This window comes from Sciurus vulgaris, assembly GCF_902686455.1.
Source record: "Sciurus vulgaris genome assembly, chromosome: 13".
In the NCBI taxonomy this organism is placed as follows: Eukaryota; Metazoa; Chordata; class Mammalia; order Rodentia; family Sciuridae; genus Sciurus; species Sciurus vulgaris.
Window position 1 is genome coordinate 47,527,791 of NC_136474.1, and position 72,089 is coordinate 47,599,879.

Below are 72,089 nucleotides of genomic sequence, written 5' to 3' on the forward strand. Positions count from 1 at the left end.
TGACTCAAAAATAAATTTAATGTCAAATTTAAGTTATGCAAAGTACACTTATAAAAAGCAGTTTGCTTCCTCCTTATCAGCACATACAGTGTGTAATGTACCCTTCAGTGCTTAAAACAAAACAGAAATGCCTTTTGGATTATATTATTATTTCAAAAATATGCACGTCATAGCCCACTTCATTCCAAGAGCCATGAGAAATAAAAATGAATAAATTGTAGCTCTCTTCCTCTAGGAGCTCACAAGACTTTTGAAAATGATAAAAATGGTACTAATGGCTGTCAGTCTTCACCAAAAAACATTTTTGAGAGTTTGGAACACAGTAAGAACATCTCAAAGAAAGGGAATGATTGGAAACCACTGGAAGAGGGTAGGAGGGTCTCTGCATTTTATGAGAGGTTCCCTGCTGAGATTGCCCAAGTGTCCATCCTATTGGGGAGAACATCATTTAAATAGTGCACTTGAGCCCAGGCCAAGGAGGAAGAATAGACTTGGAGGTTTGTATTTAAATTCAGGATCTTGGGGCTTGAAAAGTCCAGAAGTGACTGGTGTGTCTTTTTTGTTGTTGTTGTTGTTGTTGTTTTTTACAGAGTAGATATAGAATCAGAGAGAGCCCCCAGCACGGTAAGAAAGGTGAAGCGATTGCAGCAGGTGCAAAGTCACTGTGACTTTAGGAGTAGATCCTTCCCTGAAAGTGATTCATATCACAGACAGACGGCAAAGGGAATGAGGTCAAGGTAACATTACCATTTATAGCTCCCTTGAAATTATAAAAGTGAACCCATATTGAATCCATAGCCATACAGTACCTGTCATAATGACAATAATACTGTATAACCCAATAATACTGTAACTGTGCCTGACAGAATGTAAGCGCTTATGAAATTCGTGTTGAAGGTTAGGAATGCAGCTCAGCAACAGAGTGGTTACGTAGCATGAGTAAGACCCTGATTCCAATCACTGCAAAAAACTAAATTAAAAAAAGGAATTTGTGTTGAATAAAGAACCACAATATCAATATAAATGGGTGAAAACTACCTCCAACCTATAATGAATATAGCATAGCCATAGTTTTCATGTAAATTCCTCCACAAAATGAGTCCCCAAATATATACAAAGAACCATCCCTCTTATACTTTTTCTTCTCAGTTCCATTCCTTTCCCAGTGCAGGAGCTCCCCTGACCTCCCGGTTTGTTTGTTTGTTTGTTTGTTTGTTTTTTGGCCAAATTTTCCCTATAAATATTTCAATCCATTTAAACTACGTGAGAGAAAGGGGATGGCTAGAACCTAGAACCTGAACCAAAACTAGCCAAATCTGCAATCCAGCATCATAATGTGGTTGACCGGTGAGCTGGAGCAGGTTTCCTATTGCCTAGGCAACAGGAAGGATAGGGTCTAAAAGTAAAGCAGACTTAGCTGCCCTCGTGGTCCTTTTTTTTCCTAGATCTTACCATCCCAGTGGCAAATGAAACTCAAGAGTGCCCAAAGGGAAAGAGGGGAGATGAATAATACCTAGAACTCACACACCTAGAGTTTCCCATGGAAGGTCATTTCCTAATGGAGGCAGTCCCCAGTACACCATATTTTACCTGAAAACGAGCATATGAGGAAAAACAGGTGCTCAATGGTTCCAAGTGAAAACATTTCCTGTCACTGGATGTTGGGCCTTTTAAAAAATGTTTATTGCATATCTTTTTAAAATTCTGTTTTATTATCTTTAAAAAAAAAACTCCTATGTTGTTGTTATTACCCAATTGTAAGGAAATAATTTATGAGACACTGACCAGGTCCATGGCTTGGTAAAGATTCAAGAGTTAAGACTTGAGAAAAATAGGCTTTGGGATTAGATCTAGGCTCAGATTCCAATATCAGCTTGCTCTGTTCATGTGACCTGGGGTAAGCAAAGCTGTTTCCTTGTTAATGTATATGTACAAAATTGTTGTAAGGAGTAGAAATAAAATAAGAAAAAGTGGCTGGCTCATAAAAAAATTTGGTCATTACTTAATATAGAATAACTGTAATGAGCACAAAATTCGGCATCAAAATTCCTGGTTAGTCTCACTTTTGCTAATAACTTCTATCAAGAACCCTCTTTTTGGGTTTGCTTTTTTGTGTGTTAAATGGACATAATAGCTATATTATCTAGCTCAAAATATTAGAGGATCTAATGAGGTACAGTTGTTATGGGGCACAACTTAAGAACAGACGGATCACCACTGACAAGTCCAAATTTGAGAGTCTTTATTAAGCCAGCCAGCTGACTGTCTCACACAATGCCCCAAAAAATGGCTATTAGGGGAACAGCCCCGACCACAGGGTTGTAGGGGTTCTTATACCAAAAATCACACTAATCATAAGTGTCTGTTGCTATGATTCGAAATTACACATTAACATCATGAGATCATTGACAGAGGGGGAAGTGGGTCAAAATGATTCTTACCTAGATACAAACTAAAGAATGGTTACTAACACCCACACACTGTTCACATGGTACATTGTTTAGGAGCAATAGGAATCAAAAGACAGGAATTTTTCATTACATAAGAACTGTCATTTTGTATTGCTAAACATGTCACACTAAGTTAACTAATGATGGGTACAGAGGCAGGGTATTCCCATGGGAGAAGCTTATTTCCTACATAACATGGAGTCTCAGAGCAAAATGGAGTCTGTTTAGTCATTTCCCTTAGTCTGGCCTATAACATTCTCAGGGAGCCAGTTCTGTCAGCCCATCACACAGTATATTAAGTTCACTGTGAATTATAAAAATGTTTCACAATTTAAATAGTAATGTATTTTACTGTGATTTTTCATGGACATCTTTAAAAAAAAAAAAAAAACCTGTTACCTTCTTTCTTTCCTTATTGCATATAACCTTATCTTGAGGGTTGAAGATCACACTTGCCTGTGATTATCTTTTTCATTTTTAGTTACCTAGCCAAAGACTGATGCTTTTGAAAAAATAGCTTTTCAATTGTTCGTCATGGAAGATACACATAAAATTAAGCATTTCGACCAATTTAAAGTGTCCAATTTAGTAGCATTAGTACATCTGTACTGTTATGTAACCATCATTATCCATGTCTAGAATTTTTTTAATTACCCCTGAAAATCTTAAACACTCCCTATTACCTGATGATTGTTACTTTTTTTCCTATTTCTTCTGTTTCATTGGTTCACTCATTTTAGCAGCAAAAAAGCTCATTTCTTCTCGTTATTACACTAGTGAACTATATTTCCAAAGTAAATCATTCTAATTTGGTCTCAATTTGTAAGTTTAATTTACATTTAAATTACATTAATCACATGAATTTACAATTAAACCTCAATGATACTTTTGATTCTAAAAAAGGCTGCAATCATCCAGGCAGTCATCATTATTCACATTCACACTTAGGAGCAAAACTCTGCAAAATTTTCTTTAGCTCCCTGCATTCTTACTGGCTATCAATGTAGAGAACAAGGTATAGTGTGCACCTAGCTTTCTTCTTTAGGGTATGGGAGTAAGAGCAAAAATTTCTTGGCGTTTGGGTCAGTCGTTTTTCCATAGTATAATTCCAACTGTGGATTACTGCTGTTTCGCTTCTCTTTGGCCAAGCCTTTCCCCAGGAAAAGTGGCAAGAGAGGAAATTGCAAAGAGGCACAATTTTGCAAGGGATCCTTCTACCCAGGATGCGTTACAGCACAAACCGACTTTCTAATCGGCGACGGGGGCTGTATTCTCTTTAACCAGAGAACTACATGCAAGTTTAATTGATAACAGGCAAAAAATATTAATAAACACTACTTGTATTGCTCTATGATCGACGGTTCTGGTCGCTATTTCATTCTCTTCAACCGCCCTGTGAAAAGAGTTCGTTTTTATTTCAGGAAAGAGTTCTCCACGAGCTACAGGGCCCGCTGAGTCAAAAATCCACAACGTGTCATCACCAGAGTTCCCCCAGATAACCCACCTGCCTTGGGCTCTCAGGCAGCGTTACCTTCCTGTGCGCCATCTGAGCCGCAAACAGCCGCCCTTCATCCACTTTCACCAAACCAGAGAAACCACAAAGGGCTCTGGACCGGACTTACAGAGCGAGCCTGCCCAAGTCCCCTCACCCTATGGGGTTACCCGAGAAGTCGGACTAAGCACTGTGCGGCTGACTCGAGACTTTTTCGCCCACTAGAACTCAGATAGCCCGGAAGCGCACTGAAGCCGGCCGGCAGGAACCTCTGCTCAGGGGCCACTCTAGCCACGCTCGGAGCGGGCAATCTCGTTGCTCCCGGCTTGACGTCATCACTCCGCGCCGCAAGCGGCGGCGGGCACGCACAACCGAGATGTTTCTGATGCCACCGCTGTTCAGTTTGCCCGAAGCGCAGATGCGGCTTTCGGTGAGCTGACTGTGGAAGTGTGTGGTCCTGACCTCATACTATTTTTTTCCTTTTCTCTTCCTAAAGTTTCTCGAATTTTGCCCTGGGGTAAAGCGAAACAGTGGGTGTAAGCCACGGCGTCCACTCCCGGCCCCGCCGGGGTTGGGAGGTAGGAAAAGGCGCACTTTCTCTACCTGCGTCCAATGCGGTCCGCCTTAATGCCGCCCGCGGAGAGCTCACCTGCTCAGTGCCTGCCATCAAGTTCAATTTCCCTGTTCCTTAGCCTGGCAGGTGTCTCCAGAAAGGGAACTGCTGAAGGCGGAGGGCGGGAGTGGTTTATACCCAGTGACCCGCTCCGCTTCCTAAGCGACAGGTGTTCCAGCAGCCTGTTCACCGCCCTTTGACCCTTAGTATCTCACCCTAAGAGACGGAAAAGAGGCTCCTAAGCGGGAAAGGCAAACAGATCACCTTTGAGAAACGTTACCAGCTGCTCTTTTATTCTTGCCCGATGAGAAAAGGTAGTTTGAGCATTTCGGAAACATTTTGCAGAGCACTTTCATGTTACTTCATTTAACTGTTAGAATAACACTAAAATGGGCTGTTTTCTTATCCCTGGTACATGATATAGAAGCGGAGATTCCCCCCAAAAGTCAGGTGACTTCTTAACTGACTTCAGATCCACTGTTCTTTTTATAGATTTTTTATTATTATTTTTATGTTGCCCACCACAGAAATATATGTATTAAGAACACTGTTCCAGGTCATTTGGCCGTATTTGTCTCTACTATTTAACCAGGCCTGTAATCCCAGGGACTCTGGAGGCTGAGGCAGGAGGATGGCAAATTCAAAGCCAACCTCAATAACTCAGCGACCATATCTTTAAATAAAATATAAAAAAGGGCTGGGAATGTGAATCAGTGGTTAAGCACCATTGGGTTCAATCCCCGGTACCATCCTCCTGAAAGATGAGCTGACTTCTGTATGCTTTGAAAGGTAGAATCAAAATTTGCCATGTAATGAAGAGAAGGAAGACTGTTAAGGCAGAAAAAAAAAAAAAATGTAAGCAAAACCATGGAAATATAAACATTTAGAAACTAGAGAGGGGTATTTGTGACCAGTGTTAAGATAATGAGTGAGATTGGTGTGGAAACTGGTATACAGGCTATTACAGTTCTCAGGGATCATATAACCCAAGTGGTTTCTGTGCCTGCCAGCTCATCAGGATCACCATGAGCCATTCTCTATTTTTAAATGAAATTCCCAGGCCCTTGCTTAGTTCTGTTGACTCATTGTTTTTTGTTTTTTGGGTTTTTTTCCGTGGTGCTGGGGATTGAACCCAGGACCTTGTGCATGTGAACTACCTAATGAACTATATCCCCAGCCCTTACTCATATTTTTTGACAGTAGAATATAGATAAGTTTTCTAAATTCTATAATTATTGCATATGTTATAGACTACACTGTAACAAAGGGAAGAGAATATGCCTCTTGGATCTATAGGCAGTAGAGTAACACAAAATTTAAGTTTCATGAAGGACTTTAATGTCATCTAATCTGGCCCTGCCTATCTGCTATAATTTCCCTGATAGGTGGTTTTCCAGGCTTTTCTAGACCATGCCCATTGATGGCATACTGTTAGACAATTCTTATTATTTCAACCCTTATGATGAGTTGAAATATGCTGCCTTAAGTCACCCACTGTTTCTGGCAGTATAATCACATTGCATTCCTGATGCCTTACCAGTGCAGAGTAGAGCTGGAAATATTACTTCCTTTTTCTGGATATATTCTATCATTGCAGTGTTTTGGGCTTACTGTGCCCCTAGATTTTTTTTCCCCTTATATCATGTGTAAGTGTACATTTTTAAAACACAGCATTAGTACCATTACCTTTAAAATAGAAAAAAAAAAAGAATGAGTAGGGATATAAAAGTATTTTTAGCTAGTCTAAATGATCTTTTAAGAAAAGTCTTTAATATATTGCCCTTTAGTAAGTGTCTTTAGAGACAAAATAACTTTATTTTAATCATTTTTTCCCTGAAACAATACTGTTATTTTAAATGCTAAATTATAGTTGAAATCAAATCAAACTTTTTCATCTTTTTTTGAAGATGATCTTTTTAAATCAAAGATAATTTGGCAACATTAGAAAACATTCAGAAATGAGATAAAGGGGAAATCCCAGTCCTAATTCCTCTACTTTTAAAAACTACCCATTCATTTTGGTATGTGGTTATAGTTTTTCTGGCTTTTAAAGACATTTATTGTTATGATACACATACAATTTTGAATCCTACCTTTTTCACTTAACATTATATCAAGCATTTTTCCAAGTTATCGTAGTCATCATAACCCTTGTTTTTAATTGCATATATTCTCTCAAATAGCTTAGTGGTGAAGAGAACAGACTGTGGAGCCAGACTGCCTGGGTTCGTATCCCAGCTCTACCATTTATTGGCTCTGTGATCCTGCACAAGTTATTTGACTTTTTTGTGTCTTGATTTTCCCATTCAATAAAATGAAGATAATGTGATTTATCTCATAGGGTTATAAAAATTAAATGTATATTTAAAGCTCTTAGTGTGCCTGACATATAGTAAATGCTCTAGATGTTATTAAAAAAAAACTACTGTATCACCTTTATTAAATTGAGTGCACATATCAAAAAGTTACTTCAGTATGTCTATTTTGGACTTTAGGTTGCTTCTGTTTCTTGTCCCTATAAAACTTTGATGTGAGTTACAAAGTGTACCTTTTAAGATATACTTCAGAATTATTTTTCATAGGCTATTTTGCCTGAAAGTTTTTTAAACTTTTAAATGGATTTGTGCTCCACTTGAAGGTTTTTTGGCTACATCTACACCTATTGTATTGCTGGGAGATGTTTTGGATTGTCTTCCTTTGGATCAATGTGACATGATATTCACTTGTGGAAAAAAATGTTGCTACATGAAAACCAGTTAGCGCCTTAGTTTCTTTTCCTCTTAACATTATCTCTGAATAGATCCCAGGTTCTGAGAATAGTTTTGGTTTTTTGCTTACATTTCTGATGTGCTTGTTGGTTCTGTGCTCTCTTGGGAGAGCCAATAAAGAACCATGTGGAGAGAAATTTGAGTGCAAAACTTTATTGGGTAGTAAAAATTAACTTGAAGATGTATACTTTCAAATGTTTATAACAGATACTCAGTGTTATGTTCTCTTATATACCAGAAAATATTTTTATTTCTTTGAAAATGTTACTAGCTTGACAAAAGTGAAAGCACAGTAGATTCTCAGTGCACCTTAGTGTTCTTTAATATTTTACTTCCTGTTATTGAAGGGGGTGTGACCGCTTTGAAGAATATTAATAATTTTGTCTTAATTCCAGAGTGTATTCTATTCTTCTGGGAAGAATTATTTATTGTGAATGTGCAATGGTAAGTAATTCAGTGAAAAAATTATTATTTTTAAAAATGTAAATGTGGCCACAAAATAAGGTGGGTGAATTACATACCAATGATAACACTGGTTTCTTTTGTTGTTGTTGCTACTTTGCTATTTGTTTTAATTGGTACATTAAAGTTGTACATAATAGTAGGATTTGTTTTGCATATTCATAATTATTCAGTTTTGATCCCCTGTTCCTCTTCAATGATAACATTTAAAGGTAGACAGTATTTTCATTTTTAGGAAACAATCTTATTTATTAAAAACTGATCATTAAGCTCTGTTCTTAGTGCAAACTATGAAAATAAGAAAAATGTAGTAAAGTTATCCATGCTGAATTTGTTTTATTGCTGAAATACTTTTTATGACTGGTTTCTCCCCCCATTTTGAGAACCATTTCTTTAGGGAAACACTTAAAACAAACTTAGATATCGTTGTAAGACACATTCTGTTTGACATTCATTTCTCTGTATGTTAGGTCTTCTAAGAAGATGATCGAAATCTCAGAATATAGGCCTCTGTGAACAAATTCAGGTGTTTGGGGGCAGACTTTTTCCTCCATCTGAGAAATCAGGTAAGTTTTTATATAGTAAATAACTTCTTTACAGGAAATTTTCTAGTTGTTACTGGCTTGAATTCTGTGATAATATTAATAAAAATGGTTCTAGAAAGTTAAAAATAGTATAGGAAATTGTTACTGTATTTTCTTTTACTTGTAAGCAGTTACACCAGTCCTGTGAGTTATCCTGAAACAAAGTCATTGATTCTTCAAGTTCAAGGCTTATTAATAATGTGCAGTTGAATCACACTGAAATATGTAGATATGTACAATTGTGTCTGTATTTCTGTATTTCTTTTCTGTATTCCTGTGTCTTTTTTTTTTCCTTTATCATTTTTTTCTTTTTGTTTTTTTTTTTGTTTTTGTTTTTTTGGTTTTTTTGGTTTTTTTGTTTTGTTTTGTTTTGTTTTTTGTTTGTTATTTTGGTACTAGTGAACCTCAGGGTGCTTTACCAATGAACTGCATCTCCAGTCCTTTTCTTTTCTTGGAGATAGGGTCTAGCTGAGTTACTGAAGCTGGCTTCAAACTTGTGATCCTCCTGTCTTAGCCTCCGGAATTGCTGGAATTATAGGCATGTGCCACTGCTCCTCGCTTTTCTTTATTCTTGTGAAATAGTTCTGGTTGATTTCAGATTCTAGGTTAGTGCTAGATGTAAGATTTCATTTCATGGGAAATAATTTTTATTTTATCTCCTGTCTTCCATTGTTCTGTAGACAAATCAGATACCTAACTTTTTTGACAGTAATCTAGATCTTTTTCTCTGTCTTTAAGATTTTCTTTTTCTTTGGTTGTCTTCAGTTTTACTATGATGTGTCTATGTCTGAGTTTCTTCTTCATTTATCCTACATGGGAGTTGTGGGCATCTTAAATCTGTAGATAGTGTCTTTTATCCTTTTTATAAAAATTTTGCCACTGTGGCTTCAGATATTATGTATGCCTCTCTTTCTGTGTCTCTTTTTGGATTTCCAATTAAATATCCATTATACTATGCACCAAATTCCCTGTGAACCCTAGAGGAATCTTTAGGATGTGAATTTCAGACTGCCTGGTACGGAACACATGTCTGTAGTCCCAGACTGAGGTGGGAGGATCACTTGGGCTCAAAAGTTCAGGACTAGCCTGGGTGCCATAGTAAGACACTCTCCAAAAACAAAACAACAACAACAAAAGAAACTCATTATACAAAGTATATATGTGAAAAATTAAGTGTTGTTTTATTTCTGACTTTATCTTTTGTTTAAATTACAAATTTAGCATTTTATATGTTTTGTTTATTTGACAGGAGGTACATTCTTATACAAGTTTAGTTGTGAGTGGATTTGCTTTGAAAATCTTTTCAATTTTTTTAATGGGTCTTACGTTGCAGTCAGTTTAATCTGGAAAATGGCACTGTTTTCAATACCAGTGAGCAAGAAAGCACCCTGGGTCAGAAGATATGGCTGATATAAAACCTCACAGGGCATCTCTGTAAGTTTGTTTTTCAAATAATTCACATGAATGAACCTTTAAGTCATCAAAAATTTGAAAAACTTTATTTCTAATTTGTAGAAATAATAATGTATTTGTGTAAAAAAAATTCAAACAGTATTTAAAATAGTATAGCTAATGTGTAATTTAAGGTAAATTATGAAATATTTGTTTTTCTATTGGAGTGAATTTATACAGTAGCTGTACTTAGTAGTAGTAATCTAAGGTAGATTATGGAGGATTTATATATTTTTATACAGAATACATATTATTTCTGTAACCATAATATTCTCCTCCTAACTTTATAGGACGTTTTGTATACATTTGCAAAAATCCAAATCAGATTATATAATACATACTGCTCTTAAATTCATATAATACATACTGTTCTTAAATACATTTTCTTCTTTTAATGGGTTTCTGCATCAGTGCACTTAAATGGTTCATGATAAATCTTTATAAGGATATATCATAGTCCCACATAGACATTTAGGTAATCTCATATTATAAAAAACTGTTAACAGCATTACAGTGGATAATATTGTATGTGTCTTTGCTAAATTATGCAGGTGTCTCCTGTGGTAAGTAAAATTGCTAGGTCACAATATATACACATTTCAAATTTTTATAGCTATTGCCCAGTTATTTCTCAAAAAGAATATACCAATTTTATACTGCCATCCGTGGCAAGTTGAGAATGCCTCTCATTTTCCCATCCACACCAACACTGGGAATTTTCAGTTTTTCAAAATCTTTGCTTACTCGAAAGAAATACTGAAAAAAATGTCTTTTTTATATTAGTTTATATTTATTTTATCATTAGAGTTGATGAACTTACTGCATAGTGATTGGAATTTATTTTTCTTCTAAGACTTGCTTCTTCATACAACTTACCCATTTCACTATTGCATCATTTTCATCATTGCATGTATTTTCTAAAACATTTAACCATAAACCATTTTTTTCCAGAGAATCTGTTGACCTTTGTTGAGAAAAAAAAAACTGGCTTAAACCTTTTTACTATGTCTTCATGCCTATGTTATGTCATTATCACAGTGCTCTTTAGTTTTTGGATTACTGTCTTAGCATTCCCAGTGTCTTAAAGATTTCATGTCTGGATGTTACTGTAACCAGAATTCTCTATTAATGGTTGTCTGTCAGTATGTACATGACCTATTATTCTAGCATTTATCTTCTGCCTGATAACTACTTTATGACAGGCTGTCCATTTTTTAAAATTTCACACACTGAGGATAGAGAAGAAGGAATGGATGTAGAAGAAGGTGAAATGAGACATGAAGCTCCAACAACATGGTGAGTTTTTAAGCTCAAGATTTCTTGATTTGCAAAAGATAATCCCTTCATGATTTTCCAAGTACTGGAGTGAGGATATAAACAAGGAAGGAAATTATGGTTATAGATTTGTTTTATATGTAATGTTCATATAAATGGCTTAAATTCTAAATCAGTAATGGACAGCATCGATGGATTTTGGAATTGTGTGCAGGTAGTACATCATTTACATAGCCTACTTTATGCACATTCCCAGCATTTGAAAAGCCAACCGAGGGCAACCTTTGGAGCTTCTCTCCTTCCATTAAACTTGAAGACCTGGTACCTGTGGGTATTGCACTGACATTTAATGAAATGTAAGAGACAATAACCTCTTCTCTTCCTTCTGTCTCTTATTACTATGTCTTTTCTCATCCTCTACATCCTTGAGCCTTCCTTCCAAATAATTTCTTCACTGTGCTAGTTATAAGCAGTGAGGAAGAGAAATAGGAAGCTGTGAAGGAAAGCTTACTTTCACTAGCACTCTTCCAGGTATCTGAAGGGACGGAAGTAACACAAACCTCCATCAGCAGCATCTAGAAGTAGGGTAGTTCCAGGATTGACTGCAGTACTTCCCATCTTCCTTGAGTAACACAAACCTCCATCAGCAGCATCTAGAAGTAGGGTAGTTCCAGGATTGACTGCAGTACTTCCCATCTTCCTTGAGCAAGTTACTTCACCTTCCTACAACCCAATTTTGGTATCTTTAAAATATAGTAATGCCACCTACTCACTATAGTTGTTGAGAGGATTAAATAAGCTGATGATCGGAAAGGGCCTGCTAAGGCACTTAGGTATTTTTACTATAGTTGTTGACATTACAAAGAGTGGAAAATATAAGCACTTAGAACAGTTTCTATCAGTGTTTCGTAACTAGCTGTTAACTACAGTTTTTTTTGTCGTTGTTGATGTTGTTTGTTTTGGGGAGCACGGGGATTGAACCCAGGGTTGCTCTGCTACTGAGCTATATCCCCAACCCTTTTTTGAGAAAGGGTCTTGCTAAGTTGCCAAGGCTGACTTCAAACTTGCAGTCCTTCTGCCTCAATCTCTAACATTGTTGGGATTCACATGTACATCACCACACATTGCAGATTAGTACCATAGCCCCTCCTATCTGCAGCAGATAAATCCAAGACCCCATATGGATGCCTGAAGTCAATTAGTACCAAACCCTATACACAATGTTTTATTTTGTTTTTTTTTAATGCACACATACTTATTTAAAGATAAATTTGTAGACTATTCACCAAGAGATTAAGAACAATAATAGGAATATAGAACAATTATAATAGTAAACATAGTAGTCATGTGTATGTGGTCTGCTTGAAAGAATTAAGACAAATATTAAGATTTTTGGATTGTGGTTGAGTGAAACCACAGAAAGGAAGAAAAAAATTTGGGGGGAGTGGTGGTTGAGGGTAACTGAAACCACAGAAAGCAAAACCACAGATAAGGGGGAACAGTATTTGCTGCTGTGTCAAACTACTCCAAGGTTTAGCAGCTTAAAACAAACTTTTCATTTTGCCATAATGGTGTGGGCCAGCAGAGGGTTTACTGGACAACTTCTGCTCCGGGTCTCTCAGCACTTTGTTCATCTGCTGGCTTGGCTGGTGACCTCCTGAGGCCACTCACACACAAATGCCTGCCAGCAATGTTGCCTGTAGACTGGTAGTCCTGGGGACTGCCAAGCAGCATGCCTACACCTGCCCCTGCCAGCTTGGCAGATTCATGCTGGGGGACCATTGACTTTGTTGGCTTCTCCAAGAGCAGGCTTCCCAAGGAAACCAGGCAGAAGATGCATGTACAGTGACCCTTCTACCACATTCTGTTGGTTGCACATGAGTCATTAAATATAGCCAAGCCCACCTCTTGACTGAGAAATGCCAAGGTCTTTGCAAATGAATCTTTGAATCACCACATGCAAGTATTTGTAGATGCAAAAAGTCAAGGAAAAGGATGAGAGAAATCAAAGCCTGCTTTAACTCTTTATGATCCTTTGTCCCCAATCTGGGAAGAAGCTTCCTAAATACTTTCATATTGTGTTTATTACACAGGGAGAAATGTACCAGATTTGGTGGAGCCTCTTACATGACTACACCTAGTAGCAAGTCCCTTCCTTCCTTCCTTTCCTTCTCCCTTCTTTCTTTCACAGGTTGAAATATCAAAATTCACTTTATTGTCACACCGTAAATCTGTTAGACTATGTGTGCGCTAAGAAATCACTGTTCAAGTAGGCCCAAATCTCCATCATGTTGGCTTAAGATTAGACTTCCTTAAGAAGACTCCCAAAGCACAAGAAATCAAAGTAAGAATCAATAAATGGAATGGATTCAAACTAAAAAGCTTTTTCTCAGCAAAAGATACAGTCAATAATGTGAAAAGAGAGCCTACAGAGTGGGAGAAAATCTTTTCTACACACACTTCAAATAGAGCACTTATCTCCAAAATTTATAAAGAACTTACAAAACTTTACACCAAATTACAAAGAATCCAATCAATAAATGGGCCAAGGAATTGGAAAGACACTTTACAGAAGAAGACACGCAGGCAATTAATAAATATATGAAAAAGTGTTCAACATCTCTAGTAATTAGAGGAATGCAAATTACAACTTCTCTAAGATTTTATCTTACTCCAATTAGACTGGCTATTATCAAGAACACAAACAATAATAGATGTTGGCATGGATGTGGGGAAAAAGGCACACTTTTACATTGCTGGTGGAGTTGCAAATTGGTGCAGCCACTCTGGAAAGTAGTGTGGAGAATCCTCAGAAAACTTGGAATGGACCCACCTTTTGACCCAGTTATCCTACTCCTCGATTTATACCCAAAGGACTTAAAATTAGCATAATGCAGTAACACAGTCACATCAATGTTTATAGCAACTCAATTCACAATAGCTAGATTGTAGAACCAACCTAGATGCCCTTCAACAGAGGAATGGATAAAGAAACTGGTATATATACACTATGGAATATTATTCAGCCAAAAGAATAATAATAATATGGCATTTGCAAATAAATGAATGGAATTGGAGAATATCATGCTAAGTGAAATAGGCCAATCCCAAAAAACCAAAGGCCAGTTGTTTTCCCTGATAAATGGATGAGTGGATGATGATATATAATGGGGATGCGGGTTGGGGGTGAGAGAAGAATGGAGGAACTTTAAATTACATAGAGGGAAATGAGAGGAAGGGGAGGTATGAAAAATTGTGAAATGAGACAGACATCATTACCCTGTGTACATGTATGATTACATGAATGGTATGAATCTACATCATGTACAACCATAGAAATGAAGCGATGTGCCTCATTTGTGTACAATGAATCAAAATGCAGTCTGTAAAAAATAATTTTAAAAAAAGAAATCAATGTGATGTTGAATTGTAGTTACACAGAATTATAAATTGAATGACAACACTCACTTTTTGACTTGTTTTGCACCAAGTGGTTGTATTCAGAGTAAAAGTTTGCCTGAATGCAGATTTAGAGTTCACACCAACAACCACAAAGGAGTTCCCCAGGGAGGTGGGAATGGGCTCCCACTCCTAAGCTTCTCTCTTGGCATTAATGGTCAGCTGTACTCAGCAACTCTTGAATCACATCATTTTTGTAGGGGATCAGGGTGCTTTTGTGTACTGTAAGAAAAAGGCACCAGGGTTCTGCTCTTCAGGGGGATCATCATTCTTGCAGATATTGTTGAAGGGTGCGTCCCCATCCCTTCTTTATATGTGATTCAAGTGGCCTGTTCATGGTTTCCTCTTCTATTGCCACCCGCAGCAACAATCCCGCGGGAATTTATCGGAGGTGGGAATGAACTACTTTTATTATCTTTATCTAGGCTACTTCCTTGCTTACTTGCTTGTTCGCTAGTTTATAGAGGAAGAGAGGCTTTACTTAGAGAAGAGAGGCTTTGCTTAATTTTAGAGGTGCTACTCTTTCAGAGAGGCTACGCTTATCAAAGGTCTACTGCTTCTTAAAGGTGGGTCACTTCTTGGAGTTGCGGGGTGCGGCATGTGGCCTGCGGCCTGCAATCTGCAACCCCCGTGTTCTGCGGTCTTCATTCTGGGATCTGCGACCTGCGACCTAGAGGTGTCTGCTTAGTCCTACGTTCTGCCATCTGTAACCTTCGACCTAGAGGTGTGGCTTTAGTCTTCCGTCCTGCGATCTGCGATCTGCGATCTGCGATCTCCTCCCAGGCGAAGAGAATGTCTTACATACCCTAAGGCAGCCAGTCAGTTTAGGATTAAGTAGCACGGTTGGAGCATGTGCCACAGTACCAATCAAGAAAGAATGAGGAACATCTGTTGACCACTAGCAAAGAGGAGACGTTAACTAATCAGGCAAAAGTAGATCACGCCATGTTAACACTAATTATGCACCACCTCTTGGCCCAACGCCAGCCGCCATCCTAGGGATACTTAAACATGTCTCTGCACTTTTCCAAGTCACATGGAACTCTAAAGCTTGGCTTTTGAAATTCGGTCCCTCATCTCTTTCCACTAACTGAATATGATCAAGGGCAAAGGAATGTAAGAAAAGATGGGAGCCATAAACCTTAGTAAAGATGAGTCACTGCATGTTTTCTTCGGTGACTTGTTAAAACTTCCCCTGTGGTCATACAGATGCCACTGAAGAGAATAATGCATTGCCTTTCTTACAAACCTATTATTAATATAATTTCATTATTAGTAAGCTTAAGAATCGTAGTGAGGTCTGTGTAAGAAAAGGATTATGTTAGTGTCCTGCTTATAAGCAGAAGTTTGTAAATGTTTTAAGCTATTGTGAGTTTTGTTTCTCTCAGTAAATTATTTTTGGATTATTTGGGGTGAGAGAGTTCTTTTGATGAGCAAGCATCAAGTGAGTGGCCATTATGTACCAGGCACTTAGTATTGTCTGTTTAGTGTGTTCCTTATTTTAGATGTGCTGTGTGGTTCCTGCAGTTGAAGGCAGAGGAAATCAAATAAGTTAAAAGACATCACTTATGAATCTCCCTTTTTTTCCCCTCATGTTTCTCAAATAGTTGTTGAGGAAGAACATCCTTGAAGAACGAAAAAGGCAACAGAGGTCTTGAAGTGCTACCCAATGCCCGTTCATTTCCAGAATACTTCTATCTCAAATTCACAGTACAACTTTGCTGTTGAATTTCCAGCAGACAGCCTCCAAGCTGCTCATCCTTTTACTATTGGGGACGAGTCATACAGTGAATACTGGAACACTACCCTCCTCACCCATAAAAATTACAGAACTTATTTCCAAGCTGCTAGTAGAGCCAGTGGGGTAAGTTTTATAGATGATTGTTTACCAGTGCTATTTGGGGTTATTAACGTGAACGTAGCTTAAGTAAGATGGTAGTCAATAAATGAAGTTATGTGTTTGTGTGCTTTTACTTGTAAACAGTTCTTTTCTCCTTTAAAATTATTTTCATCTAAAGAAATGGCAAGAAATTAATATATTCACATATTCATCTTTTTTGTTTTTTGCTTTGGAAAGTGTAGCATCAGTAAGAATGGTCTTTATTTTCCAATTTTCTTGTTACCAAAAGGTAGCTAGACATTCTGCTTAACTTACTGTTTTACAGGAAAACAGCATAGCTGCAACACATACATCAGCTTATTTAAGTTTTATGAGCTCAAAATATCTGTCTTTTTCAGCATATTCTGTCCCATTTCTTTAATTCCACAGAACTTTATGCTTCATATAGCTATGACTAAATTAGATATCTTTTTTTTTTTTCCTTCTAAGAGAAAATAGCTTTAGGAGGATGAGATGGAACAAAGTAAAAACTATCATTGAGTCCCACATCAAAATTTGTCCCCTTTCCTGTTCAGACCAACTAGAGCTCTGATAAAATTTTACATCTCATTAGACAGAAGGAAACATTTTCCAGATTCTTCCATCAGTTCCCTCCCTCATGACACAGGTCTAGGTATTACTGGCTATTTAACTTTCTTTTGCCTTTTGCCAGTGAAAGGAAAAATCTGGGGTGTAGAATCCTTCCACAGTGCTGTTTGCACAAGGCATGAAGATGGGTCTGGGGAAGCATTCAGCATCCACCAGGTAGAGATCATTTGTATTTAACTCCTCCTTCCTCGTCGAGTGCAGTGTTCCCCAACACCATCTCCACTAGAGCCAGACAATGTATGGCAGACAGTGAGCGTGGTTCACTGAGTAAGTGTGGTAAAAGCCATACCTGGACCAATGAAATCTTTCCATATCAGTGTCATTCAACTCAAATTACAGATTATTCTGTTTTCAAATAAAACATGAATAATAATTTTCCCCCTCTTGATTTAATACAGGGAACTAAAGTCAACTGTGTCCAGGTGGCCACCAAAGGTAGGTTGAAATTGTGGGAATATCTTCTGTCTTATGTCTCTTCAAATTTACTTTAGACTATGTTTTAAAACTTTTTGCACTATAACTTCGTTGGAATAAGTATGTGCATGTTTCTACGTGTATGTATCATCTGTAATCATGCATATATATGTGTGTGTGTATAGGTGTTTTAGAATTTATGGCAGATAACACTATTTCATGTAGATACTTTTTATAATTACAGTCCATATTGCTGTGTTCCAAGCAGTTTTCAATGCTTATCTTTTAAAAAATTGTCCTAAAATATTAATATATAATTATATGATGTCGGTACACATCATATCTGTTTAGATCATAGTGCACCATATCTAGTAAAACTAGTAAAGAGTCTTTGTATACAAGCAAGTAAAATATTTATGCTCCCCCCTTCTTTAATGAGATGAGGTCTTGCTGTGTTGCCCACCCAGGCCACAAACTTTTGATTCCTCATCTCCCGAATAGCTGGGATGACAAGTGCACGCCATCAGGGCACACCTGCTATTTTCCAGCAGTGATATAATTATAATAGCACCATAAAGTCAAGTCTACCTGAATATTTTTCACTGATGATGCTTGAGTCCTAGTAACCTGGTGATGTTATCCTAGAACTTCTGTTTCCCAGGCCTGGTTAAAATTCTGAGAAATGTGATCAAGAATGAGCTATAGATAGGGTGAATCACCATGTGCTGCCCCGCCTACAGAAGAAGGTGCTGATGTGTGTACTTGGCCATGAGCAGTAATCTCTCATCAATCTTAAAACATTATATATGGAAGTGTATGAGAAAATGCTTTGAGAAATACAAATTGCCATATTAAAATGAGCCACTATAAGTTAACCCTTGTAGTTAAATACACTCTTTCAGACCACCAGGGTAACATGCAGAAACCAAACAGCGTATATTTATTCCAGTTTAGTGTCGAGTTATTTAGCATTTGCCTTTCCCAGCTTGGTAGTGCGAGCCATGGATTTTGGACCCAGGACTTTGCCTCCCCAATGGTGAAGGCTCTCATCACATCTGTCATTGGAGTTGGTTCTGATATCCTCCACCAGCTTAGCCAGAGCTCCTCTGACTTCTGAGTTAACCTGTGTGAAGGCAACAGGGGCACATGTCTCCTGTGAACCAGATGTCCCAGCCTGGCCTTCCCCTTGATGAGGCAGTAAGGGTCTCCATCAAGAAGTTGAGCACAAAACCAAGAAGCACAAGAAGCAATGCAAGCAGTCAATATTGGATTATGTAATGAGATGATGCCTTTACAATGTTTATGACCTATAATATCATCACAATAAAGGGGGAACACCCTATGAGTGTCACACAATTGTATCAGACTATGAAGCAGTACATTAATATAGAGAAGTTTATTTAGTTCACAGAAATAGTGTCTTAGATCTTTACAGTGAAAAGCTAGACTGACCTAGAGGGTAGAAACTGATATATTGATAACAAAATATCTTCTAACCCCATAAATGATATGTAATCACTTGTTAAGGTAAAACATTTCATAACCACATGGGTTGTGAAGACATTTTTTCATGCCATTTGTGTTTACTTTTTTGCCAAATTGAGCAAAAACAATGTAACCTTTTGCTTTTTCAGGCTTTTCAATATTCAATTATATCAATATTCCTTTCTCCCCCACAATCCATCCCATTTCCAAACAGGAATGAGGTAAAGGGTGAGAAAAGTATTCTTGATCATTTCTCATGTTCCACTTTTTCCCTTGAAATAAACCAAGACTTCATTAAAATATGTTGAAGTTGGAAGGATAAAAAAGTCTCAACATTTTCTTCAAATAAAAGAGTAACTAAATAAGCATTCAAATGTTGGTAAGCTATTGAGCCCCAAAATACATGTAAGGGAGTTTCACTTTAAGGGGAAGTGTTAGACAAGAAGAGAGGCTTCCTGAGAGGCATTATTTACAAAATAAATGATAGCTTAAGTTATTACTAGATAGATTATTCCTGGCAAAGACCAAAAGAATGAACTTTTCTCCTCCTTTTGTGAACCTTGTAACACTAGGGTATAGTGGCTTGCAAATGTCATATGCCGGACTATAAATCATCTACTATATTGATTAGTCATGTTTATTTAGAGTACTCAGTTGGAGAAGGAGCTCAGCAGTAGAGCACTTGCCTAGCATGTACTAGGCCCTGCGTTCAATGTCCAGCACCACAAAAAGTAAAACAAAACATTCTTAACATTAGGCATTTTTAATGGGAGTAACACAATTATTACAATAACCATTTCACTTCTCCTTTTTTAGCCACATGTTAGCTGCATTAGATGACAGATTTCACCTATAATTTGTAAAATATTCCAAGAGTTGCCACAGTCCCAAGAAATAGAGAAAACTTCCACCTACTAATAAACTGCCAAAGTAAATGTTAAAGACAGTGGGGTTTTCATATTCTTTCATATAAAACCAGATAACCCCAAATAATTTCATATGTACCTTATGAAGGAAAAAAACCTTAAAATTTTATCTGAACTATTTAAAATGTTTAAATACAGAAAACTCAAATTTCCCTCAATCAGATCACAAATCACCCAAAAATTATGATCACAGTTACACACAAAACGAGTTTTAGGACAACCAAAAAAGCCCCATGTAACTTTTCAAATACTGTCATTTATTCAAATATGCTATATATGGGAATGGTGATAACATAGGAAGCAAAAATAAGTTTGCAAGTGAAATTTCCAGAAGCTCATGAAAACAATGCCATCCCATCTTGCAGATGCAAAAGGAAAAACAGTTCCTTTTGACAGATGACTCTGGTCATCTTCGTTCATTTGATCTTGCAAGGCGTTAACTATTTCCACTTCCCACATCACCAAGTTAGTCCACAGGAGGAGCTGGTGGATCCTCTCCACTATGAGGACTGGCTGGCTTTCCGGATAAGCTGGGTCCTCTTCCATCAGGAGGGCCCAACAAGAACAAGATCACTGCAGTAACCATCCAGGCCACCAAGATCATAGTAATACTGATGCCACTGTCACCAGAGAGTCTTGGTACACATTGACCAGCCTTCTCCCATGTTCATGACAGTGAACACTTTCACTGGGTTGGACTCCACCTTCTGCGTGATTCCCCAGCTTGTTTTTACTGGACTGTTTAAATCCGCCCAGACAACATCCAACAGGGCCCCAGACCTAGTCTCCACAGAAAGACCACCTGGGGCTTCCAGAACATTGCTGCTGCTGCTGCTCAGGACTCAGCTGCCGCCTGTGCTCCTGGCCGCCAGCGTCCTCCCTCTCCTCTTTTTGGATTGGGGGGCCACCGACACTCTCAGTCACCAGACCCAGATCTGCTGGCTCCTGCGGAGGACAGCACAGCACATTGCAGCCACTCGAGACCCCAGGGACCTTGGCTGCCCACTGTGCTCGCGCCCCCTTCTTGTGATGGGCGGCTTTAGGCCTCTTCACCACAACCGGTGCTGGGCCACCTTTGTCCCCTTGGCCTTTTCCTTGGGCAGAATCCTCGGGGGCTGGAGGAGAGAAAAAGGAGAAAGAATGTTGGTAATAAGTAGGTGGCCTCGGATCACCTTGTTTTTATTGGCACATTATGTTACATATGACAGTGAGATTCTGCGTCACCTACGTGTACATGCACAAAGCATAACATAAGTGGGTCAGTGTTGTTCCTAGTTCCTCCTCTTGCCCTCCCTGCCCTCCCCCTGGTGCCCTTCCTCTACTCCACTGGTCTCTCCTCTATTTTCATGAGCTATCCGCTCCCTTCCTTTCCCACTTTTTCCTATGTATCTTCCAAAAATGAGAGAAAACGTATGCCTGACCCTTCATTTTCTGACTCTGATTTATGTTGCTCAACATAATCTCCTCAAGTTCCACCCATTTTCCTTCAAATGCTATAATTTCACTCTTGGTGACTGAATAAATTCCACTGTGTATCTGTACACCATATTCTCTTCAACCATTCGTCTGTTCATGAACAATGAGGCTGGTTCCATAACTTGGCCATTGTGACAGACTGAGGTGACCCCCTTTCATGGGCCCCAGAAGCCAGCTGAACATCCACAGATTCCTGAAAGTAATTAGCCTGGACAGCCTTTTCCAGAGGCTGGGTGTGATTTCCAGCCTGCTTGCTAAAGTGTGGGGACAGCTCTGGGACCTGATCAGCAGTTCTTCCCTCCACAGACCCACACCAGCCCAAGTATGGCCCAGCAGGGACTCCTCAGCAAGGCTGGCAGTTCAGCAGTTCATCAGAACACAGGGGCTGAGCCTGAGCTCTGACTCTAACCTTCAGCAGCCTTCCTTTGAAGACCAAAGCCAGCATAGTCTCAACCCATTGAAGGTGACATCACGTGCTCATGTCTAAGAATGTAATACACACTCATTATTACATCAGACATTCATGACTTCTGTTGAGAAATGAAACCATGGACAGTGGACAGACAGTGAATACTGTCTCCAGTTGAGTGTGTCTCAAACCCACAAGGAACAAAATCAAATCTCCCAGTAAGTCCTGCACATCCACAGGAGAAAGATAGGGTCTGCCAGAAGCTTGGCCAAAAACATGAACTGGCAATTTTAGGACTTAGGTAGCTCTATGTCCCTAGAGACTGGCAACCCTAGAGAGAGGGAAATGCCTAGTGTGGGGCACAGTGAGCTGACAGCCCTCACTGTAAGCATTGGTGGAAAACAGAAGACAGGCTTCCTACCAACAGCCAGGTGGAAGCTAGATCATTAAGCCCACATGGGCCTGATGACCACCTAGCAATTTTGCTGCTGACTTCTATCCCCACACAAATGTTATCTTGTGTCCCAGGGAAAGCAGGGGACTACTCCCTGGGGAAAGCATGTTTCACTGTGTGGCCCAGCACTGCAGTGGCACAAGAATGTGCAGGCCTGGGTGGACACATTGCAAGCCGAACAGAATCAGGGTGGCATGGGATGAGAACCATGTAGGCAAATAACAAAGGCTTGCACGTGAAACGGGGATGCAGTTACAAGGTCAAGTGCCAATAAAAGTCACAGTATTAGAGGGAGGAGGGGAGTGGGCATGAATGGGAAGTAAAGAATGGAAGAGAGGGACTTGCCTCTGCCATGTTCTCTCTTCCAGAATTTGGAGGCCAGCCTGTGGCCTCTCCTTTGTGGGAGGTTGCACCCACTCATGCCAGACCACCAAGGGTCTTCCCCTTCAGGGGGACTGGTAGGCAGGCGGAACTTTTCCAGACCCCACATGAGATCCTCCTCGCTCTCCATTCTGGGGGCCACTTGGGCCCGGCCAACACACGCTCCCATAGTCACTTCACTCTTGAAAGCTAATTGAAACTGTCCGTGTTCCAATCTCAGCCAGTCTGAAAGCCTTTTGGAAACAGGCACTCCACAGTGTGCCATCATCAGCCGCATCATAATACAACATTGCTGAGTTTTGCCAGGTGGGGTGCCTACAGCTCAATCTGTATCACCCCACATCATAGTAGGACAATCCCAGCCAGTGAGTAACATGAGGGTCTCCATTTTGCAGAAAAGGAAACGGGTTTGAAAAGGTGCAGTCAGTCACCCATGATTCTGAGCCAGAAAGAGACAAAGCCCACCTGGGCACCCCCCTCAGGCCAAGATCAGGGAGGATGTAGAGCTAAAGCACAGAGCCCAGGTCCATTTCTCTTTCTGCTATATGCTGACCAGGTTCATCCCAGGAACCCCAGACCTGTACACTACTGGGACTACTTGCCGCCATGCCCTGAATTTTGCACTCAAAATGGCCAGGCCCTTGACCCTTGACCCTGAAGGAAAGAGCCCACACCTGCCCTTTTACACCCTCCTGATAGTCCAGAGTCAGCCAGTCATGCCAAATCAGTTAGCAGAAGGAATGGTTCCTGGCAGTGTCCTCCCTGGCAAGCCCACAGACTTGGTAGAATGTTTTATCCAAAGCTGATAAAGGATGCCAGGAAGCTCCAGCTCCTTGTCCACCAGCTTGGAAGTCAAAGATGAAGGCCGACCCTTCTGAGATACCTTAATTACAGTTCTGCAGGTACAATGAAGTGGGCTAAGTGAGATTCTGGTCTCCCGTTCATATCTGTGGGTCACCACATTCCCTTTTAGTGAGGCTGCCCAGCACTGGCTCTCCCAAGGGGAGCTGCACAGAAATGACCCTGAACCAAATATGTGGGAACTCGAACAAGTCTCTTGCTGCACATTTCTGTCCCTTCCGCTGTAAGGTGGGGGCTGAAACTGAGCATGTTGAAGCCACATACACTGGGTACGGTGGGCTTGCATGCAGGCTGGGCCTCTTCCCCATCAGCAAGGTCTTGCCATCACTTGACAAGATCCTACATCTTGCTGGCTATTTCTTCATCTTTTCCATGTGGAGAGGGAAGGACAGAGGCTTAGATGAACCTTCAAAGGTCCTTCAGTTCCAGGATCTGAAACGGAGCTGCACCTGTCACTGCTGCCAGCTGGCCTGTTCCCCACTGAAGCTTTCCTTACTCTCAGCTTCTGAGGGTCCAGCAACTCCCTCCTGCCACTTATGAATACTCAATAAACACCTGCTGTGTACCGAGGGTATGTGAGGCTCAGGGATGTAATGCTGAGCAAACTCTTACTCCCCTCATGGGACATATGGCCAGGCAAGTAACAAACTCATCTGGAGCCGAGAAGCCTGAGCTCCATACAATGCCTCCCCCAAGGGGACAGACTTCCCCTTGAGTGGAATCTGGTCACCTTGAGTGTACTCTGCTGTCACACAATTAAATGTTCTAAAATAATATGTTTTGAGGTTGAGAATTGTGCCTTTATCCTTCACCATTCTCTATCCCAGCACACACAGGGAACTTCAGAACATCTACCCAGAGTCGAAATATGCTGGGAGCTGGGATTCTCATTCTGCATGAAGAGGAGAGGACCCAGGAGTTGCTGAGAGTCCAGAATTTCAGACAAGGAAATAACTTGTGTTCCTTATTTTTGAAGTTTTTAATCCAGTGAGTTACAGGAACTCTCCCCACAAATAGTTCAAAAGAACCAACTCTCAGTGTATCGTCACAGTGACTCCTTGGCATGCAGATGAGCAACTCCCTCCCTTTCTGTCACATGGCTGGTGGAGCAGCCTAGGCACAGAGAGGTGGGACCTTGTTGTCCCCTAGCTGCAGCCTACAAACCTTCTGGTGAAGTTCAGGCCTGAGTTGGTATATCCCCAAGCCTACCTATGTCCAGACAGGCAGGAGGGCTCAGGACTGAGACCCTGCTCCCCAGAATGCACCCTGCACATCACTCCTCTCACAATGGTATCCTCTGTAGGCCTGGAGAGAGTCCTCTGCTGTAAGCACAGCTTCTCCATCTCAGGCAACTTTCTTTCCACCCGCCCTCAACCGCTATTCTAAATCTTCTTTTCCAAACAGGGGTGACAACTGATCTTGGGGTTGTAAAGTCTGTCATGTGTATTTGAAGACACTAAAGCTTAAAGGGCCCCTGGAGGGTCAGAGGCTGGCATTCCCCACCTGGCCTGCTGCTCCTGCCACTGTTTCACCTACAGCCTCAGCCTCCAGGCCCCTGGGGTTCATCTGCAGGCTCTGGCTAGACTAACCCAGCACGACGCCTGCAGGGTCTCAGGGCCTCGCTCAGCTTCCAGCTCCAGGTGTTTGGTTCCTTTGCCATGCTGACTGTCCCCATCCTCTGTCCTGGAACTGATCTTGGTCAAACAGGGGTGGGGAGAAAATGAGGCTCCCTACCCTGCAGAGGCATCCCTTGCTCTTTGATTGTGTCATGGCACAAATCCCAGATTCAACTGCTTTGAAGATCAATTCAGTTATCAATCTTCAAAATGTCAAAAAATGGATGAAATGGAAAGCCAGTGTTGTGGTTTGGATGTGAGGTGTCCCCAAAAGCTCATGTGAAAGATAATGCAAGAAGATTCAGAGGAGAAATGATTGGGTTGTGAGAGTCTTAACCCAAGCAGTGAATTAATTCCCTGTTAGGGATTAACTGGGTGGTAACTGAAAGCTGGTAGGGTGTGGCTGAGGAGGTGGGACTTGGGGGGCATGGCTTTCTGGGATATATTCGTATCTGGCAAGTGGAGACCTCTCTCTCTCTGCTTGCTGATCAACATGTGAGCTGCTTCCCTCCTTCACACTCTTTTGCCATGACGTTCAACCTTACCTCACGCACCAAGGAATGGAGTCGACATTCTGTGGACTAAGATCTCTGAAACTGTGAGCCCTCAAATGAATTCCTCCTCTGCAATTGTCCTGGTTGGGTCCTTAAGTCACAGCAGTGAAAAATCTAACTAAAACACCTAGCAACTTCAATTGTGGATTCTAATACCAATGAGAACACATGAAATAAATGACACACAAGGAAGGATGTGTTTAAACAAAGCTGTTTTTGAACCTAATTCTCCCTGAGGACATAGTCCAGGTTTGTGGTGCCCAAGGCCCTGAGTGCAGGTTTGTGTGCTGTAAACTGAGGAAGGCCCAGCAATGCCCCACATGGATGCTCGTGAGGACAGTATAGGCCAGGCCAGCATGCCACTGCCCCCAAGATCCCTCCAGGAGCACCAGGTGAGAAGTGCACACCTTGATCATGCCCAGCACCTGGCAGAAGTTGGCCCAGGGCTGCTGTGGGGCCAGCCCTGCCCTTATCATGCTGCTGTGCTGCAGGGAGGCACCAATGAACAGCAGGCTCCTTGCTGAAAGGGCGATGGCAAATCCTCTTCCCAAGGTTCACAAATGCCCACTGAAGACCAGCAGCTCTCAGCAGAAATCCAGAGGCACCCTCTGACTAACAGTAAAAAGAGGCAGGGACATTTCAAGGGACATCCTAAATCACATCAGTCCCTCAGGTACAAAACCCACTGACCTGGTGGGGAATCACCAGCTGGGACAAGGGGCAGTTGCAGTTCCTCCAGGAACCCCAGCCTCTGTGCCTTCCCAGGGCTTTGCCCCGATCTTAGTCCTCCTCTACCCTGTCCTGGACCCCTGCATCAGAATTCCTGTTGTTTTCCTGACCTTCATTGCCATTTCCCATCCCTGCTGAACCATACATAGCATCTCAATCTGGCCCCACCTGGGGTTTCAAACCAACCACATCCCGTGGAGCCAGGTTGCCACAGTCTCATTAGATCCTTTACTGAGCAGAAAGGAAAATGTCTATCCAACAGCATAACAATTTATTTCCACTTCACTGAATTCCAAGGAGAAAAGAAAAATTCATCTTCCGAGGATAGGCTTCTTCACAATAGAAACCCCAAAGGGTAAAAATTCTTTCCAGGCAAAAGCCCAGCTACTCTGTATATGACCTCCAAACAGCAGAGAGGACTTAAACCAAGAGGGTCACTTCCTCTGCCTTTCCTATCCCTGTGTGAGTAAGGCTCACACGTGCTCCTGAGGAACTGGGGTAAGTGCAGAACTAACACTGCAGAGACCTGGTAGCCTGGAATTCACTTGGGTTCTGGCCCTGCCCTGCACTGCCTTGTGGCCTTGGGGACTCCACTTGTCAGTATGGGCATCAGAGTCACTTTTCTAGCACAAGCATGTGTGATACCTGGCACAGGCAGCCCACCTGACCTGTGGTGATGCACCGTGAATTCCGCTTTCCCTTCCCCACTAAAAGCATGACTTGACTGTTCCCAGCATCAGTAAAGTGTGATTGCAAACTTCTGGCTAGCTGAGGAAGTGACCCACATGGGGAACAGCCTCAGCCTGACCCTAACCATCCTCATCCCTCGTGCTTCCAGTCTCTCTCCCTAATAGTCCCTTCTGGCTCCAAGGAGCTCATGGCCCTCTGCCCTCTGCAAGACCACACTCACTCCAGACTCCAGATTCTGCTCCAGTCTGGAATGCCCTCCCTTCTCCCTGCTCCCTGTTCAAGGCCAAGGCCCACCTCCTCCCACCCACAGGCCTCCTCTGCTAACTCTGGCCAGCAGCCCATCTTCCCCTAAAGGACCATGCACCAAGAGGCAGAGCTGTGGCTTGGCTCCCCTATTCACTAGTCCATGGGGCCTGCTGTCCTTCCTCCTCCTAGCTTCACCAAAAGCACCTTCGTAGCAAGAATCAGAGCCCCCTACTTCCCTTCCTAAACCCCTTAGTACAGGATTGAGCAATATAGGAAGGACCCTCTAAACACCCACCTAGTGCCTCTACTCAGTACTCTGTCCCTGTGGGTAATCTCCTCCCCGGGTCAGTGTGTGTTCAGTCATTCATCTGGCAAACACCCAGAGTCTAGGGAGCACTAGCGACCCTCCTCCTGCCCCTTCCCCAGGGAAGCCACATGTTGCCCTTGTGCCCCAGCAAAACTTCAGCACCTGGCACAAACATCTGCCCAGAGGCTCTCCTTTCCCTTCAAGTGGCATAGCCAAAGGCTCCTGGAGGACAGGGTCACGTCCTTCCTCTGCAGACACACGACCAGCATGTACAACACGATTCAGAGACAACCATCTCCATTTAGTACCTTTGGGTGGGAAAGAATAAAAGCAGAGAAATCTTTTCCACTTGGAAAATACCAGCCTTTTTTGGGAACAGTGGCCTCTGTGGGGAACAGGAACCTTGCTCATAACCTGGAGAGAAGCCCAGCTGTCAACCTGTACCTAAGTCTCTCAGAGCCTAGCGGGCCCAGCTCCTGAGTAGTCACTCCTCTGTCAAAGAACACCCATGCTGGGGGTAACAAAGACACTGCTGATGTCATACGAGCTCAATATCATTTACTGGACACCGTCACTGCTGAGCACAGCCCACCTCAGCATTTCCTGTTCAGGCAAAAGGAGGCACAGACATGGCTGTAGCTAAGAATTTAACAGGGAACCCAGGAGTTTCAATCAATGACTGGGCTTGGCAGACCCACTTACTTTGCTATATGCCAACAATATATTCTGCCATTGTTTGTCTAAAATTTTTTCACGGATTTTTTTTTTTATAGCAAGAGCCTGAACATGTCTATTATAGCAGTTTAGCGAATACAATTCCCCAGCAGTTTCTGCCACCTAGTGGTAGCTGAAACAACCCTGCCAGAGGCACTGCAGGAATGGTGTAGCTGTGCATGTGCTGGTCCCTCCAGCTCCCATGTCTCAGGGATGGAGCACCCGCCAGGCCTGTGCTGACCCTTATACTACTCCTTGAATTCAGTTGTTCAACCCTCACAGCAACTCCAGATATGGATACCTCATTTTCTCCATTCTACAGACTGAGAATTTAGACAAAGATAAATTGGGAGCTTGCCCAAAGCCACACACAGACATTAAGTGACGAGGCCAGGCCCCTCGGCTGCAAAGCAATGTCTGCACCTGTCATCATTTCCTCCCAGCTCTATCACTCACAAGGAACTTTTATGTGGGCTCAGCCTTTGCACTTGGCCACACTGGAGGTGTGTACTGACTGCTACCACTGGGAACCTCACTACAGATAACAACAGGAAGTTTCCCTGTGGCTCTGGATGTTCCTACCTAGTTTTGGTCAGTGCCAGGATTTGCATTTCTAAAGGTTGGTGCACAGGAAGGTTCTGTAGAGCCATGGAGTGCTTCTTTGGTGCTGGCAAGGCCAGGCCTTCCTGGGGTCTGTGGTACTGCCTCCCTGTGCACCTGCACCTGCACCTGCAGATGGGACTGAGGAGAGATCCTGAGTCCTAGCCTTATCCCAGAAGATGTTTTGTGACTGCTGCTTCTAACGCATCTTTGTCAGGTTTTGCACCAAGCCTCCTAACACACTAGAGAGAAGATTGAAAACCAGGTTCTATTTGGTTCTAAAATCCAACTTCTTCTTATCATAGTACATCACATATAGTAAGCAATTTATAGGTATTATGAATAAAACATTAGGAAAGTATCAAGAGAACAGGAGTTCTTTCTTCCATGGGGCACAGGGAAAGCTGGAAAGGGGCTTATAGACAACTGGGATCTGTTCAAGTGCACAGTAAGAAGAACTTTTTTCTACAAAGTAATCAAAATGGGTCAAAGGAAACCTCATGTGACCCTGGAAATCCATGAGTAGTGATTTCATGTAAATTACCAATCAACTTACACTTGCTTTTCTTTTTTTCTAATATTTTTAGTTGTAGATAGACACAAAACCTTTATTTTATTTACTATGTGGTGCTGAGGATTGAACCCAGTACCTCATGTAAGAACCCAGAAACCACTCCAGACATGGGAACTCACATAAGAGGCTTTATTAAGCAAACAGAGTGTCTCTCTGCAGGGTAAGAGAGAAAATGAGAGAGCGCACGCAAGAGAGTGTGAAAAGCAAGGAGGAGAGAGAAAGAAAGTGAGTAGGAGAGAAAGCATGAATGTGAGGAGAAGAGAGAAAATGGTGGGGAGTTATCCTTAAGCAGTCAAATTCCGGGGGTTAACAGGAGCAATAATGGAGAAGGATACTTGCAAGCTGACTGACGAATCAACAGCTAGGATGTTCACAGACACAAGAAGTTGGGAGGAAATGATTGCAGCGTAAAGAGAGGGGGAGCAGCTTTATATTATATTACATTCCCCCATTTCTGTTTTTATCTTTTGTTCTCCAGTTCTTTCCCCTCTTATCTCTCCTTCCTGCCTACGTGAGTAGGCCTGGATTTGCAGGTGAGATGTAAAAAGTCCAGTCTTCAACTTCCAGACTTCCAGAGGCAGATGGCTTTCATGGACTTCATTTCCTCGATTTGACTGATCCCCTATTTCTACACTAACTCCCTGTCCCCAATTCTGGCTTCACCTCACATGTGCTAAGCAAGCACTCTACCACTCAACTACAACCCCAGTCCTTACACATGCTTTTCTTTTCTTTTTTTCTTATTTTTTTTTTTAATTTTTATTTTGATATTGAGGATTGAACTCAGTGGCACTTTACCACTTGGCAACATCCCCTGCCCTTTTTACTTTTAATTTTGAGACAGTCTTGCTAAGTTGCTTAGGACCCCTCTAACTTGCTGAGGCTGGCCTCAAACTTGCAATCCCCCTGCCTCAGCCTCCTGAGTTGCTAGGATTACAGGCATGCACCGCCACAACTGGCATTCTTTTCTTTTTTAATGAGCTTAGTGGCTAAACAAGAGTAACCCATATTTCCTATTGAGAACTCAGAGAAGGAAGTGTGGCACAGAAAGGAAGGAAGGGACAAAGGATTATCCATAGCTCCATCACCCCAAATGCTCTTCCCTTACAGCTTGATTCCCCATGTAGAGACATGTTTAAGTAGCTGTAAGATGGCGGCTGGCATTGGGCCAAGAGGTGGCACATAATTAGTGTTAACACAGCGTGATCTCTCATGACCTTTTGTCTGATTGGTTAATGTCTCTTCTGCGCTAGTGGTCAACAGATGTTCCCCATTCTTTCTTGATTGGTACCGTGGTGCGTGCTCCAATCGTGCTACTTAATCCTAAACTGATTGGCTGCTTTAGTGTATATGAGACATTCTCTTCACCTGGGAGGAGGACTAAGACACACCTCTAGATCGCAGAATGAAGGATGCACCACTAAGAAGCACCTCTGATAGCACACACCTCTAGGATGCAGGATGCAGGATGCACCTCTAAAAAGAAGCAGCAGAACTCTAAGAAATAGCTCCTCTGAAAATCATAGCCTCTCTGAAAGCATAGCATCTCTGAAAGTGTAGCAAGCCTCTCTTCCTCTAAAACTTCCTCTAAAAGCAAGCAAGCTTCTCTTCCTCTATAAACTAGTGAACAAGCAAGCAAGCAAGAAAGCAGCCCAGAAAAAGATAATAGAAGTAAGTAGTTCATTCCCAGTCCACCTCCGATTCCTTCCCACAGGATTGTTGCTGCAGGTGGCAACATCCCCACATCACTGTACTCTCTCCTCAGTGAGCAGAGTCTAGATGTGGATAGACACATGGTGCCTGGTTGCAGACACTTAGCCCTAAGGTAAGAGGAGGGCACAGGACAAAGCTCATGCTCCAAGATAAAAATGAGCTTCTGGACAAAACTCTCCTCATGACCAGACACTGGCCTCTGTTCTAACATGGACATTCTCATGAGGCCTGCCTGTTCATCATGCTCTTCCCCTTAACTCATAGGGCCTCCCAAACATGTAAGTGCTTAACTTCTTTACAGATCCAAGAGGAAAGAATATTCCTAATATTAATACTTTTCTTCCCCAGAATCAAACCACTGAACTTTTGAAAACAAAGTTTTCTTGAGCTTTAGGATTCTAAAGAATTCTGCTTTAATCAGGACACATGTTTCCAAGATGCTTGGCCCTCTGGGTAGGTGACAGTTGGCAAGAGCAGCCCCTGGCCCATCTTGTCCTTCCTGGAAGCCAAGGCCTTGATGGCCCCAGCCACCTGCTCCCCTGTGTGCTGCCCAAAAGCCTGCCATGCCCGGCCAGCAGCATGTGTGCCACACTGACTCCAGTCAGCTGTACCCTCGAGGACACAAGATTGCATGGGGCTTCATGAGGTTGCTGGAACTACCTAACAGCTCTGCCAAATTGGTAACATTTCTCTACTCAAATAGATGTACTGTTTGGATTCTTTACAGGTCAGCAATCTACTTGCCCAGGGTGACCCCTACCAGTACCTGCAGGATGCTCATATTGTGATCATCAGGTGGGGGGAAACCTGCCCAACACCTGCAGGGAGGGGAGGAATCACAGGATTCCATGCTCCTGCAGGCTAGCGCCCCTGCCCTCACCACACCTTAAGCGCCACTATGTCCTGTGTAGGACCAAATATGAGAAAGGCAAAGCAGTACAGTACAGCGTCACTACAGGATCAACTGCCATGCAATATCTGACCAGTGCACCAAGGCAACCTCTATACTGAGTCCACAGAATGGAGCAAAAAGCAAAGCCATCCCAGTATTTCACAGTAGCCCACTCACACCAACTGTTAAGGAATGTGAACATTTTAGAAATATGTCTTAAATTGAAGCCCTAAGTACTCAGACTTGCTCATCTGTCTAACGACTTTTAGTTCTGAACTACCTTTACAAATATTAAACCAAAGGTTTCTTTAATTATATCTGAGGAATGAAGGTAAAAATCAGGAATGAACTTGGTTCATTCATGAACTGAGCTGCTGGGAATTCTCTCCATGGGAGCCTTGGGCTTCCATATCAAAGGCTCTGCTGAGGACAGCTCTGCACACAGCCACAGGAGCCCTGAGAAGAAACGTGAGCTCATCAGCACCTGTTTATTCCCACTTGAGAAGATGACACCCTGTAGGTAGGGTCTTATCTTTAACTTAGATTAAGAGATGTGAAAGCTGAGAGGGCTAAGAGAAAAGTAAAGCAGAGAAGGTAGGAAAAGCTGCAGAATTAGTGTCACTTTAAGGAAACAACTGCCATGAACCAACAAAGCGAATGAAGAGACAGGTTTCTCACAACCTGAACAATCCTTCAATGAGTCAGAACATAACCTCCCTAAAAACTGCATGCATTAGTTCCTCTAATGACTGCCAAAGTCAGAAATATTTTTGTAGGTATAGGATATTTTTATATAGATTTCAGAAACTTAGGAAATCAGAATGAATCTTGCAAAGTCAACAATACAAAGATTTCATGTAATCATGATTTAAAATGGAATAAGCCCGTAGCACAATAATCTAGACTTCTACCCATAGACAAACCCAGGAACAGCTTCTAGGCTACTTCATATAAGGTCTCAGAGGGTGTACACTAACTTCATGAGAAGGATCACCTCTTGTCTCCACTGAGCAGGCACCCAGCTGACTCTGATCTGGTCATCACCAGTGTGTTCAGGAGTCTGCCAGGTGTTGGGCTTCATGTGAACCCAGAGGTGAGGAGCAGCCCAGGGCTAGTGAGGGATGGCCCTCCAGCAGCCAGTTCCCAGCAGCCTTACTCCTAACCATTCTGAAGGCTGCCTCCTGCTCTGCCCAGGCCACCAGCCTGTCCACGTGCATCACCCAAGAGGGCCTCAGGAGTTAAGTATCAGCTGAAATGCTGGCAGTCAGTGAAACCCTCCACAACCTCACACAGAAATTCTCCCTGTGACCCCTCTTTCTCCTCATTTTCCTCTGGATATAAAAAGTAGCTAGGAAGTATTTCACTTTTCCTACCTCCCCATCTTTTCTGAAAGTCTCAGTGCTGATCACCATATTCCCTGCCTTGTCTCCATTGTCCAATCTCACCAAGCCTTTGAAGCCCATTGCAAATGTCACCATGCTTTTAAACTTTGACTTTCCAACCAGAAGTGAGTACAGTGCTCATTTTCCATCTCTTTTGTAGAACCTTAGAGTCTGTCTTATGCATGTTATATTTAAACCTGTCCCCAGCCCCAACCCAATGAGATCAGTGTGGAGACGCCATTCACATAGCATCTTTACAAAACTCATGAAATACTTACAAGTGAACTTGAGAAGAAACAGCTAGAAACTGACCCTCAATCTTCAGCATCATTGGGAATTTTCTCTTGCCAAGGGCTCCCGTAAGTAAAATCCCAGGAAAGGTCAGTTTGACTGTGAGCATCCTAGGGGCCAAGTGGTTGGTAGAGTTTTTGTTCTTGTCAGTTATATGGATTTAGTCCATCGTCTGTTAGAAATATTAAGGAACCACAAGAAATCAAACACATGCTCAGAGGTGAGTGGGCAAGGCAAATTTTGCTTCTGCCATAATGGCATGCTATCTTATCTTTAACATGATATTCTAATTTGTAACAGGCTAATGTTAGAAAAATGTTGTGCATTGAAAATTGTTCTCTTTTCAAAATCCGGCGAAGGCCTTCTTGCTGTATCATAACACAACAGAGGGCAGCACATGGCCGAGACAGAGCAAGTCTCTAGTCTCTCTTCCTCTTCTCATAAAGCTGCTAATGCTCTTATGGTGGTTCCGAACTCATGACCCTAACACTAATTACTTCCCAAAGGTTCCACCTCTAAATGCCATTAGCATAAAATTTGGGGATTAAGTTTCCTATACATGAACATGTGGGGAACACATTCAAACCATAACCATTACTTTTGCAGCTTTTTAGTGAAAACATTGGAGCAAGGTGAGGCAAGTGGTCCAAGCAGTTGAGGAGAGTGGCCTGGACAAGATAGAGAGAGTGGCCATTGAGAGAAGTGGACAAACTTAAGACATATTTTAGAAGGAGACCTGGTAGAACTTGCTGAGGAATTTACTAATGAAACTGATAAATCAAGTCTGATTGCCTATTTTCTGGTTTAAGAATAAGTGGGGAAATCATGGTACCATTTAATGTCAAAGGACAATTTGGGGAGGAGAAAACTGGTTGGGGAGAAATTCAAGAGATTTTGGGGACATGTTAATTTTGCAGTGTTTCTGATGAATGTAACCAGTGGTGGCCTGAAAATACCAAGCAGACTTATCCCTGAACCGTCGTTATAGATCTCAGATTCCTCCTCTGTGAAATGAAAAGAATTGGGCACAAAAATCTCACTGATGCCTGTCATTGTCCACATCAGCCTTCCTTCCAATTGTTACGGTTTGGATGTGAGGTGTTCCCCAAAAACTCACATGTGAGACAACTGAAGAAGGCTCAGAGGAGAAATGATTGGGTTATAAGAGCCTTAACCCAATCAATGAATTATTCCCCTGATGGGATTAATTGAGCAGTAACTGAAAGCTGGTAGGGTGTGGCTAGAGGAGGTAGATCATCAGGGGCATGTCTTTGGGGTGGATATCTGGTACCTGGTGAATGGAATATCTCTCTTTCTGATCATCATGTGAACTGCTTCCCTTCAGCACACTCTTCTGCTATGATGTTCAACCTCACCTCGAGCCCTGAGGAATGGAGCCAGCTACTTATGGATTGAGACCTCTGAAATAGTGAGCCCCCAAATAAACTTTTCCTCCTTTAAAACTATTCTTGCCAGGTTATTTTTTCAGTCACAGCAACAAAAAAACTGACTAAAACACCAACACACTGGTCTAGGATGGGGTCTCTACAGAAGTTGGACCTGTTAATTTCTCAATAGAAAGATCTCAGTAAAGATATGCATTTGGGAGTCAGCAGCAGAAAGATAATCCTTTCAAGGAGCTTTGGCAATCATCCAGGAAGAAGATATGGGAAGAAAAGAGAAGATGGTTTCAGGCTGCCTGATCCTTGTGGAGCCCCAACATAAAGTGGTTGGGGAGAGAAGTCCCTGATCCTTTCTGTCCTTTCAGCACTTCCCAAGGATGATGGGCCAAGCAACAGAAAACTTACGAAAACTTAAATGACTCAAGTTTTCCCTCTAGTTGTGAAGCATATCTGCTAGGAAAAAAAAGATGACAAATATTAACTAAAAGCTAGTTATTCTGTGAGAATTGTGACCCTAATACATCCAGAGAGTAACCCTAAATCCAAAGGAAAGAGTTTTCTAAAGAAAGACACTCTCTATTTACTAGAGGTTGGGAAGTGGTGGGGAGAGTAAGGGAGGCTGGATTTGATCATTGCATGTGTGTACATGTATTGAATTATCCTACTGTATCCATTAATATCTATAATTAAGACCTGTCAATCAAAAATATTTTTAATTAAAAAAAAAAAACCTTGGGAAACTGAAGATATGATTTCCTACAATTTTACAGTGTTTCCATGGCACAGTGTGTTCATTAGCAGGAAGAAATAGTTCAATGATGGAAAACATAATTTTTTTTGAAGGGAGGAATTGGAGGAGGCTACTTGTGTCTCCATAACTTTTCAGGTGGTCCCAAACACAAGCTCATGGCAAGTTTGCCCACATACAACTAAAAGTCCAGAGGGTAGATCAAAGCATTGAGCCCAAACTATAGGGCTCAACACATCCAAATTAAATAAGTCATACAAGAAGTAATTTGCTGTCATTTTTTTAAAATGCAAAATTGTGTAGTTTCCCCAACTCTTTTTTTTCTCATCACCATAAGTACATTTTCTGCCCCCTTGGGTATCAGGTTAATATTCAGCTTATTTGTACATTAAAAGTAAATTTAGAACCATTGGATTAAAAAGAAGACATGGTGCTTACTCATACACTTTCATCTTAAACTATCTAATTTCCAAAAACTGCTACCTAAATGAAAATGCACAATGTCATCTTAATTTTCAAGTTACATGTTTCTAAAAAACAAAGCCCAGTAACTTCCAGCCCAGGAAAGTCCTCTGACTATGAGATTTAAGTAATCATTTGTGACTGTGAGAACGAAGCTTTAAAATTAAGATTTTTTTCAGGCTCTACTAAATTCTACTGTTATTCATTGTTCAAAAACAACCTTGGTTGCATTAAGTCCGTCAGAATGATACATAGTCTCCATCTCAAGAATGAAGCTTATCAGACCTTCCAATAATCTACCAGGAACAAGTATATATTACAGTGTACTTTTCATGCAAATAATTGAGATTTTGAAAAGAGGACAATTTTCATTGTATAGCATTTTTCTAGTATTAGCCTACTATGAATCAGAATATCATGTTATACAAAAATTATCAATCCAATAGAAATACTGTGGGTAGCTTTATTGACTGGAGGGGAAGATACGTTACATACTCATTGTAAAACAAAGTTGAGCAATAGGGCAATGTACAAAAATAAAAAGCAAAAAACACATGTAATTGTGTCACCATCTAGGAACAGTCATGGTTAATGTTTTGCAGGCATACTCACGATCTTTTTCTCTGTGGATGCTCATCCTACATACCACCTGCATACTGCATCCCAGACATATAAATTGAGATTGTATTGCACTGCTTTGTGATCTTTTTGTCCTTCGTATGTCATGAACAACTTCTTTTATGATTTCATAATCTGCTCATGATTATTAAAGTCTACATAATATTCCATCCATCATACAGCCATACCAACACTGAACATTCTCAAATTATTGAACACTGCATGTATATTAATCATTATAAATAAGGGTACAGTGAATAATCTGCACAATATTCCACATTATCAACCTCCCCAAGCAGAGTGGAATATTAGCTGCAATCAATGAACCTACCATGACACATTATCCAAAGTCTACAGTTCACATCAGGATTCACATTTGTGCATGCTGTGGGTTTGTAATGACGTGTCCACTAGCCACATAAGTATGCCAAGGCAGTTTCACTTCCTAAAAATCCTGGGTTTACGCATTTTTTTAAAGGCAAGTTAAATATTACCAAAGAGTGGACCAATTCATTTTCCACCAGCATGTATAAAAGTGTCTGTGTCTCTGAATTCTTGTAATATTCAGAATTATAAGAAAGAAATCCTTGCCTATTTGATAGCTGAATGATGAAATCACATTCTGATATTTTTTAGTGAGTTTTAGTGAGTCAGAGTTATTGATTTCTTGAATCCTAGGAGATGGCTGTTCATGCCCTTTACCTATTTTTAAATTGAGTATTTATCACTTTCCTTTTAATTTATGTGAACTATTTATATCATTCATTTTCAGGTACGTTACAAACATTTTTTCCCCAGTTTAGAGATGGCCTTTTATCTTTTCATATTTAATGGTAGATTTTCTTAGTTTTTGACACATAGATGTTTTGCTTCTTAAATAGTTAAATTCACAGAAAATTAGTGGGTTCTGGATATCTGTCCTCAGGCTGCTGGGACGCTCAGCCCCGCAGGGTCTCCCTGTGCCGGCGCCGACCTCCCCACACCCATTTTCTAGGAGAACGCGGTGCCGCACTTCGGACGCCAGTACTCTGCGCTCCTTGCAGACGCCCTGGGCCGACACCGTCGCCTGCGAGGTCCGGCAAACGCCGCAACACGATTCTCCCCGGGCACAGACGAGCACTGCCTAAAGATTCAACAGGCGGCAGCCACTGCGGGCGCGGCCCCCTGATTGCGCTGTGCGGTCGAGTCTGCCCAGTTTCAGCAACTTTTCCAGGAGGCTGGCATCTCCTCCACCGACTTCATGCAGCACGGAGGCCTGGCACCGGGTGGCGGTGCAGCACTTCGGGGGGCTGGTGAAGGGCCTGGGTCTGCTCTACAAAGGGCTCTATGAAGGTTGGTATTGCGCCTTTGAGTGCTTCCTGCCTGAGACCAAGGTCACCCGGCAGCCGGGCCCATCCGTGGGTTCCTGCCCTGTATCTCTCCACAGCGGGCATGTCTCCTGGACCAAGAAAGAAAACTATATTTTCAGGCTTTCTCAGTTCCAGGAGCCACTACAGCGGTGGCTGCGAAGCAACCCTCAGGCCATCACCCGGGAGCCATTCTATCAGGCAGTCCTTCAATGGTTGGAGGAGGAGCTACCGGATCTGTCCATTTCTCCTGGGAGTAGCCACCTGCACTGGGGCATTCCAGTTCCCAGGACGGTTCACACACCATCTACGTATAGCTGGATGCCCTGGTCAACTACCTCATCATAATTGGCAGATTATGCTCTCCTGAGTGTAATGGCGACTTTGCCCAAACAAGTAGTAGACTAGTGTGATAACTTTCAGATATATAAGGCTCTGGAGGCAGTGTCCGTCTGTGTTCGGCAACCTATTGGTTTTGTCCAAAGGCATGCACCATGGAAATTGAACCGGGAGAGCCCAGTGGATGCTCCCTGGCTGGGTACTATGCTTCATGAGGCTTAGGAACGTTTGCTAGTTTTGCAACTTTGCTTCAGCCTGTTACCCCAAACCTAGCTGACAGGCTACTGTCCAGGCTGGGGGTCTCTGCCACAGAGAGGGACCTTGGAGAACTGTTTCTTGCCTCCATTCTATGGACATCCATGCCTTTTTGAAGGGAGGAGGCTGGGACCTGAAACTGGGCTTTTGTTCCCAAGACTGGACCAGTCCAGAGCTTGGCTGATGAAAGGTCACAGGACCTAAAAACTCATTTCTTTCTGGTTTGTGGTAAAAGCAATGTGTTATTTTACTTTCATTTTTCAGGAAGGTTATACTAGCGTTTCCTGAAATATTGCATCAGATGAGCACATAGGCCATGTGCTTGTGAACAGAGGTTTGGAGCCTATCAGGTGACTGTCCCTTCCCCTTGTTTTCATTTATCCATGCCCATCAACCACTGTCTTTTGTGCACCAATATGTCTAAGATGTCTTCAAGGGAAAGATAGGTAAGAGACAAAATTGCTGATATTTTTTCCCTTTATACCTCCTTCTAAATCACAGTTATGTCATTTGCCCAAACTACTCCTTGTTACTTCTGCTTCTCAGGCCAATTAGTACAGTGACTCCTTTTATTGAGAGAGGGGTTGAAGTTTCCCAGCCTCAACTTTTATAGGCTAGCCCTACTTTGGTAACATATGGGGTCTCCAGACTCTTTTAAAAAACAGATGATTTTTCTCCCATATTCATTCCCATTATTTAAATTCCTTTAACTGGGACCCCCTACTTTGTCAATCAGTCCAACAGTTGTGTTTTGTAACATTACAGTTTAACAAATAGATGGCTTTGGTCTCACATTTAATTACTTAAGATTGAGGTTTCAGAATATTCAGAATAAGTTTTCTGCTAATTTCACTGGGCTTTAAATTTTTATGCTTTTCTTAATGATGAGATAAAGGATTTGTGTGTGTGTGTATGTGGTGTTGGGGAGTATACCCAAGGCCTAGTGTACACTAGCCACTCCCTACCTCTGAGATCCCTAGCCATTAACTTTCTTAAAGCAAGAGGTAACTATTTGCAACCACTGCTGTTTTAATAGCAATAAAAAAAAAAAAAAGTTCTTTTTTTTTTTTTTTTTTTTTTTTTTTTTTTTTGTGCTGGTGCTGGAGATTAAACCCAGGGCCTTGTGCATGCTAGGCAAGTGCTCTATCACTGAGCTACATCCCCAACCCTGATTTTTTTTTTTTAAGATTACTGAAAAATGACATTTACCTTTTCTTTTTTTTTTTTTTTTTTTTTTTTTTTTTTTTTTTTTTGGTACCTGGGATTGAACCCGGAGGTACTTAATTAACCACTGAGCCACATCCCCGACCCTTTTTATTTTGAGATAGGGTCTTGCTAAGTTACTGAGGCTGACTTTGAACTTGTGATCCTCCTGCCTCAGCCTCCCGAGTCACTGGGATTTCAGGTGTGAGCCACCATACCTGTCTGACATTTAATCTTATTTATAGGTTAATAAATAAATGTATAAAGTTGTTTATATGATGAACCATAAAACTCTTGCAGTATTTGGTATGTTAATTTTAAACTTTAATAACAGGTTACAGGTATGATTAAATGATCTAAAAATACTTTAAAAGTGTAATGTTCTCTGTTTCTTATGGTCTTAATTTTGTTAACCACATACACCTCATATGATTTCTTGTTGGTCAATCAAGATAATACAATGTAGAAATTGTATAACTTTTATAAATGTTAGTACATTTACTTTAAAGTAGTTTTTGCTATTAAATTCTTTTGCTGTTTTAACTTGTTAAAGTTTAAAAGTTTATAAGTATCTTTAAAAAAGAAAATTAGTTGGTTCTGATTATTTGAAACTAGAATTTCTAAATGGTGATTTTCAAAAGTTAATTAAGATTGGCACCACACATCAAAAATGCATACCCTCACAACCAAGGAAATAAAATATAAAACAATAATATGATATTTAATCTATTATATTTAGTAAATATTAAAAGATGTAATATGACTTGTTGATGAAAATGATACTTACACACCATTGTAGAGGTGTAGAATCAACAACTTCATTGAAGAACAATTTGTTGATGCTCATTCTTACTGACGCAGCAATTTCTCTGTTAATTATATAACCTGTATTTATTCTGGTAGGAAAGCCCAATGATTTATGATGAGAGGCTTATGACATCATTACTAACAAGAAAAGAAAGACTGAAACCAATTTCCGTTTTATTTACTTATTTGGCACAGAGTTGATGTAGTGCTTAGTATGTGCTAAACACCATCCTAAGCATTTCACAACTATGGATTAAATCCTCCTAACAACCTGTATTTATTAGTATGCAGAAGATTCAAGAAACTGTAAGTCCAATAAGCTTTAAAAAGAAAGAAAGGTAGTCCCTCATGTAATTGCAAGTTCAGAGGTTGGAAACCCAGATGTGGCATGAGAAACAACTCAAAGATGTCGGCGAGGATCTGTGTCTTTCCTCAGCTCTGCCATTTCTTATCTCAGCTGAGTGTTTTTTCACAGTTGCAAGATGACTACATGTTTCCTTGAGCCTGTCCAGAGGGAAAATGAAGACAGAATGCAGAATTTAGCTCTTCTCCATGGAGCATGAACTCCATGCCCCAACCTCCAATCTGATGGATCAGCTTAGGTTATGTGTATATTCCTGACCAACAACCATCACCAGGATAAAGCCAAGTTCTGATTAGCTTATGTGAATCAGCATCCCCTTCTGGAACCAGGGGAGAGAGCATAAATAACTGAACAGACTTGAGATTATGTTAAGATGAAAAGGGGGAGAAATTTTGTTAAGAAGGCAACCAACAGGGTCCACCAAACTGAATATCCACTAATACCAGATTGGCCAAATACATTCACAGTGCATCCGTGAAATGAAAACCTGTACATCTTCAAAAGAAACTAAGTATTCTATATGTGGTGACGGAAAAATCGCTAAGGCATATTCCATTTTTTTTAAAAAGTAGATATCATATAGTAACATTTGATAGAAATAGATGAATTTGGTTATCCTTGGATATGCACTGGAAGAATACTTTTAAGGAGTGAGATTAAATGGAAAAGAAATAGAAAGATAATGGTATGTAAATTCTTATTTAAGAACACAATCGGGGTTTCTTTGCTTGTGTTTTTATGGTGCTGGGTTTTTAACCTCAGGGTCTCACACATGCTAAGCATGCACTCTACCACTCAGCTACATTTCCAATCCCCAAGAAAGCATTTTGGATTTCATAAAAGGTTTTCTTCATAGCTGTGGTAGGCAGAATAATGACTAAGATACCAGTCCTAATCCCTGGAACCTGCGAATATATTAACTTTCATGGAAAGAGGGGTTTTTATCAATGGGATTAAATTACAAATCTTGAGATAGGGAGAGTATCCTGCATAGCACAGGTAGATCCAATATAATCAGAGGGGATCCTTATAAAAAGCCAGGAAGATTAGGGTGAGAGAAGAGGTGACAAGGGAAGCAGAGGTCAGAGTCAGAAAGAGACTAGAGGATGCTACACTGTTGCTTGAAGATGGAGGAAGGGTCCTCAAACCCCAGAATGCTGGTGCTCTTTAAAAGCTGGAAGAAAAAGGAAAAGAATACTTTACCTTGATTTTATCCCAGGAAAACCCATTCTAGACTTCTGACCTCAAAACTGTAGTTATTTAAAACATTAAATGATAATTTATTATTGTGATAATTTATTATAGCAGCAATAAGAAACTGATACAGAAGGGAATTTTTCATTCTCACTCTAATGAATTAATTTTAAGTCGAAAATAAAGGACTTGAGAAAAACACACTACTGCCTCTGAATTCCTATTATCAAATACACAATTTTAATAGTCACATAGAATGCATTAACTCAGTATTGCCTTGTCTTCTGTGTGTACAATGATGGATGTTGAAAAGCAGGGTTTTGGAATTAGACAAGGTTCCCATTCTAAGTTCAGACTTAGTGTCCCTGTGACCTTTGAAAAGCTACTTATCCTCATTCAGGAAGATGGGCAGAACAATGCTTCCTTTGCAAGACTGCTGTGAGAGTTTAATGACTTTTTGTTTTATTCAGGTATAGTAAGGCCAACAGATCAGAAGACTGTCACTGGAAAGATGATCTTATTAGATTTCTAAGAGGAAGGGGCACAGTGCACCATGAAGGGACACATGGGGAAGGAAGCACCAGGGTGAGTTGGAGGCAGGGACAAAGAACAGGGACCTTGCGCTGGGGTGTGGCTCAGTGGTAGAGCACTTGCCTCGCATGTATGAGGAACTGGGTTCAACTCTCAGCACCGCATATAAATAAATTAATTAATTAAATAAAATCCATTGACAACTAAAAATATTTTTAAAAAAGAAAGAAAGAAAGAAAGAACAGGGACCTCCTGGGAATACTTGATTGGGATTTTCTTAGGAACGGAATGGGTGTGCAGGCATGGAAAGGGGGCTGCCTATGTTAGGACTGGCTAGTTTGACTTATCTTAGCAGGCTCTGGGGTCTAGAGGGTTGCCCCTATTTGTCTGATGCCTAGCCTTGGGATGATTAGGGGAGAAGGTGAGGGTAGACTAGTGAATCTCAAAAGTAAGAACCAGATAAAGCAGGTGGACAGGGGATACAGGCTCTGGATTAGCTGGTTTGTGTATTAAAGACATGCTCTTGGGCATGATATTTGGTTGTCTCTAGGAATTGGTGAGACTGGGAGGGGCAGGCTCTCCCAAGTCAGCAGGTGCCCAAATGTGAAAACATCAGATACAACCTGGGCATGGTGGTGTATGTCTGTCATCCCAGTAACTCAGGAGGCTGAGGCAGGAGGATTGCAAATTCAGTCAGTCTCAGCACCTCAGCAAACCCCTATGCAATTTATTGAGACTGTATCTATGCAAAATAAAAAATAAAAAAGGCTACAGGTGGGGGTCAGTGGTTAAGCATCTCTGGGTTCAATCCCTGTTACCAAAAAACAAAAAAGCGGGTACAGAAATTAGAAAACGTGGTTAATACACATACCAAACTATATCCTGAACTTTTTGGCACAGAACAAATGTGTTTTCCCTGCTACTGTGCCCCATCAACCAATTACATTTTTAGCATATGTAATACAATATTTATAATCTGTAAAATTTGAGTCATGTAGTATGTGTTTAGCATCCAATAATAAAGCCCTATGTATAAAGTGCCTGCCATACATACTATATAGTCGTTCCTTCATGTCTCTAGATTCCAAACCCACAGATTCAATCAACCAAGGATTAAAAATATTTGGAAGAAAAATTGCATCTGTTCTGAACATGTTACAGATTTTTTTTCTTATCATTATTTCTAGGGGATTCAATATTATTAACTTTTTCAAGATTATCAGATATCAAGATTCTTAGATTATTCAAACTATTAATCATTTCCCAGTGACTTCGAGAACAACCATGCTTAAAAATGAAAAGGAGGAAGAGGTGTCATCTTGGACTGATTCTCTAAGAAGCAGAGCCCAAGAGTTACATAGCAGGTGTTCTCAGGAGCAAATGCAAAGGGAGTCAGACAGGGCAGGGAAGGATCCACATAAGAATGTGACTTCCAAAGCAGACTGACTTGACCACTGCCACCTCCTCTTCCACAGTAGCCAGAAACACCCGCGCTAGCCAGCCACTGGCCGTGGACCGCACGCAGCGGGGCAGTAAGCCCCAAGATCTGTCCCAGGCCTTGAAGGAGGCCACCAAGGAGGTGCATACCCAGGCAGAGAATGTCAAGTTCATGAGCAACTTCCAGAAGGGCCGGGTGACCCGAAAGGGCTTCAAGCTGGCGATGGTGTCCCTGTACCACGTCTTCGTGGCCCCAGAGGAGGAAATCGAGCGAGCGCAACAAGGACAACCCGGTCTTTGCCCTCCCTCTATTTCCCCGAGGAGCTGCACTGCAGGGCAGCCCTGGATCAGGAAATGGCCTTCTGGTACCCCCGTCCTGGCGGGAGGCCATCCCCTACACACCAGCCACGCAGCGCTCTGTGGGGCGGCTCCACCTGGTGGAGCTCACAGAGCCTGAGTTGCTGGTGGCCCACGCCTACACTTGCGGCCTGGGCTGCCTGTCCGGTGACCAGGTCCTCAAGAAGATTGCTCAGAAGGACCTGCCCAGCTCCGGCGAGGGCCTGGCCTTCTTCACCTTCCCCTAGGTCGTCAGCACCACCAAGTTCAAGCAGTTCTACTGCTCATGCGTGAACACTCTGGAGATGACCCCTGAAGTCAAGCAGAGGGTCATCAGAGAAGCCAAGACCGCGTTCCTGTTCAACATCAGCTATTTGAGGAGTTGCGGAGCTGCTGACCCAGGACCCAGAGGACCAGAGCCCCTCACACACAGCAGGGTGCAAGACTCCATTTCTGCGGAGACTCCCAGAGGGAACCCCTGCTCAGGAGCCTCTTCTCCGATGGATCCTTACTCTCAGCTTTGTGGTGGCCACAGTGGCCTTGGGGTTTTACGCCTTGTGAATGCAAGCGTGCTGTCTCCAAGGGCGATGAACTCTGTCCAGAGAAGGACCATCTTTCTGGAGATGCAGGCTCTCTTGGCCAGTTTCCTTATCTTGGGCACTGGAGGTTTTAGGGGCTCCCAACCCTCTCCCTCCATTCCTTTTTCCCTGGACAGAAAGCACTTTCCCAATCGAAAGCACTCCCCGTGACCTAAACTTCCAGACCTGGCATCCCCAGTTCCTGCTGCAGAGCCCAGGAGACCTGGCCAGAAGTGGCAGCTGTCTTGACCCTCCCAGTGCCCTTGGTTCAGCATCCTTCTTGATATGGCCACTGTTGCTTTCCCGTGGGGCATGGCAGTTTTTATATCAATATGCAGAGATGTTGTGTCTTGTGTTTGTCTTATTTTTTTGGAGCCACTCTTTGTTCATGGTTCAGCCTGAGCTGTGGTATTTATTTTGTCTTGTTCTGTTGTTTTTATAATAGGGTTGGGGGGGTTAACGGAACTGTGGCCTTGGTCTCTAACTCTGTGTAATAATATAAACTACACTGTCTGATTAAAAAAGGAGGAGGAAGAGGAGGAAGGAGAGAAGGGGAAGAGGAGGAGGAGGGAGAGAAGGGGAGGAGGAGGAGAAGAAGACTGGCTTCATCTCTGGAGAGTGAATCCCAACAGAAGCTTGAGGCGAGCCAGTGGACCTTTTAGTTCTGACCTATGGGACTGCTTGGGGGCAGAAGTGATTGCAGCATAACTCCCAGTCACCAAGAGAGGTGGCTTTAATTGCAAGCCTTGGGAAGGGTCACAAGTGCAAACAATTAGCCAGATCACCCAAAACAGCTGGGAGGGAACACCAGTCAAGTTGGTAAAAGGACCCTAGAGCATCTGGCAGAGCTCAACAGTATCTGCTACAAGCCTTGCCCACCCAGGCCCTCTTCCTTTACATCTTAGTTTCCCTCCATCCAGCTACAACTCCAAGATGCTGATTGTTCCCAGCCTCAGGAAATTTCAAAGATGTGAGATAAGGAGCAAGCTAGGATCCACAATGGTGCAGTTGGTCCCAAGCTATCACTGACAGTTGTCATGGCTAACTTCTACTGCCCATTCTCAACTCCCCTTGCCTCTTGCCCTCATGACCATTTGTGATTCAGTTTCTCTAACATCTTTTCCCATCATTAACTTTGACCGACAGCAGAAAGGCCTCACTGGACTTCTCAGCAGCAACAGCCATCTCCTCCCCAGCACTTTCAGTATTGTATTGCTCCAAAGTGACCACAAACTTAAGAGTTTGCAATACACATTTATTATCTGAGTTTCTGCAGGTCAGAAAATTTAAAACATGGCTAGATTCTCTGCTCAGTGTTTCACCAGGATAAAATCAACAGGTCAGCCAGGATGAGCTCTCATCTGGCACATGGTATCCTCTTCTGAGCTCCCTGGGTATTGGAAGAATTCAGGTCCTTGTGTCTGTAGAACTGAAGTCCTGCTTTCCTGCTAGCTGTGAGCTGCTACTAGGATTTTGGCACTCAGAAATGAGATGCTGTTGTAACAAATACCTAACAATGTGAAAGTGGCTTTGGAATTGGGTAATTGGTAGAGGCTGGAAGAATTCTAAAGTACATGGTAGGATAAGCCTAGATTTCCATGAAGGGGCTGATGGTAGAAATATGGTTGTTAAAGGTGCTTCTGGTGAGGGCTCAGATAGAAATGAGGAACATGTTTTTGGACACTGAAATAAAGGTGATCTTAGATATGTAGTTGCAAAGAAGAAGAGTCAAGTCACCCCAGGAGCCACATATGCCAGACTATCTCACCTACTGCAAGGTGTGGGTCTTCACTACCAGCTGGCTGGTGAGTGACCCAACATAAGAATCCTACCCCTGGAATTCACATTCTAGGACCACACCTGACACCAAATGTTTTAAGTCAGGTTCCCTAGAAGCAGGGAATTTTAGAGGGGAGAATAACCACTAAAGGCAAAAATGATTGATTTAGAGACAATTTAATATATATGAATATTCTTTTTCTTATTTATTCTTTTTCAATTTTATTTGTTAATCTTAGGTACACAAGATCATTGAGTGTGTTTTGACATATTATACATACATGGAGTACAACCTGTACTAATTAGGACCCCATTCTTGCAGTTCGACATGATGTGGAGTTTCACTGGTCGTGTATTCATGTATGAACATCAGAAAGTTCTGTCCAATTCATTCTACTGTCTTTCCTATTCCCATTCCCCCTCCCTTCCCTTCATTCCCCTTTGTCTAATCCAATGAACTTCTATCCTTCCCTTCCCCTCATCATTGTGTGTTAGGAAAAGGAAGGGAACAGGCATTGTGCTGGGTGTACAAGATGGGATGTATGCGGTAGATATATGGGATAGTGTGGTATACAATGTGTGGGCAGAGGAGGGATGCCATTCTCAGTGAACCTGTTTTGACATGATTGTCTATGCTCAAGGGACAATTTGCATAAGTTTTGTGGTAACAAGGAGCTGAGCTGGTGGAATCAACTACTGCCCTTTAAATCAAATCAAGAGGTTTATCATCCATTCATTCATTCATCAAATATTTTCTGAATACTCAGTCTGGGGATACAGTGACTGAAATATGAAGGGTATGTGAATTCATGGAGCTTCTCTTCAGAAGGGGAAATGCCCAGTGAACAATTTGTTATATAACATAATTTTGAATGCATGAAGATGGTGAGATGTGATGTCCTGAGATAAAGTGGTCAGCAAAGGCCTTACTGAAGAGGTGAGGTTTGAACAGAATCATGAACTAGTGCAGGAAGGAGGCTGTGACTGATGGAGGAAACCACTCCAGGCAGAGTGCACAAGAAGTGCACAGACCCTGAAGTCACAATGCTGGGTGGAGGATACAGTCAGGATGTGATGAGGTCGGTTGAGGGCTGGAGCTGGGGAGGAAGTTGGAAACTTGCAGATTGTTTGCTAGGCCTGTAGGTTATGAAAAGAACTTTCACTTGAGTTATGTTAAGTTGCCTGGGAAGCCTTTAAAGATGGAGGGCATGGGAGTAACTTGATCTCATTTTCATCCTTAAGGGATCTTCTGCCTGTTGTAGAGGAACAGAAGACTTTGAGGAAGCCCTGGAAAGACAGCTAGATCTAGATGCTAGAACAGAGGCTCCACCACTGGCTGACCTTGGCATGTATCTTAACCTTTCTGAGTCACAGTGATTTGTCTGTAAATTGGTGACAACAAAAATACATACATTTATAATTCATCACATTGTGGAATAACTTACAACTACTTTTTAAAAATGTGTTTTTAGATATACACGACAGCACAGTGTATCTCACATATGCATACATGGAGTATAACTTATACTAATTAGAGTCCCATTCTTTTTTTTTTTTTTTATTGTAAACAAATGGGATACATGTTGTTTCTCTGTACATGGCGTAAGGCATACCATTTGTGTAATCATAAATTTACATAGAGCAATGTTGTTTGATTCATTCTGTTATTTTTTTTCCCTTCCCCCCACCCCTCCCACCCCTCTTTACCCTCTATACAGTAGTTCCTTCCTCCATACTTGCCCCCCTCCCTAACCCTAACTCTAACCCTTCCCTCCCCCCCATTATGTGTCAACCTCCACTTATTAGCGATATCATTCATCCTTTGGCTTTTTGAGATTGGCTTATCTCACTTAGCATGATATTCTCCAATTTCATCCATTTGCCTGCAAATGTCATAATTTTATCATTCTTTATGGCTGAGTAATATTCCATAGTATATATATACCACAGTTTCTTTATCCACTCATCAATTGAAGGGCATCTAGGTTGGTTCCACAGTCTGGCTATTGTGAATTGAGCAGCTATGAACATTGATGTGGCTGTATTTCTGTAGTATGCAGATTTTAAGTCCTTTGGGTATAGGCCAAGGAGTGGGATAGCTGGGTCAAATGGTGGTTCCATTCCAAGTTTTCTAAGGAATCTCCACACTGCTTTCCATAGCGGCTGCACTAATTTGCAGCCCCACCAGCAGTGTATGAGTGTACCTTTCTCCCCACATCCTCGCCAACACCTGTTGTTGCTCGTATTCTTGATAATCGCCATTCTAATTGGGGTGAGATGGAACCTTAGGGTGGTTTTGATTTGCATTTCTCTTATTACTAGAGATGTTGAACATTTTTCCATATGTTTGTTGATTGCTTGTAGATCTTCTTCTGTGAAGTGTCTATTCATTTCCTTAGCCCATTTGTTGACTGGACTGTTTGAATTCTTGGAGTAGAGTTTTTTGAGTTCTTTATAGATTCTGGAGATTAGTGCTCTATCTGAAGTATGATTGGCAAAGATATTCTCCCACTCTGTAGGCTCTTTCTTCGCATTGCTGATAGTTTCCTTTGCTGAGAGAAAGCTTTTTAGTTTGAATCTATCCCAGTGGTTGATTCTAGCTTTTATTTCTTGTGCTATGGGAGTCCTGTTAAGGAAGTCTGGTCCTAGACCAACAAGATGAAGATTTGGACCTACTTTTTCTTCTATAATCTGCAGGGTCTCTGGTCTGATTCCGAGGTCCTTAATCCATTTTGAGTTTAGTTTCGTGCATGGTGAGAGATATGGGTTTAGTTTCATTCTGTTGCATATGGATTTCCAATTCTCCCAGCACCATTTGTTGAAGAGGCTATCTTTTCTCCATTGCATATTTTTGGCCCCTTTGTCTAGTATGAGAAAATTGTATTTATTTGGGTTTGTGTCCGTGTCCTCTATTCTGTACCATTGATCTACCTTTCTATTTTGGTACCAATACCATGCCGTTTTTGTTACTATTGCTTTGTAGTAGAGTTGAAGATCTGGTATTGCAATACCCCCTGTTTCACTCTTCCTGCTAAGGATTGCTTTAGCTATTCTGGGTTTCTTATTCTTCCAGATGAATTTCATAATTGCCTGCTCTATTTCTGTAAGGTACGTCATTGGGATTTTAATTGGAATTGCATTGAATTTGTATAGCACTTTAGGTAGTATGGCCATTTTGACAATATTAATTCTTCCTATCCAAGAACATGGAAGATCTTTCCATCTTCTAAGGTGTTCTTTAATTTCTTTCTTTAGTGTTGTATAGTTCTCATTGTAGAGGTCTTTCACCTCTTTTGTAAGATTGATTCCCAAGTATTTTATTTTTTTCAAGGCTATTGTGAATGGGGTAGTTTTCCTAATTTCTCTTTCTGAAGATTCATCACTTATGTATAAAAATGCGTTGGATTTATGGGCATTGATCTTGTAACCTGCTACTTTACTGAAATCACTTATGAGTTCTAAGAGTTTTCTGGTGGAATTTCCAGGTTCCTCTAAATATATAATCATGTCATCAGCGAACAGGGATAGTTTGAGTTCTTCTTTTCCAATTCGTATCCCTTTAATTTCTTTGGTTTGTCTAATTGCTCTGGCCAGAGTCTCAAGAACGATGTTGAATAGAAGTGGTGAAAGAGGGCATCCCTGCCTTGTTCCAGTTTTTAGGGGGAATGCTTTCAGTTTTTCACCATTTAGAATGATATTAGCCATGGGCTTAGCATAAATGGCCTTTACAATGTTAAGGAATGTTCCCACTATCCCTATTTTTTCTAGTGTTTTGAGCATGAAGGGGTGCTGTATTTTATCAAATGCTTTTTCTGCATCTATTGAAATAATCATGTGATTCTTGACTTTAAGTCTATTAATATGGTGAATTACGTTTATTGATTTCCTGATGTTGAACCAACCTTGCATCCCTGGGATGAAACCCACTTGATCATGGTGCACTATCTTTTTAATATGTTTTTGTATGCGATTTGCTAAACTTTTGTTGAGAATTTTTGCGTCGATGTTCATTAAGGACATTGGTCTGAAATTTTCTTTCCTTGATGAGTCTCTGTCTGGTTTAGGTATCAGTGTGATATTGGCTTCATAGAATGAGTTTGGGAGGGTTCCCTCCTCTTCTATTTTATGGAATACTTTGAGAAGTATTGGAATGAGCTCTTCCTTAAAGGTTTTGTAGAACTCGGCTGAGAACCCATCTGGTCCCGGACTTTTCTTTGTTGGTAGGCTTTTGATGACTTCTTCTATTTCAGTACTTGAAATTGGTCTATTTAAATTGTTTATGTCCTCCTCATTCAGTTTAGGCAATTCATATGTTTCTAGAAACCTGTTGATGTCTTCGAAATTTTCTATTTTGTTGGAGTATAGATTTTCAAAATAGCTTCTAATTATGTTTTGTATTTCCATCCTGTCTGTAGTGATATTTCCTTGTTCATTCCGAATTTTAGTGATTTGGGTTTTCTCTCGTCTTCTCTTTGTTAGTGTGGCTAAAGGTTTATCAATTTTGTTTATTTTTTCGAAGAACCAACTATTTATTTTGTCAATTTTTTGTATTGTTTCTTTTGTTTCAATTTCATTGATTTCAGCTCTGAGTTTAACAATTTCCTGTCTTCTACTACTTTTGGTGCTGGTCTGTTCTTCTTTTTCTAAGGCTTTGAGCTGTAGTGTTAGGTCGTTTATTTGTTGAGTTTTACTTCTTTTATTAAATGCGCTCCATGAAATAAATTTCCCTCTAAGTACTGCTTTCATAGTGTCCCAGAGGTTTTGATATGATGTTTCTTTGTTCTCATTTACCTCTAAGAATTTTTTAATTTCCTTCCTAATATCTTCTGTTATCCATTCATCATATAATAGCATATTGTTTAATCTCCAGATGTTGGAATAGTTTCTGTGTTTTACTCTTTCATTTATTTCTAACTTCAATCCATTATGATCTGATAGAATACATGCTAGTGTCTCTATCTTCTTGTATTTGCTAACATTAGCTTTGTGGCATAATATATGGTCTATTTTAGAGAAGGATCCATGTGCTGCTGAGAAGAAAGTGTATTCACTCTTGGTTGGATGGAATATTCTATAAATGTCTGTTAAGTCTAAATTATTGATTGTGTTGTTGAGATCTATGGTTTCTTTGCTCAATTTTTGTCTGGAAGATCTGTCCAGTGGTGAGAGCGGCGTGTTAAAATCACCTAGTATTATTGTGTTGTGGTCTATTTGGTTTCTGAAATTGAGAAGGATTTGTTTGACATACATAGATGAGCCACTGTTTGGGGCATAGATGTTTATGATTGTTATATCTTGCTGATTTATGCTTCCCTTAAGCAGTATGAAATGACCTTCTTTATCCCTTCTGACTAACTTTGGCTTGAAGTCCACATTATCTGAAATGAGGATGGATACTCCAGCTTTTTTGCTGAGTCCATGTGCATGGTATGTTTTTCCCCATCCTTTCACCTTTAATCTATGGGTATCTTTTTCTATGAGGTGAGTCTCTTGCAGGCAACATATTGTTGGATCTTTCTTTTTAATCCAGTCTGCCAGTCTATGTCTTTTGATTGATGAATTCAGGCCATTAACGTTCAGGGTTATTAGAGAAATGATTTGGTTTCCCGGTCATTTGGTTCATTTTTAAAATTTTGTTTATTTATTTGTTTGACACAACTTGTTTCCTCCTTTATTTGACAATTCCTTTAGGATAATTCCTCCCTTTGCTGATTTGCTTCTTTGTTTTTCATCTCTTCCTCATGGAATATTTTGTTGAGAATGTTCTGTAATGCTGGCTTTCTTTTTGTAAATTCTTCTAGCTTTTGTTTATCATGGAAGGATTTTATTTCATCGTCAAATTTGAAGGTAAGTTTTGCTGGGTATAAGATTCTTGGTTGGCATCCATTTTCTTTCAGGGCTTGAAAAATGTTGTTCCAGGACCTTCTAGCTTTTAGGGTCTGGATTGAAAAATCTGCTGATATGCGTATTGGTTTCCCCCTGAATGTAATTTGGTTCTTTTCTCTCACAGCCTTTAAAATTCTGTCTTTATTTTGTATGTTAGGTATTTTCATTATAATGTGCCTTGGTGTGGGTCTGTTGTAATTTTGTGTATTTGGAGTCCTGTAAGCCTCTTGAACTTGATTTTCCATTTCATTCTTCAGATTTGGGAAATTTTCTGATATTATTTCATTGAATAGGTTGTTCATTCCTTTGGCTTGTTTCTCTAGGCCTTCCTCAATCCCAATAATTCTTAAATTTGGCCTTTTCATGATATCCCATAGTTCTTGTAGATTCTGTTCATGATTTCTTACCATCTTCTCTGTTTGTTCAGCTTTGTTTTCAAGGTTAAATATTTTGTCTTCAATGTCTGAGGTTCTGTCTTCCAGGTGTTCTATCCTATTGGATATGCTTTCTATGGAGTTCTTAATTTGGTTTATTGTTTCCTTCATGTCAAGGATTTCTGTTTGGTTTTTTTTCAATATCTCTAACTCTTTATTGAAATGATCTTTTGCTTCCTGTATTTGCTCTTTTAACTGTCGATTGGTGCGATCAATCAATGCTTGCATTTGCTCTTTCATCTCATCATTCAATGCTTGCATTTGCTCTTTCATCTCCTCGTTTGCTTCTCTGATCATTTTAATTATGTACATTCTGAACTCCTTTTCTGTCATTTCTTCTGCCATGCTGTCATTGGGTTTCATTGATGTAACATCTAGATTTGTTTGCAGCATTTTCTTTCCTTGTTTTCTCATGTTGTTCAGATATCAGTGGACCGTTGAGATATTGCAGATTTCCTCTGTTGATTTACAATGACCCTGAAGATTTCTATATATATCCCCTCTTAGCCTTCAGTAGGCTGAAGTCTTGGAGGAGGTTGATAATGCGGTGCTCCACAAGGAAGCTGCCTCTCTAGGAGTGGTGGCCTTCAGGTGGGGTATATTCCCTGCTAGTGGGCAGAGGTGCCTCCACTTGTTGACCAATGGTCATCCAAAGGGGACCTAGGCTGTGGGCTGAGGCAAGGCCTGTTTGGGCCTGAGCCTCTGGTTTTACCGTCCTTGTGGGAAACCTCACCCAGCAGGGAAGACTCACCCGGTGGGGAGGTCTCGCTGGTCAGTTTCCTCCTAGAGGTTCCCCTCAATTTACAGCTACTGCCTGGGCTGGGCTGCCTTCCTCTGCAAAGTTTCCAGGGGCCCGGCCCTACCTCCTGGGCCTGGGAGCCTCACCCTTCGCAGATGAATCTCCTTAGGCTGCCCCTCCTCAGAGAATTTGCCCATAGGCCTGGAACCTTCGCTCCGCCCTAAGCCTGTCTCTGTGCGGCTCTTCCACCCAGAAGCCTCCTAGATCCTGGGACCCTGTTCTGCACCTAATCGCCTGGCTGCGTGGCCCCTCCTCTGAGCAGCCACCTGTGGCCCCGAACAATCGCTCTGAGTCCCAGAGACCCGCCACAGGCCTCTTCCTCCAGACAGCCGCCCAGTATGCCGGTGCGGTCACTAGGAGTCCAAGAAACTCACTTCGTGCCTCCTCCTCCCACCAACCACCCGTAGCCCGGGGCAATCAATCACTCCGAGTCGAAGTGACCCTGCCCGTTCCTCCTCCTTCTCCAGATAACCCCCCAGGTGTTCAGGAGCAGTCCCTCTGAGTGGCTCTGAATCCACGTGACCCGCTGCACGGGTCCTCTGGGCACCGCCTGGAGCTCTGGTGTGGCCCCTCAAGACCAAGCGTCCCACCACGCTTCTCCTCCAGGCAGCCCCCCTGTGTTCAGGAGCTGTCACTTTAAGACCAAACAACTCACCACTCGCCTTCTCCTCTGAGCAGCCGCCTGGAGCGCTAATGCAGTCACTGCGAGTCCAAAGGACCCGCCGCGCTCCTTCTCCTCCTTCTCCTACTCCTCCGGGCAGGCCCCGGGGTTCAGAAGTGGTCAGGGTCCAAACAGCTCGCCACGCAGCCCCTTCTCTGGCAACCGCCTGTAGTTCCCGTATAGTCACCCGAATCCAAGCGGCTGCTCCTCTTCCTCCTTGTCCTCAGGGCAGGCCCCGGTGTTCAGAAGCGTCGTTCTGATTCCAAACAGCTCGCCGCGCGGCTTCTCCTCTGGCAACCGCCTGCAGCTCTGGCGCAGTCTCTCCGAATCCAAGTGGCCACGCTCCTCTCCACCTCCTCAGGGCAGGCCCCGGTGTCCTGAGTCCACACAGTTCTCCCCGCCACTCCTCCCCCGGGCAGCCACCGGAGCCCCAGTGGCTGCTCCGAGTCCCAGCGCTGTGCCGAGCGGCCTCCTCTATGGCGCTCCAGCGGGGGGAGGGGCGTCTCGCCGGCAGTTCTACTTCACAAAGTTTCCTGCGTTCCAGGACCCCCGTCCCATCCGGGATGCCCCCCCAGGGGGTGAGAGTCACCCGGCTACTTTGAGTTGGTCCCAAGCGTCTCAATATCTCCTCTCTTGAATCCTGAGTTCTGGAGCAACACGTAATGCAGCCACCCTCTAGGCCGCCATCTTGAAAACCCTAGAGTCCCATTCTTACGGAGTTTCACTGGTTGCGTATTCGTATATGAACATAGGAAAGTTTTGTCTAATTCATTCTATTGTCTTTCCTATTCCCATAATCCACCCCTTCCCTTTAATCCCCTTTGTTTGAGCCAATGAAGATTTATGCTTCCCTCCCCAACCCCTTATTACGTGTTAGCACTCACATATCAGGGAGAACATTTGGCCTTTGGTTTTGGGGATCAGCTTCTTTCACTTAGCATGATAGTCTCCAGTTTCATCCATTTATCAGCAAATGCATTGATTTCATTCTTCCTTATGACTGAGTAATATTCATATATATATGTGTGTGTATATATATATATATATATATATATATCACATTTTCTTTGTCCATTCCTCTGTTGAAGGGCACCTAGATTGGTTCCATAGTTTAGCCATTGTGAATTGAGCTGCTATAAACATTGATGAGGCTGCATCACTGTAGTATACTGATTTTAAGTCCTTTGGGTACAGACTGAGGAGTGGGATAACTGGGTCAAATGGTGGTTCCATTCCAAGTTTTCTGAGGAATCTCCATACTGCTTTTCATAGTGGTTGCACCAATTTGCAATGGTCCTACCAGCAATGTATAGGTGGACCTTTTCCCCCACATCCTCACCAACATTTATCTTTGTATGCTTGATAATGGCCATTCTGACTGGAGTGAGATGGAATCTCAGTATAGTTTTAATTTGCATTTCTCTAATTGCTAGAGATGTTGAACATTTTTTCCTGTATTTGTTGATCATTCATATTTCTTCTGTGAAGTGCCTGTTCAGTTCTTTTGCCCATTTATTGATTGGGTTATTTAGGTTTTTGGTGTTAAGTTTTTTAGATTTTTTAAAAATCCTGGAGATTAATGCTCTACCTGAGGTGCAGATGGTAAAGATTTTCTTCCATTCTGTAGGCTCTCTCTTCACATTCTTGATTGTTTCCTTTGCTGTGAAGAAGTTTTTCAGTTTTATACCATCCCATTTATTGATTCTTGATTCTACCTCTTGCACTTTAGGAGTATTGTTGATGAAGTCAGTTCCTAAGCTGACATAATGGAGAGTTGGATCTACCTTTTCTTCTAGCAGGCACAGGGTCTCTGGTCTAAGGCCTAGGTCCTTGATCCACTTTGAGTTTTGTGCAGGGTGAGAAATAGGGGTAATTTTCATTCTGCTACATATGCATTTCCAGTTTTCCCAGCACCATTTGTTAATGAGGCTATCACTTCTCCAATGTATGTTGATATGAATATTCTTAAGTTTAAGTTAAATCATTTCACTGCCAAAATTATATCCTATGGTATGTTGTGCCCCATTTCTGTGCTAATCCCTCCCATGATTTTCCATACCCATGGATGACATCTAGTCTCTTACCCCCCAAGTTTACCCTGGCTCTGGCCCTGTCACCTCTTAGCCTCCCCTCTCACTGCCTTCTCCATGGTCGCTTCCTTTTTGTCCCTCAAGCTTGGGGACATCCAAGTTTGACCACCCTAAGGCATGGTCCCAGGTATTCCCCTGCCTGGGATGACTTTCCTCTGGGTCATCCCCTGGCTAACACTTGAGCATGAGAGTCATTTCTGCCAAAGCCATGCCTGTCACTTCATCTGATTTTCATTTTTGGCAGATGAAAATCTGACAACTTGATTGTAAGTTTGATGAATAAAGGGACCTTGTTGAGGCCTGGTGCGCCCTGCCACTATAACTAGAGTGCATGGAGCAGGGCGCGCTCACAGGGAGTATGGCAGGCGCCAGGTACCAGTTGACCAACTTTCCCAAGTGACATCAGCGGCAGGTGCTTTCCGCTTCCTTGGACCAGCCTCGCGGCGCTCACCGCTGAGGACTCCACGCCCTCTGGGCTCTGGGCTGGGTGGGACCAGCTGCCGAGCGCACCGACCCCAAGGACCGTGCCTCTTCCGCTGCCCCTTCCCGTAGCGCTCGTCCTCGGGCTCTGTCGCCGCCAAGTCTCACACCCCGCACTCCCCGCCCCATGCTGGTGCACACTTACCTCCACCATGGCCATGAATGAGTCCGGGATGAGCCTCCTGGACCAGTCTGTGATCAAGAACCGGCCAAGTCCAAGAACGGGAGTTGGTGTCTACGGGGAAAGCTAGGGTAGACTGGGCTCAACCCGCCCGCCGGCCGTCGGGGAAACTGCACAGCCCCAAGAGCGTGCTGCTGGCGGACAAGCACATCTGCAAGGAGTTAGCCGACCTGACGGCTCAGGACCATCCCCTACTGGGCAACAGCCGCCCAGCACTCGTCCCGGAGCCGTGAGTGCAGAGTTGCCTGACACACTTTGGCTCCATCACCCACGGCTTCAGAGGGCTTGCCATCTGTGCCGCTCTCACTGCCTTCCAGAACTACCTGCTGGAGTCACTCAAGGGACTGGACAAGATGTTTCTTAGCAGTGCAGGCGGTGTGCATGGTGAAACCATGGCTTCGGAGAAGGATGCCACACATCAGCAATAACGGAATCTCTCACCCCATCTGGAGCGGCTCCCAGGCCTTGAGATGAGACTTAACTCCTGGGGATGTCCCTGAAAGGACTAAAAGGTGGGATTAGAGTCAGGCCAGAAAAAGAACATTCATCCAGACCTCAGAGAGGACTCTGGATAGGAGCAAGGGAGGTGGTCTTTCTCTGGTGGTTTGTGTTGGTAAGAGCCCAGGTTTCTGTCTCACATGTGCAATTGCCTGACCTTTGCTGACAACGGCTTGGACAGGAAATTGGCATGGAAAAGTTTGGTTTATGGAGCGACCCCTACCCTTCAGGGAGTCTGGGCAACTTAAGTTTCCTAGGGGCCAAAGTTTTCTGCTTTTTACTAATGGTTGGAGGACATTGTTAACAAATCAGAGGTGCTACTGAAGAGCTGGTGAGCCTCGTCCCTGAATCTCCTACACCAGAAAAGGGGTGCAGGATATTTTGAACCCTTCCCATTTTTGGAGAAAATTGGGCAAGAGAGGCCCTTGAGGAATAAGACAGCACAGTCTGCAGAACTTGAATCCAGGCTGCATGTCCCAGCCCCGTTGCTATTTGTCCTATTTATTTATGTGTGTTGTGATTAAATTTGAAAGTTTAAAAATGTCCAGCACAACTTATTTATCCCAGTGAGTTGGGGATTTATTTCGCTGCTTTCTGCTCATGCGCCAAGAGGTCCACCTGGACCAGGACAGAGAGGTGTTTCGCTCAAAAAGAGCTATGCATGGGCTAGGAGGGAAGAAAGGTGTGTCAGACACCCTGAGGTCATCACCGGGATTTTGTGTTTGCTGTTTCTCTTCACCCTGCAGTTGAGATACCTCCCCATCTCTCAGATTGCTTCCTCAGTCTCTGAATAAAACCTTGCATTGGCTATTTAAAAAAAAGGGTGGTGACCTTGTCCATCTAACTCATCACTGAATTTCCCATATACAGTACCATGAACTGCTTCTTGAATATGTTTCCCTCCAGTGTGCTCAGACTCCCAGCCTGCTTGGTTCCTTCTGACTCAGCCTCTATGCCACTTTTGAGGCTCCGAAGGCCCAGAAGAAGCAGGGAGGCTTCTTACCTTCCTCCAGCCTCCCTAAGTGCCCTGGGCAGAAAGACTTATTCCCTGCAGTACCATCATCTCCCCAGGAATTGCCACTGAGCAAGATGGGGCCCTCCTCTCCCCTACCCCAACAGGATGGGGCCCTTCTCCCTTCTACCTGAGCCTGACCCTTCAGACTGAGCAGGGTTTAGACTGATCAGGCCCAAGGGTGGGAGAGCTGGAGCCCTGCTCCGTTTTCTCTGCCTCCTTAGCATTGCCAGTGCTTTGCTGAAGCTCCTCAAAAGTGTCCAGAGGAGTGGAGGTTGTTTTAAATTCCCGTAACATTTAAGTAGCTCTCTTTTCTCCTCTGGGAAAATCCTTGAGGTTCCCAGAGAATAGGAATACACAGGAATGGAAAATAGTGAGCAAACATGAGTTATCCCACCAAGAAATGCTAAATGAAAACTACTAAACACAAAATTATATGAAGTGGTTGATTGTCCTTTTTAATGCACAGACAAAATACAGGAAGAAAGTGAGACATTATCAGCGGTTGTTTTAGAAGAGATGTCACCAGGTGACATGACTTTTTTGGCTTTTACATATTTTCTACAATTTATTCAATGAGAGTATGTCACTTTCATATTTTTAAAGGTTTTTAAACTGTACCTTTTAAGATGTTTTTAAGATTCTATTTCTACATCTGGAAATTTGTCACTTGAAAATATTTAAATGTGCATGTAAATTTTATTACAAGAATGTTCATTAAATAAATTTCCATAATAGTGTAAAAAGGAAAACGAACCAAACATAAAACAACCCAGGAGATTACTGATAATAGTGAATTATAGACAGACCTTAAAAATCGTGGTTTTGAAGAGTACTTCATATTATAAGCAAAGGTTCACTCTGTACATAGCTTGAAAAAAAATAAAACAAAATGTGAGCACATTTTTTCAACTATATAAAAATACTTACAAAAAAATAACACGAGAGAATAAAGCCAAAGTTAGCCTTAATCATTGCTCAAGTGTAATAGGCAACATTTTTTTCTTTATACCTATATTTTTAAAAATAGACATGTATTACTTTTGCTGTAAGGAAAGTTGGCTGTGAATACTGAGGGATGGCTGTACCATGTGCCAGGCACTGTATGTGGGTTTCAGACAGACAAGATATGGAAGAAGAGGCTTCACCCACAGGACCTGGTAAGCCAACAAGGAATGGCTAGATCTCGTGCTGGGCAAGCAGTCCTGTGTCAAGGTGTAGGCCAGCACAGCAGGAGAAAGCCAGGTAGAGAGGTCTCAAGACAGGGAGAACTGACTGCTCACCTCCACACTTGGATCTCCAGCCAACATGGGGCCCATGCTATTGCTCCGGGCCTCCCCCGCCCACTCTGGGAGGGGTCAGAGTCCAGGTTTTGCACAGGGAGGCGAGTCAGCTGCACACTCAGCTCTGAGGCTCAGCCACGTTGCTTGATCTCTGTGCGTTCTCAATGTCTGTTCCAACAACAGGGAGCCAGGACACCCACTGCAGAGCTGTTTCTGTTTAACTGAGTAGCTCATGGGAGTGTTAGTGGCTCTACTATTTTTGGAGGGTCACAAGACAATGATGATGGCACGATCCTCTGGGAACATTCCCAGGGACCCTCTCCCAGCACAGGTCCATGACTGTGCAGGAGCCACAGCAAGGTTCCCAGCCCAGCCACCTCCACCAACTGGAGATAGGAAGAAGAATGTCTCTCAGGTTTCTAAGATCTCCTTGAACGTGGCCTCCTGAGGGACAGCAGACAGTGCCTCAATAGAGCTACAGGGGAGCCGGACTGGCTGGGGAACAGAGCAGGGAGCCCCACCCTGCTCAGGCCTGGCTGAAGCACTGCCGGCCTGGGTACATGACATGCTGACATCAGTCTGTGCTGCCTTCCATTCAGGCATTCTGGACTCTTCTGTGAATTACAGCCTTCTGAGTTGCTGAGCCCTAGAGATAAGAGCAGTAGTTGCCTCAACCTCTCCCCAGCTCACTGTGGAGACTTGCCCTGGCTCACAGGCCACCAGCTGCAGTCTTCTGTGCTCTGCCCGCGTCCTTGCCTTTGTGTCTCGAGCTACTGACCCCTGGTCACAGTCTGCAGTGGAGCTGTGGGCATCAATGTAATCCACACATCATTACCTGGGAGGTTCTGCCAAGTGGTGCCTGTGGATACCACCTTTGGCGCCTCATTTTCCTCTGGCTGTAATTTCGTGGGCTGCACTTCACCAGATTTTCAATGTGTGGTGTCATAGAGAGAACAGAGGCTGTGGGAAGACCAAACCCAGATTTGAACTTGTGTTGCTTTGCTGTGCGACCCAAGGTGACAAGCTCATTGCTTACTTCGCCTCAGGGTCTCACATTCCCCACCTTCAAGGGAGCAAAATATTACATCTCACAAGAGAGAATTAAATGAGAGGACAGGAACATACCTAGGGTGGCGGCTGGCGTTCAGTAGGAATTTGAAAATGCTTTGCAAGACCCTTTAGAAGTCGTTATCTAGGACTTTACCTTGGACCAAGCAGTCTATCAAGAAAAGTCGTCTTTTCCTAATAAGAGCTTTAATGTAACTAAAAGAGAAATGAGTGGTGGAGCCAGGCAGTGCCTGGGGGTGCCCAGGGCTAAGTCACTGTCCAGTTTTCCACAACTCCCTGTGGAGGGGTCAGAGTGACTCACCCTCCTTCCAGGTAACCCTGGCTCTGATGGTGTAGACAAACACCATCTGGTGTGGCATTCAGGCCTTCTTTGCACTTGCTGAGTTGAATAATCCCCTCTGGTGATGTGGATGGCAATGGCAAGCAAACACCTTCAAGATCCAGACAGATGACTTACACGATCCTACGCAGCTGCCTGCCCACTGAAGTGATTCCTACCAAACTTCCAATTAGCATTCACGAAAGCATGTTCTGCGGAACCTGAGTTCAGAGGGATCTAAGGCTCAACTTTGTGGAGGAGGGAAGGATGCCTCTTAATGCACTGGGGGAACAGGTGGAAGGTTAGAATGAGCACCTTTCTTGACCCCTGTCTTTTCAGACTTAGATGTTCTCGTGTGGCTGGTCAATCTCCCTGTGGAAGATGGACAGTGTTTCCCAAACACACTGGACCACACAGCTCCTCTTTTGAGGAACTCCCATTAGCACATTATAGGAGTCCTCTGAGAAATATTTCTAGGTATACTGCTGGGGTGTTTTACAACTTAATCGAAGCATATTTTGCATATCATATCCAGCTGTGTGATCATTAACATAAATCAGTTTTAGGATTTTTTCATCCACCCCATAAGATAGATCCTCCTGCCCATTAATTGTTAATCCCCATTCCCACCCCAGCTAGGCAAGCACTAATTTGCCTTCTGTTTCTATAGCTTTTCCTTGAGAAACATTGTTATTTGGGTGAGAGTGGTAAAAAAATACATAACATTAAATTTACCATTTTAGACATTTCAAGTGTAAATTCATTGGTGTTAAGTACATTCACACTGTTGTAAAAACACCATCACCATCCATCTCCAGAACATTTTCAATATCCCAAACTGTATCCATTAAAACACAATTTCTCCTCCCCTGAGGGCCTGGTAACCTCCGTTCTACCTTTTGTCTCCATAACTTGGACTATTCTGTTTACCTCGCATAAATACAATCATGAAGTATTTGTCTATTTGTTCTCTGACTTATTTTGCTTAGTATGATACCCTTAAGTTTCACTTATATTGTAGCATGTATCAGAATTTCATTCCTTTTTAAGGCTGAATAATATTCCATTGTATATGTACATTACATTTGTGTATCCATTCTTCTAAAGATGGATACTCAGGTGGCTTCCATCTCTTAGGTATTGTGAATAATGTGGCCATAAATACTGATGTACAGAGTCTTTTTGAGTCCCTGCTTTCAACTCTTTGGGGTATATCCTAGCCATAGAATTTCTGGGTCATATGGTAATTTTGTTTCACTTTTTGAAGAACCACCGTATTGTTTTCCATAATGGCTGCATTGTTTTACATCCTCAGCAACAATACACAGGGTTCCAACTCCTCATCCATACTTGGTATTTACTGTTTGATTTTTGGGTTTGTCACGTTGTTTATGATTGCCAATCTAGGGAGTACAGTAGTATCTGATTGTGGCTTGCATTTGCATTTACCTAATAATTCATAATTTGGAGCATCTCTTCATGAGCTTATTGGCCATCTATTCATCTGCTCAGATAACTGCCTACATGAATCCTGTGCCTGTTTTCTTATCAGGTAGTTTTGTTGTCATTGTTAAGCCATGAGTATTCCTTTATATAGCCTAAATATTCACCCCTTATTACTTACATGATTTGCAAATATTTTCTCCAATTCTGTTGGTTTTTCACTTTCTGTATAGTGTTCTTTGATGCACAAAGGTTTTTAATTTTGGTGAAGTCCAATTTGTCTACTTTTTCTTTTGTTGTCTGTGCTTTTGGTGGGAGAAGCATTGCTTTTTGCTTTTAAAAGATCACCCAGAAAAAAAGAGCCTGCTATCCTAACAGGTATTCTTATTATTCGTCTAGAAATAGTTCTCTTTTTTTACATAAAAACTCCCAAATATTCAAGTCGCAACTGTGCATATTGGCACATGTTTAAACAGCAATTTTTGTTCTTATTGAATATTCATTATGCACATGTCAGAGAGAGAGACTTGAAATATCAGCCATTTTCAGTTTCAGAGCTGTCTGTCCTGAATTGAGAGGCATATTTATTAGTAAAGACCCAGTTACAAGTGAAAGGAAACCAATTTGAAATAGCTTAAGTAGAAAGGGGAATTTACTGGCTCTGTAGCCTCAATATCAAGGAGGAGGAAAATGGTTTTAACTAGGTCTAGAGGCCATATCTCAATTATTTCTCCTTTTTTCTTCCCTCCTTCCTTTTCCGTCTCTCTCCCTGATATGGAAAGGCTTTACATGAGGACTCTTAGTCCCCTTGTTCCACCTTAGTGATCATCTAGTTTTGCACCCCTATTTCTCACGAAACCAACTCACGAAGGTTTGCAGATGGATGGGCTGATGTGTGGGGCAGCAATCCCAGGGACCTAAAGGTCTCCTACTAGATCCCACCTCTTAAAGGTCCCACCACCTCTTAATGTCAACACACTAGGGAACTGGCTTCCAACACATGAAACCAGGGGGGACAACATCAAACTGTATCCAAACCACAGGCAGTACAGGCGAGGACACTGCCCTCCAGCAGACATGGAAGGGTGTATGCATAAAACATTTAATCAACATCCAGCTCTTGCTCCCAGCAACTTGCCAGGCACGAAGGTTTGCAGATAGATGGGTTGATGTGCGGGGGCGCCTGGCTCTCCTTGCAGTGCTTCAGAGAGTTCCACTGAAGGATGATTGCAAAGACTCATCCTGAAAGGATTGCATGCCAGATGTATGCCTCCCTAGCTTGGATGTTATTCTGTGGAGTTTTCCTAATAATATATTACTCACTTCAGTCTGAGGATCTTGCTAGAGGTGATGGGAATAATTCTACAAATTTCCAGAAAAACATCATGGAGACAAAACACATGTTGAAACCCTGTGATGTTAACCTCACTACAGAAGAATGTTTTTATTATGTTAAAAAATCAAACACTGCATTTACTGGCACAGTCAGAACCTGTTGGGGCACAGAAACTTATAGATGACAATGTTTCCCCAAGTTCTAAGCACAAAGCACCTCTCACAGTAGCTACTAGATATGGACTAGCTTATTTTATCTATGGCAAGCCCTTCGAGAAGGTAGATATAGATCTCCCCGTCTCCTACAGGGTGGTTTAATCCAGATGATGGTTTTGTTTATGTGTGGTGGTGAGTTAAGAGAATAAGGTTTCACAACATTCCTTCCTTCCTACAAAGAATATGTCACCCCTAATAAATGTTGGTACACAATAACCATTGGGACCACTGCCCTCCTGTAGACTTAACTCAGCAATTTAGATATTAACCAGATGGACCTAGTAGAAATGGTCACGTGAGATTACTTGTCTATCGCTTTAACCGCGAGAATAATAATAGTCTTAGGTCACATAGAGTTTAGATATTAAGGAAATAAACATTTTATTAGCTCATTGACATAGTTAGATATGCTTAAAACAATTGTGATTAGGTAAGGATGATCTGTAAGGTTACTGTTTTCTCATAATCTTTCAGTTCCTTGTTAAGAAAATTCCTGCCTATGCTTTGGAAACTTCTTTGATTTTATTAATCACAAGCCTGTCATCAAAGCCTGAAGAAAAATGTATATAAACCCAGCTTTCCCCAGAATAAAGTGGGATTGATTGCACCAGAACTAGAGTCTGTGTCTTTCATTCTCCATCCATCGCCGATGCTGTCTCCCGCGCCCCGTTAACTAGTGTGGAACCCATGGACTCCTGCTAGGGCTGGACCCCGGCAAGCAGACGGATGGGTTGATGGGCTAAGGTTCTCCAGAAGTAGTGCAGAGATTCCATTTCACTGACTTCACATCTTGACTTAAGAAGAACTATTATATGTCAAAAACATCTCCAAACCCACTCTTTTTGAAGAATGTGATTGATTTTATAATTTATAAAATCCAGTCCATCCCATCATCTATTATATTTTTTTCATTAGGTATATTTAAACACATTCCTTTAGTAGACTTAAAATGCTTTTATTTGATTCCCTTGATGAATATTCATTTCAAGGTGACTGCCAGACGGACAGTAGGCAGAAAAAAATAGTTTATCCTTTGAGCAAATTTCTCATTGGTGCATTTCCTTATGTGTTGTCATAAAGGCCAGTCCCTCACCACACATTAATTTTAGGACTCTCTTTATGATCCACATGAATGCCAAACTCCAATTCACTTTTCTATCTACTCATGAACTGAATCATCTTATTTTTCCTTTGCTGAAAAGAAATATTATATTAGGCATGAACTTATAGAAGGTGTAAAATTTAGCTTGTTCAGAAGATTCTTTCAGGCAATATTTGTCCAAGACTAATTCAGCTTTGTGACAGAACATGAAAATTCATATTTTCAGTCATTGGGTTTCCAGTAGAAACCTTGTTTTGATTTGTTCTGGAAAAAGTCTAGAGCATCCTATCTTCCTTGTTTTGCACATTTTCAAACATGCTAGTGAACACTGCAGAGAAAACACTTTTGATGACCCTGAACTTTTTGTTCAAATCCTAGAATGATGCAGCTATTTGGCTGCTTCAATAAATATTAAAATGTATTAAGAACATATTTGCCAAGCATTCGATTCAAACTGTGGTTGAATCTCATTGGGAAGGTTAGGTTAGTGCCATCAGGCCTGAGATTAACCTATTTGGAAAATAGAAATTGAGATACATTCCAGAATGCAAACCAAACACATCATTTTTAGATGTCTACTTTCAACTGCTTTTGCTCAGTAATAACTTGGAATCATGTTTTAAGTAGAAAATGATGCACTGGCAAATTGTTCTTTCTTTTTTTTTTTTTTTTTTTTTTTTTTTTTGTACGGGGAATTGAACCCAAGGTTGCTCAACCACATTCCCAACCCTTTTTATTTTTTGAGATAGGGTCTTTTTTTTTTAATTTTTTTAAATTTTATTGTAAACAAATGGAATACATGTTGTTTCTCTGTTTGTACATGGTGTAAAGGCATACCATTTGTGTAATCATAAATTTACATACAGCAATGTTGTTTGATTCATTCTGTCATTTTTTCCCTTCCCCCCACCCCCCCACCCCTCTTTTCCCTCTATACAGTGCTTCCTCCCTCCATACTTGCCCCCCTCCCTAGCCCTAACTCTAACCCTAACACTAACCCTTCCCTCCCCTGCATCATGTGTCATCATCCACTTATTAGCGATATCATTCGTCCTTTGGCTTTTTGAGATTGGCTTATCTCACTTAGCATGATATTCTCCAATTTCATCCATTTGCCTGCAAATGCCATAATTTTATCATTCTTTATGGCTGAGTAATATTCCATTGTATATATATACCACAGTTTCTTTATCCACTCATCAACTGAAGGGCATCTAGGTTGGTTCCACAGTCTGGCTATTGTGAATTGAGCAGCTATGAACATTGATGTGGCTGTATCTCTGTAGTATGCTGATTTTAAGTCCTTTGGGTATAGGCCAAGGAGTGGGATAGCTGGGTCAAACGGTGGTTCCATTCCAAGTTTTCTAAGGAATCTCCACACTGCTTTCCAGAGTGGCTGCACTAATTTGCAGCCCCACCATCAATGTATGAGTGTACCTTTCTCCGCACATTCTCGCCAACACCTGTTGTTGCTTGTATTCTTGATAATCGCCATTCTAATTGGGGTGAGATGGAATCTTAGGGTGGTTTTGATTTGTATTTCTCTTATAACTAGAGATGTTGAACATTTTTCCATATGTTTGTTGATTGCTTGTAGATCTTCTTCTGTGAAGTGTCTATTCATTTCCTTAGCCCATTAGTCGACTGGATTATTTGACTTCTTGGAGTAGAGTTTTTTGAGTTATTTATAGATTCTGGAGATTAGTGCTCTATCTGAAGTATGATTGGCAAAGATTTTCTCCCACTCTGTAGGCTCTTTCTTCGCATTGCTGATAGTTTCCTTTGCTGAGAGAAAGCTTTTTAGTTTGAATCTATCACAGTTATTGATTCTTGCTTTTATTTCTTGTGCTATGGGAGTCCTGTTAAGGAAGTCTGGTCCTAAGCCGACATGTTGAAGATCTGGACCTACTTTTTCTTCTATAATCTGCAGGGTCTCTGGTCTGATTCCAAGGTCCTTAATCCATTTTGAGTTGAGTTTTGTGCATGGTGAGAGATATGGGTTTAGTTTCATTCTGTTGCATATGGATTTCCAATTCTCCCAGCACCATTTGTTGAAGAGGCTGTCTTTTTTCCATTGCATATTTTTGGCCCCTTTGTCTAGTATGAGAAAATTGTATTTATTTGGGTTTGTGTCTGTGTCCTCTATTCTGTACCATTGATCTACCTTTCTATTTTGGTACCAATACCATGCTGTTTTTGTTACTATTGCTTTGTAGTAGAGTTGAAGATCTGGTATTGCAATACCCCCTGTTTCACTCTTCCTGCTAAGGATTGCTTTAGCTATTCTGGGTTTCTTATTCTTCCAGATGAATTTCATGATTGCTTGCTCTATTTCTGTAAGGTACATCATTGGGATTTTAATTGGAATTGCATTGAATTTGTATAGCACTTTAGGTAGTATGGCCATTTTCACAATATTAATTCTTCCTATCCAAGAACATGGAAGATCTTTCCATCTTCTAAGGTGTTCTTTAATTTCTTTCTTTAGTGTTGTATAGTTCTCACTGTAGAGGTCTTTCACCTCTTTTGTGAGATTGATTCCCAAGTATTTTATTTTTTTTGAGGTTATTGTGAATGGGGTAGTTTTCCTAATTTCTCTTTCTGAAGATTCATCACTTATGTATAAAAATACATTGGATTTATGAGCATTGATCTTGTAACCTGCTACTTTACTGAATTCACTTATGAGTTCTAAGAGTTTTCTGGTGGAATTTCCAGGTTCCTCTAAATATATAATCATGTCATCAGCGAACAGGGATAGTTTGAGTTCTTCTTTTCCAATTCGTATCCCTTTAATTTCTTTGGTTTGTCTAATTGCTCTGGCTAGAGTCTCAAGAACGATGTTGAATAGAAGTGGTGAAAGAGGGCATCCCTGCCTTGTTCCAGTTTTTAGGGGGAATGCTTTCAGTTTTTCACCATTTAGAATGATATTAGCCATGGGCTTAGCATAAATGGCCTTAACAATGTTAAGGAATGTTCCCACTATCCCTATTTTTTCTAGTGTTTTGAGCATGAAGGGGTGCTGTATTTTATCAAATGCTTTTTCTGCATCTATTGAAATAATCATGTGATTCTTGACTTTAACTCTATTGATATGGTGAATTACGTTTATTGATTTCCTGATGTTGAAGCAACCTTGCATTCCTGGGATGAAACCCACTTGATCATGGTGCACTATCTTTTTAATATGTTTTTGTATGCGATTTGCTAAAATTTTGTTGAGAATTTTTGCGTCAATATTCATTAAGGATATTGGTCTGAAATTTTGTTTCCTTGATGAGTCTCTGTCTGGTTTAGGTATCAGTGTGATATTGGCTTCATAGAATGAGTTTGGGAGGGTTCCCTCCTCTTCTATTTTATGGAATACTTTGAGAAGTATTGGAATGAACTCTTCTTTAAAGGTTTTGTAGAACTCGGCTGAGAACCCATCTGGTCCCGGACTTTTCTTTGTTGGTAGGCTTTTGATGACTTCTTCTATTTCAGTACTTGAAATTGGTCTATTTAAATTGTGTATGTCCTCCTCGTTCAGTTTAGGCAATTCAGATGTCTCTAGAAACCTGTTGATGTCTTCGAAATTTTCTATTTTGTTGGAGTATAGATTTTCAAAATAGCTTCTAATTATGTTTTGTATTTCAATCCTGTCTGTTGTGATATTTCCTTGTTCATTCCGAATTTTAGTGATTTGGGTTTTCTCTCGTCTTCTCTTTGTTAGTGTGGCTAAAGGTTTATCAATTTTGTTTATTTTTTCGAAGAACCAACTATTTATTTTGTCAATTTTTTGTATTGTTTCTTTTGTTTCAATTTCATTGATTTCAGCTCTGAGTTTAACTATTTCCTGTCTTCTACTACTTTTGGTGCTGGTCTGTTCTTCTTTTTCCTAGGGCTTTGAGCTGTAGTGTTAGGTCGTTTATTTGTTGAGTTTTACTTCTTTTATTAAATGAGCTCCATGAAATAAATTTCCCTCGAAGTACTGCTTTCATGGTGTCCCAGAGATTTTGATATGATGTTTCTTGGTTCTCATTTACCTGTAAGAATTTTTTAATTTCCTTCCTAATATCTTCTGTTATCCATTCATCATGTAATAGCATATTGTTTAATCTCCAGATGTTGGAATAGTTTCTGTGTTTTACTCTTTCATTTATTTCTAACTTCAAACCATTTTGATCTGATAGAATACATGGTAGTTTCTCTATCTTCTTGTATTTGCTAACATTAGCTTTGTGGCATAATATATGGTCTATTTTAGAGAAGGATCCATGTGCTGCTGAGAAGAAAGTGTATTCGCTCTTGGTTGGATGGTATATGCTATAAATGTCTGTTAAGTCTAAATTATTGATTGTGTTATTGAGATCTATGGCTTCTTTGTTCAATTTTTGTCTGGAAGATCTGTTGAGTGGTGAGAGAGGCGTGTTAAAATCACCTAGTATTATTGTGTTATGGTCTATTTGGTTTCTGAAATTGAGAAGGATTTGTTTGACATACATGGATGAGCCACTGTCGGGGGCATAGATGTTTATGATTGTTATGTCTTGCTGATTTATGCTTCCCTTAAGCAGTATGAAATGACCTTCTTTATCCCTTCTGACTAACTTTGGCTTGAAGTCCACATTATCTGAAATGAGGATGGATACTCCAGCTTTTTTGCTGAGTCCATGTGCATGGTATGTTTTTCCCCATCCTTTCACCTTTAGTCTATGGGTATCTTTTTCTATGAGGTGAGTCTCTTGCAGGCAACATATTGTTGGATCCTTCTTTTTAATCCAATCTGCCAGTCTATGTCTTTTGATTGATGGATTCAGGCCATTAACATTCAGGGTTATTATTGAGATATGATTTGGTTTCCCGGTCATTTGGTTCATTTTTTAAATTTTATTTATTTATTTGTTTGACATAACTTGTTTCCTCCTTTATTTGACAATTCCTTTAGGATAATTCCTTCCTTTGCTGGTTTGCTTCTTTGTTTTTCATCTCTTCCTCATGGAATATTTTGCTGAGAATGTTCTGTAATGCTGGCTTTCTTTTTGTAAATTCTTTTAGCTTTTGTTTATCATGGAAGGATTTTATTTCATCGTCAAATTTGAAGGTAAGTTTTGCTGGGTATAAGATTCTTGGTTGGCATCCATTTTCTTTCAGGGCTTGAAAAATGTTGTTCCAGGCCCTTCTAGCTTTTAGGGTCTGGATTGAAAAATCTGCTGATATCCGTATTGGTTTCCCCCTGAATGTAATTTGGTTCTTTTCTCTCACGGCCTTTAAAATTCTGTCTTTATTTTGTATGTTAGGTATTTTCATTATAATGTGCCTTGGTGTGGGCCTGTTGTAATTTTGTGTATTTGGAGTCCTATAAGCCTCTTGAACTTGATTTTCCATTTCATTCTTCAGATTTGGGAAATTTTCTGATATTATTTCATTGAATAGATTGTTCATTCCTTTGGTTTGTTTCTCTAGGCCTTCCTCAATCCCAATAATTCTTAAATTTGGCCTTTTCATGATATCCCATAGTTCTTGTAGATTCTGTTCATGATTTCTTACCATCTTCTCTGTTTGTTCAACTTTGTTTTCAAGGTTAAATATTTTGTCTTCAATATCTGAGGTTGTCTTCCAGGTGTTCTATCCTACTGGATATGCTTTCTATGGAGTTCTTAATTTGGTTTATTGTTTCCTTCATGTCAAGAATTTCTGTTTGGTTTTTTTTCAATATCTCTAACTCTTTATTGAAATGATCTTTTGCTTCCTGTATTTGCTCTTTTAACTGTCGATTGGTGTGATCATTCAATGCCTGCATTTGCTCTTTCATCTCATCGTTTGCTTCTCTGATCATTTTAATTATGTACATTCTGAACTCCTTTTCTGTCATTTCTTCTGCCATGCTGTCATTAGGTTTTATTGATGTAACATCTAGATTTGTTTGCAGCATTTTCTTTCCTTGTTTTCTCATATTGTTCAGGTATCAGTGGACTGCTGAGATATTGCAGATTTCCTGTATTGACTTACAATGTCCTTGAAGATTTCTATATATATATCCCCCCTTAGCCTTCAGTAGGTTGAAGTCTTGGAGGAAGTTGATAATGCGGTGCTCCACAAGGAAGCTGCCTCTCTAGGAGTGGTGGCCTTCAGGTGGGGTATAT

At 41.6% G+C, this 72,089-nt stretch overlaps 1 protein-coding gene across 19 annotated transcripts; it reads left to right on the forward strand.

Moving 5' to 3' along the window:
- Positions 1–3,949: 3,949 nt before the first annotated feature.
- Positions 3,950–43,008, forward strand: LOC306642535 (receptor-type tyrosine-protein phosphatase mu-like). 19 transcript variants are annotated; one of them, XR_013758565.1, is made up of 9 exons: positions 3,950–4,869; positions 7,719–7,767; positions 8,256–8,351; positions 9,703–9,803; positions 11,024–11,117; positions 16,061–16,419; positions 17,108–17,199; positions 17,442–17,478; positions 20,335–21,473. XR_013758565.1 is itself a non-coding variant. In XM_079108359.1 (8 exons), the coding sequence occupies exons 5-8, from the start codon at positions 11,099–11,101 to the stop codon at positions 20,448–20,450; spliced, it is 264 nt and encodes an 87-aa protein (XP_078964485.1). In that variant the 5' UTR covers positions 3,950–4,869; positions 7,719–7,767; positions 8,256–8,351; positions 9,703–9,803; positions 11,024–11,098; the 3' UTR covers positions 20,451–21,724. The 19 variants fall into 19 exon arrangements, 3 of the variants coding, with proteins under 3 accessions (XP_078964485.1, XP_078964484.1, XP_078964486.1); XR_013758556.1 differs by lacking the exon at positions 20,335–21,473 and adding an exon at positions 42,967–43,003 and having other exon boundaries at positions 16,061–17,199; XR_013758559.1 differs by lacking the exon at positions 20,335–21,473 and adding an exon at positions 31,920–31,934 and having other exon boundaries at positions 16,061–17,199.
- Positions 43,009–72,089: the final 29,081 nt, after the last annotated feature.

Coding starts and splice junctions, on each gene's coding strand:
- LOC306642535 (XM_079108358.1), top strand. CDS start 16,225: ATGCCCGTTCATTTCCAGAATACTTCTATCTCAAATTCACAGTACAAC. Junction 16,420..17,441: donor CTGCTAGTAGAGCCAGTGGG/GTAAGTTTTATA, acceptor GATTTAATACAG/GGAACTAAAGTCAACTGTGT. Junction 17,479..20,334: donor TGTCCAGGTGGCCACCAAAG/GTAGGTTGAAAT, acceptor CACATCACCAAG/TTAGTCCACAGGAGGAGCTG.